Here is a 72089-nt window from a genome sequence, read left to right as displayed (position 1 = left end):
TAATGGTGAATTTAACTCGTCGTCGACTATGACGATTTACGTTCTTAGTCGAGTCGAATTGAACACGTCATATATAATAATATTATATTATAGGTCAGGTTAAGTGTTAAACGTTGAGTATCGACTGCAGAGCCAAAATTAATATCGAATAGAATATTATATGGGCAATAATATATACTTATATATATATAATATAGGTACACAAAAAAATGAAGGAAAAACATTTTATTTTAACGCGAGTTTGATATGCTTGTTTTAAATAATCGGAGAGTATAATATTATACTCACTGTATAGGTATAATCTCGCTGAAACTCAAAGTCGACTCGATTAAATAGTGTTATTAAGGGGCGGGTCACGTTTAATCGTATTTAAACGTATCGTGATAATGGTAAATAATACATAGCAATATTAACATAATAACATTACACGACAACGCCACAACGGATTTATTATAATATTCAATACTTCGACGCGAAAATGAGAAATACGTTTATTATAGGGTCTGTTAAGGTATTACCTATCAGCAATGATGTGATTATTATGCGCATGTATACAGCGGCTTTAGGTATTTTGAATATTTCATATAGCGATTTAATACTCCGTTTGATTTCGACCGACTACAATTAATAAAATACTATTTATTGTATACTTATAAATATTACTCGCAGAATAGTGCGATGAACGCTTCCTACTGCGCTGTGCAGAGCAACAGTGTTATTATTATATTTTCAGTCATTTAACCTATGTTTAAGGGCGGTGACAGTCATCGGGTCCGATCGATTCATATCATAATAATATCTGCATATATTCTTTATTTTATAAAACGCAATACGCGTACTACATATTTTTATATCTTCGCGATTATTTATATTTTATACATTACTATAGTAACGCACAATCAATATATAAACTTTCAACCGTCACGTCACGTATTGCAGTGTACCTAAATAACATAGGTAATATAATAGTACAATAAAACAAAAACGCTATTAACAATCCAATATTTCGCTCGATTAAATCTTATAGAGAATTAAAAATTTTTTGATTCTATTGCCAATCAATTTAAAATATGAATAATACATTTTAACGATTGTCTGTTAATATGACGTGTTATAAGACATAATATATTTATTATTCTGTGAATACTTCTAAACACTAAAGTACGTATGTATTATATAGGTATATTTTTTTAGAAGTCAATGTGTGTCACCCGAAAAGGTATATATAATATACAAATAACTGTAATCAATAATAATATAATACATAATATTATCTTCCTTATTATATTATCATAAACAAGATGTTGTAAAACGACTCGCAGTCGAAAGTCATATCAATTATTGTCGGTTTGACAAATAGTAAATATTATATAATATTATATTATACATTAGGTACATTAGGTAGTAGATACACACAACGGCGTGGCGCTCTCTTAATTATTACGAAATGTATTTGGGACACTACGGCCGTAATATAATACACGTAAACTATATATATATAGTGTTTTACGTGTACTTGTATTGTTCGTATTATAAAAAGTGTGTTCGATTTGCAAAATTTTAGAGCTTACACTAAAAAAATTTAAATTTTTTCTCGCTTATATTTAAATATATTATCATTTTTATATGTATTGTATAGATATGCATATTATAATATGTAACGCGTGCTACATAATATATTATTTATATTTATATTGTGTACACGATTTTATATTTTATTATAAACTATAAAAGTACATATTGTTATACAGCAGGTAGCGGTATAATGATATGTTTTATAAGACCACGTGACACGTGAAATTTCTGGAATATAAAAAAAAATCAATAAACTAGACACTAGTTTATTATGACATTTTCAATCCCGGTTTTTCAGTAGACTTTAAAACTATGCATGTTTGTTGATGGTGGGGGACAGTGTTAGGAAACCTCGGGTCACTGAGGAATTCATTTTTTGGAATGCTACCAATAAATTCATATAATAATTACAGAAAATATTACTGTTTTTTTTTTTTTAAAAAAAATTCAAACGATTTAAACCTATTTACTCGTACCAGAACTGAAAGAAAGTCTAAATAATGTTTAGATATAAATTATTTTAGAAACCTATATAACTTGGAACACAAATACCGGTCATCGATGAGCACTTGTTCAATTTCTTAACGGATAGTTGGTATAACTTTAAATCAATCGCATTCAAAAAGGATTTTGATTAAAGTGTTTCAATGCTCTCAGATACATTTTTTGTAGGTAGTTTTTATAAAATGCATTTCAAAAATCCAAAACAAAATCCACCCAAACTCAGTAGCAAGTGAAACTTTTCGGGTGTAGTATTTTTGCATTGCATTAAGGTTAAAAAAGTTTAGTCGTAAAATCAATAACATAATAGTATATAACATCTTATACATTATTTCTATAAGTTTGATCAAACCTAAAAATATAGCACGAACTCAAAATACGATCTTAAAATCGTATATAAATTATATAACCGTATAGCAATAAATTGCCTGAGCGGCATACATCGATGAATGTCTAAAGTTTTTTTAACTTTTCATTTCCGACTGTTCCGCGTCCAGGACTTAAGCTATATTTATTTTTTACCGTACATAATACATACATGATATTAATTACAAGTGAATTCACGACATTATTTTATATGCGGTATGACACATCGGACGTATTTTTATGCCACTCAATTGTCGGGAAAAAATCGATAAAAGTTCTTACAGTTTTAATAATATTATATTTATTTATGCAGTTCTTTAAATAGTTGATAGATATCCCAACTAAAACGTCTATACAGGCAATCAGACGTTATAATATATTGTTTTAATGAAATGCGGGAGTGTAACACTTTGAATACGACTTATTCTTCTTCGTTTGTCAACAATATATTATTTACTCGTACTATTACTATTATTATCATTATTATTATTCATGCCCACGCACAATAATAATTATCACTGCAATTTACCTAGCAACGATATAGAAGGTGATGTGATTTATAATGGGCAGGCGGAAGAGTACCGTAGCGATGCGATTTGACAAACGTTTACACGGCAAAGATTTACGAAGAAGAAAATACCAATTAAACACAATGTATAATATTTTTATTATATATATGAAAAATACGTTAATGTCATTTCGCAAGTGCCTGTAACGCAATAATTATTAAAATGATAATATATTGCCGCGCAGGCGGTTATTACGAGAACAATTATTTTTATTATTATTATTATTATTATTGTCAAAATGACTTGTGGCGCGAGCGCAACGTGTTATGGGTAGGTATAAGTCTCGTATTGTATATTATGAAGTTGTACATGTGTTTATATTATAACAAAAATTAATCGTTAGAATACACAATCTTATGAAATCCCATTATTTTAATAATTATAATCGTAATTTTATACGAATCCGTTGCAAATTTATACACGGTATTAGATTATTACGATATATATATATATATATATATAATACGTCGTATAATATGTGTCTAACCTATGTAGGCCTCAGCGCCTATAATATGTACAAACTAATTTTATATTAATCGATAATTCATTAATCGATGACTGTTATTATGATGTAAGTTTATTATTTAAATTGCACATAATATATTTGAGTATTTCAGACATCTAATTTATAAAAACGCATATCCTCGTGGAATATTGTGTGTACTTACGCGACTCTTTATCACACCTGTAACGTGTAAGTACTGCAGCGAGTCGTGATTTTTCCATTTTATCATCCCGCAAATACGAACGAATTGTGTCAAGTCGTCGCATTTTGATTTTATCGGTCTTAGTACAAATATATTATTATCATAATTTTGATTGTGATCATCGTCATGTAAAAAGAGATGCCGTGATCTGTTCACGAACGGCGTCGTATGGTATGGCAGTGGTATTCATTACCGTCCTATTTTACACTGGTCCCTGAACACATACAGACACATACTCAATTAATAACTCGGTACCTATTGCATTGAATTTTAATTTAAAAAATAATAAAACGATAAATCAAAACTTCAATGAGAATTACCTTTTTTTTGGATATTTAACATGATTATTTTTCATTTTAGGGTTTGCGTGTATTTGAAACGACTGATAATCAACATTCAATTTTGGTCGATTTTTGTTTTTATAATGACTAAAGCAGAGTATGCAATTTCACAGAATTAATTTCGGGCAAACGGTAGTAAAAACAATATTATTTGTTTTTATGATTCTGAATTCTCGAATTTAATGAAAGTTCAAAATTAATCAAATGTAGTGCTTTGAAAGTTTTTACATTGATTTTCATGCTACGAAAGTTCGGTTAGTTGATTGTTTATTTTTAAATTTAAATTTAATTAATTAATATTAAAAGCACGACTCTCTTCACAAAATCAATAAAACAAAATAGGAATTCATTACAATCTATTGTACGCATATTATTATGTATAAATAAAAATCGGGAGTTCCTTTTACCCCCTAAACTACTATTACTACATGTTTAATATCTGTTTAATGTTGTTTTTTTTTGTTTTTTAATTGTATCAAGTACCTAGTAAAATATATCCAAAAAACACATCATATAATAAAAAATAAGTGATTCGCCTTGCATATCATTATTTTCTTCAATAATGAATTTCTGGGATTTAAAATATAATTTAAGATCTTATTCTTAAATACTTACATTTTTACAAAGTGTATTCAAACTATAAACTGTAGTATTTATTTTTTGTAAAATAAATTTGATTTTTTAACGTTCATGAAAATTGAAATTCGAACGAAAGTTTCGAAATTATTAAGCTTTTAGATTAGCGAAATATTATATTAAAATGTTTGGAGGAGGAAAGTGTACCTTCAAACATTCGAGCTCCACTCCACTCCAGTCATCAAAATGTTAAATATTTCTAAATCGAAATATGATTTGATTTCATAAGTACATATATAAATAATAATTATAAAAATATAATAAAATTATTGTAATAATTATTATTTGTAATGATAATTTTTTTTTTTTTTTATGACGGCAAATCCCGTTGTACATTATAATTTACATCACAAATTTTTTGGGAAGGGGTAGTGCGAAAAATTTAAAATTTTAACAGTAACTTATTTATAGAATATATAAAATAAAAATATGAAGAAAAAATTTTTTTACCTAAAAAAAAATTCGGGACTGAAAGGGTTAAAAGTAAAAATAAATTACTTATTTAAATCATCATGATTTTAACAAAAAATATTATTGTCTATCAGTTGTATAGACATAATATAGTAGTAGACTTTGGTACTATATATAGAGTCTTAAAATTATTATAACATTATGTTGCAAAGTACATCGTTTATTTTGTGAATAATTTAAAATACCATAGATGTAGTGTATCACTGTCTTACTTTTTCAAAAAGTTAATTTAATTTAATTATTAATTTAAAAATAATTAACTCTAGTATTTTATTCAATTTTTTTAAAATATAAATATTTTAATACAATATATATATTATGTATCACGTATTTTAAATTTTGTATTTAACATTTTTAATTTTTGATTTGTTACATACTTCGATATTTTAGTTTTGTCCGTGACATTTAAATCCCTGTCCTACATACAACTAGTCAACAACTCTTATGATTATAAAATATTATACTTCGGAATTCTCTTCTAAGAAAATTGTCAGGTGTGGTTTAATATTGATGAGAGATTGGTAGTTATTCCGAGTGATCGGCAGACCTTCAGACTGTTGTAGTGCTATATCTAAAATATTTTTCATGCCCACGTCCCAAAAACATTGAATATAGTTATTAAAGTGTACGTCAATGTAATACGTATTAGACATTAGTATACGTATAATGAATGTATACGTTCATGCGCATAGGTTGACTGATGAATATGATCTTATTTCGAACCAAACATAGGCGCGATATATTATTATATATGATTTTGGGACCAAAATATCCATCAAAAAAGGTTTTACACGCAGTGGGTATATAACTGTTATCCTCATTGATGACTGAGGTGTATAAGATGTGATTGCTTAGAGATTACGTACGTGCGATGTCAGTGACAAGTTTTTTTTTTTTTTTTTAATGCCAAATAATAATATTCAAATCGTTATCACGTATTATTTTACATTAAAATATAATGTGCAATTCTATTTGACGTCCATAACTTTTTACCCTGGAAAAAGTATAAGAACGGAGAAAGATGAGTTAAACATTATAGCTCCGTTTGATGTTTGTGGGGTTCGAAGTCAACCTAAACTAACCTCGCCGCACTTGCCTGCAGGCTATAATAATTTGCATGGTCATTAAATAATAGTTTAATATATTTAATAGGGATTATGTTATATAATATTATAACTGTAACCTATCTGTTGTCTGTCCCTAATTATATATATTTCCATGAAAATACGTTTCGTTTTACGAATTGTTAACGAACGAATAACCGACGATGTAAAGGATATAACATTATTATATATATAATCGAGACGGCGCCAAAGACGGATTTATCTATACGTTTTCACCGTCCCTGAAATTCACATTTCCTGTCGCACTTAATTTTTCTTCACTTTATAAAGAGCAGAGTTACATAACATTTTATATTATTATTTTACACACACACACACACATATATATATTATATATAGTATATACCTATCACGTTATTTATAAAGTTTTCAAAGACAATCCTTTTAAAAATTAGTCTGACTTTCAAGGCTATTTGTCCATTATCAAATCCATAAGTCGTGTGCCGTGTACATTCATCGCACGCTCTTAGAGTAAGAATTTTAGTTGTATTATTAAAAAAAGCCACTAGCTATTAATTTTTATTTTTATTTAAAATTTACTTTAGTAGCATATAAATATTTATATCTTTTACTAAAATATAATACATGCAGGGCAGTCTAAATACTAAACGCATATATCGATAGGTTTTTTTTTATTTAATCATTTTACATACTAATATACATGTATGATTTTGTATGTTTGATTTTTTTCACACTAATAATTACTACCAGTTGTCATTCCATTAACAAACGTTACAAAGACGTTTAATTTTAACAATGTTTTTCGTAATTAAACGTACCAAGGTAGTTACGAGTTTACGACTTTTGAAGTTGTAAAAATACTTGAATGTACATTAAACGGTGTATGTAGGTACTTAATAATAGATACTTAATACCCACCTAATGAAGAATGATGATGTGCATGTAAATGCTTTACACTCAGATTTCGACTACTTGTGAGTTATGATGAGTTCAATGAATTTAATTATTCAATTATTCAGAATTTACATTTTCAAACACTTAATAGTTTATTTTATATACTTATACTTTATAGCATTCATATGCATGCCTGTATATTATTATTTATTTCCCACTGTTTCTTGTACAATTACAATAATAAAATAATAATATGGTGTAAATTAATGGCTCGTTCGTGTTCGTAGGATGATAGGTTTTTTTTCTTATTTGCCAATTATTAGATGAATTATTGTTGTCCAATAATTTATGAAAATTATCTGAAAAAGATATTAATTATTTACTAATAATTGTAAAATTTTTATGTTTATGCGAATTTTTATTTAAAAAAAAAATTAATAATCTTCTTAAATTATATAATAGGTATAACACAAACTAACATAATATTTAACAAAATAGTATGAGATTTAAAATATTGAAATAATATATAAATTATATTTATTCTATATAATTTCATGCCAATCACAATAATATAATCATTTTTTCTGATAATAGTTGTAGAATTGTACTTCACTTCAATCCAGATTAATTATCAAACATATATATAGGTACTAGGTAGTTCTGCTAAAATTCAGTAAATCAATAACTAAAAACTTATTAATTCAACAATGAAGTTGGAACAAAACTAGCTTTTACAATGGTAGTACTTTACACTGCAGAATGCAACAATTACATAATTTTTCATCAAATAGAAACTACTCAGTAATAATTGCAATAGTACTCCTATTCAATATTCAAGATGATTTTGTACCATTGGAAATTGCACAGAAATATATTGAAAACATAAAAATATAACAAATTCAAAATGTATGTTCATGTACGAGTATATAATATACAGTAATAAATTACTGCAATGATATGTTGTAAAATAGATGATTATTTAAAAGTTATATTTCGTCAGGTGATAATATTGTCAAATGATTTTTTTTTTTTTTTAATATTCAACGATACGATCATTAGCAATAAACGCGGTCGTAATAAAATTGAATTTTTCAAATATTTTGTTTTTATATAACACTGGTTGTAATGTCTGCTCAAATAATATTAATAAAAAATTGCAGCTATAGATGTAATTCCGTGCAATTTAAATGCGTCGAAACGATGTATGCGTAATACTAGAGTTGGTCTTGAGTCGTACTGAAAAGAGTTAAGCTGTCCGCGTTCACAAAACGCAAAACTGTGTAGGTACTTGCCGAAAAATATTCAGTAACGTACTGGTATACTGTATTATTAATTATATCTAGTATCTGGGGACTGAGGCCCAATGCTCCGATTTTAATAGGTTTGCACACGCTGTTGTACACAATATGACGTAAGGCTTTTTTTAAAATTATTATCGAATCAATATTCTCGTTAATAAATTATATTATAAAACTTAAAAAATTGTAATCTAGATAAATGTAATATGTGTATAATATAATATATTATTTTGAATTATTCAGTGTTATTGTACTTAAAATGATAAATATTAATCAGGAAGGAATCAGGAATAATCCATTAAATCTATGTACCTATATTAAAAAATTCTAAGTATACCTATACAATTAAATATTCGTTATAAATCGTTTTCCAGAATTATAATTATTTTACTTATACATTTTTTTTCTTCTGGAATTAAGTTGTTGTTATGGATATAGTTAGCAGTGTTAGATACTATATACTTGTAGACAGACGACTGTAATTTAATATTATTATAAACGTGCGATTATAATATTATCGTGTGTAAAATTTATTGCGAAAATAATATTATACCATTAATAGTATACAGAAAAAAAAATGGAAAACTGTATGAAATTAAGTTACGGTTGAAAAATCTCAAGTGAAAAACATGTTTCATACGTCTTATTATAATATATTAATAAATTATAATATTATGTATCTACATATTTTATAAATATTATATAAATTCGACAATGATGGCAATTGGGCACGTGTGCAGACTCCTGTCAATTATTATTAACTATACAAGTATTAAAAAATCAATAGTATCATAAAATAAGTACTGAACTGGAATCATATTCGGGTTAAGAAACGACTTATTATATAATTACAAATAAACGAGTTAAGTATATCGGGTGATCCGTTAACAAAAGACACTCATCATTATTTCGAAAATCATTAAAACTTTTGAATTATTTTTTTTACATAGGTTTAAGTTATCTAAAAACGACATTTTTCTTACAAATTTGAATTACGACATGCATTTTTAATTCAATATTCCATTGTAGAATATTTTTTTGAGTATACGTACTTCAATGTGGAAACATTTTTAACTAGTAATTTATCAGTTATATATTTTTAAAGTTAAAACTAGCGAAGCAGGGTGGAACAGCGTAACTTACAAAATATTATTTATTTATTATAACTATTTAAATGGCTTGTTCAAAATTTAATTTCCACGGATTTAAATACTCCGGTTAATATTCTGTATCAAATTAGAAAATAACAATTGTATTTTGTCATACAAAATAGTAAAAAACTTAAAACTACACTATCATATTATTCATTAGTGATAGAAAAGTAGAAAAAAAGTAAAAAATAATTTTTTTTTTACATGTTACTGTACTAAAATATTAATATATTATAATAAGAAATGTGTTACCGATCGTCGTACACCAAGTACTGTGTGTGTCGTGATATAGCAATTATTTGGAACACGAATATAAACAACAACAAAAATCACATCGGTTCAAAGCCCTTGCACGCCAACATTTCAATTCTTGTGTCAGGGTAAGCGAGTTTCGATAGCATCTCTGACATGTTGTCTTTGCTAAGTTTATCATTGCCTGCCCAAGCCGTATTATATAATATTATTTTTGCAGCTTCGGTTTATAGAAACCACCACTTTATTTATACATATACATATACATATATATATAGTATATAATATATACGTATGCACGTATAAAAAAAACCCAGCAATAAATTGTATATCTGCTGTTGACCGTAGTATAAAATACCTATAGTTGGCTAGTTGTATTTATATTAAATGAAAACGATTGACGTAATATATCACCCATAGTCCGCCGCAGAGTTATCAAAATACCACTAAATTATTATTTCCTGATTTTTCCCAATAACTTTGTCTATTCAATATTCAACAACGATAAATGGAAAATATTAGTATGCTTATTTATTCGATTTAGAGTAATGTTAGCTGGTTAAGTATTGAGTTTGGATGTACCTGTTACGAAATAATAAAATAGGTACTTGTTTATTCGTGAGTGCGAACTGTATGCTATAATGTGAGTAGTACATGTAAGACGTATACATTAAAATTTATGAAGATATCTAAGTGTAATATTAACGGTTACTAAAAAAAATAACTTCAAGTTCACTATTTTATTTATATTTAGTATAAAACCAATTTTTTTTCTTTTGTAATTCATTTTATATCTTTTTATAATAACCCATTCTTATTTCGAGTTAATATTATTGGCTTATATTCTTTTACTTTACTACAAAGTTGCCGAAGTCTAGGATATCAAGAAATTAACTTGACAGTACATAATTAATGGCTATAATATTACTGTATCTTACAGTATATGTATTAAGTTTCTAAATTAAATATATATGTATATATCTATATAAATACTAGAGAACACATTTAAATTTTTAATTACGAATTACAAACATTAAAATATATAAAATTATAATATTTATAACAATACTGAAATTAAATAAAAATAATAGATTTACGTACATAACCTAAAATGTAAAATGAGCACAGCTATATTACATATTTAACGGAATAAACAATTATATACTTCAGGAGAAGTGTATACCTACCTAATCTTCCTAATTATGCAACCACCAGTACTACCGGTACCGCCTACTGGTATAGGTAATATACACCATCATAATATATATATATATATATATATTTAAATAACTAGGTAAGTATTACTTAAGTATTATAATATTATATTACTATGAAAATCGAATGTGAAAACCACTAGCAAGTGTAGTATTTTTTTAACAACAATTGTAATTGCAACATTAGTTTGAGCAGATTATTTACCAATTATATCAGCGACGTTGATATATGTAAAAAACGTTACAATCTTATTTTTTATTTAAATAGAAAACAAAAAGTTTTGTCAGTCTTCAAAGTACAATATTATATACATGATAATGTTGGAAATAATAATATTACACTTAATATTCTTAAATTGTTTCTGTTAACGAAAACTTCTAAAGAAAAATAATAATGTGCTATAAATTGTATACATGGCCTGATAATAATACGAGTATATGCGTAGCAAATGACGATTTCGTGACTACACAAAATGTGTAGTAGGTACGCAGTAAGCCTATAGTTATGACGGTTGCGATGGATGTGCAGATCACTAACACAAATCGTCAAATAAAAAAATTTAACACACAATTTAATAGATTTATCGCGTTTGCCTAACTCTGAAAAGTGAAAATCCAAATTTAAAAGCACAATTTAAGAATCCAAATTACTACCTTTACCACCTATACGTACAAGCAATTACACAAACATTAATAACCCAAGTTATTTTAACCATGATTATACACTTTTTTTTTTTTTTTTTTTTTTTTTAATACACCCGCGGCAACTTAGGCCATTGGGGATGGATTAGGTTTTTAATCGGTTATTACTGTAAGGTTGGGAACGGTAGGGAGAAACACGTGTGTGTGTTGTGGCAGAATTTCTAATGGGGCACCCGTAGGTTTCTGCCATGCCCCGGGGTGGGATTATACACTTGTTGTACTCCGACAAATACGTTTTATCCAACACATTTAATATTTACTACGATAAAAATTAATATAAATTTAAAAATAAAATGTTTTTTTTTTTTTTTTTTTTTTTTTTTATATTTATGCACACTATACTTTATTATTACGACATTAAAAAAAAAAATACATACCGAAGACCATCATATTGAAAAAAACGGTTATACGTGTATATAATTAGTAATTACTATTTAATGACCAATGAGTATTATTATAGCAAGTAATATAACAGATACTTCATATTTGATCTTTATTTTCTTAGATGAATAAAAATAAAGTTAATTTTTATGCTCATTATAGACATGTGTATATCTGCCTATAAACATAAATTATACGAAATCAATGAGTTATATTATTATTCAATCAAACGCTGCTTTATAATAAACTATAGATGTGTTATTGTGTTATTTACCAACATGATAAACCCATACAATATAATATACTTAAAAAGTTTTAGTTTGACATTGCTTTGTGGTCCAAGGACTATATTTTATACAAGGCCACTTTTTAATGTTTTTAAAAAATACCGTTTTATGGTTGTTCAGAAAAAAAGTTCCTAAAAAGAAATTGAGCAGAGAAAAAATTGTTGATAGGACACAAAAGTGTAGAGGATTTCGAATATTATAAATAAGTTGAATATTGAATCTACATTAAAAAAAAAGACAATGCATCATTTTTTTTTACAGTTTAACATAACTTTTGATATTTATCTAATCATTCTAACCTAGACCATCAACCAAATCACTAAAAAAAATTGACCTTGATCTTAAAATAATTCCTTAATAGAATATTATACAATTATGTAATAATATTATAGATCATAGTAATAAACATTATTAAAATTATGTTATACACGTTTAACCAAAACTACTTTATATTAAACACATCATAAGTAAATAAATTGAAACTTTTATCCTCAAGCCATTGTGAAAATAAAATAAATATTGATCCGTATTAATACCTATAATTATGCGATTACGTGAATTATAACCTAACCCTTCACGTGCAACTCATTGTTCGTTCTCTCAGAGATATATGGATATTTAATAAACGTAATGTGACGATTCGACTAAATACAGGTCCTGATAAAGAAATTATATAATAATATATATTTCTCGTCGAATCTTTCTAAAGAAATTAAGAGATCCTCATGTGCAGCTTAAATTAAATTGAAAATGTATGTAACGTTACTTACAATAAAATTTATATAGGTATTTATAAGTCTTTTCCGAGATGGTTTTCTTATCCTTGAGTAATTCACTCTAAATAGTAATTTAGTAAAGTAAAATAATTAATATGAGTTGATGTGATACATTTATTTGATAATACATAAAAACTACATAATGCTTCAGAAATGTAATAATGCATATTATAAGGATTCCATATAGTTTCTTTTTATACATTGAATGGAGCTTTTTCCAATATGCAAATGTGCTCGAGTTAATTGTCTATATAAAAATCTACTCTCAAGACTATATAATAAGCTGACATTCTGAAACAACAGTACACATATTATAATGATAAAAATAACGATTCAAATATTACTTTTTTTGTCCATTTACGTTTTGTGTTTTGTATAATTATAAAACAATTTAATTTAAATGAAACTTGTAACAAATTATCCCCAGTTACAAGATGTACTGAACTTGCTGGCTCTGGAAAACGTATAAATACGGCACACTTTTCTTCTCTTACTGCCAGCCAGTTCTCGGGATTTTTTAATGATAGGGAATAAAAAATTAGATTACAAAGCTTATCACGCGGTCGTAGCCCTTATTCTCCCATCTTAACACTCCGCACTAAGAATAAAATATACATTAAATCTTAATAAATACTATACCTCGTATTTAAAATGGATTTAAATTTTATTTAAAAAAAGTTAATCACTTTTTATTGATTTTCGAAACATTTTATACATGGATATATTGTTTCAGGAATTATCGAAGACATGCTGCAGGGACAATAAAACCTTTTTATATCTAACGAAACCACGAAAGACGAATATCCCTTTACAACGGAAAAAATAACAGTTCCACATACAACCTTTATCCTGTAATTTTAGTTTTCATTTAAAAAATCAGTTGGTTATTAGAATTATCTGGTAAAAGAAAGTTTTATTATATATCTAATATGTATAGTCTATAATATTTAAAATATATAGGTATGCCTAATTGTTCAGAAATTAAATGATTACATAAACGTAATACATTATGGCTGTTTAAGGAAATTTACAATTTTATTTTGATTTTGTTTGCTGTATTTGTAGTTCGGTAATAATATAATAGATTTAATACCAACCAAGTCGAGGTGAAATATAATACGTTTCTTTAATGTCAGTATGTAATAAAAAGAAATATGAGAAAAATAACGAATTGAAAAATATTTATCAACTACTATCGAAAGTTGCACACTATTATTTTTCATTTAATGGAAAATACTTCAATATCAAAAGTATAAATTATTTAGGTTATGGAAAAAAGTTGATAGTGGGGAAATACATAATTAATATCCCCCCCTCCGTGAAAATGCTCGTGCTACTGTACACTATAGTGACATTAAAAATTTCCTGAACCAAAACATAACAATAATTAGCGTGGAATTAACATGAATTGGTATAACTGTAGTTATTGACATTTACGTAATTTCACAGTAATTTAAGGAAAAAAATACAACGAGGCGGACTAACGTGCAATGTTACATTAATAGAAATATTCACAAATTGTTTTTATATCATTAAACGAAATCGACACGATATTGTTTACACGGTAAAATGTAATTATAGCAATTACTAATTATAGTAAAATATTAGTAATAGCAAACCATCATCCGCCCACCAAAATCAAAGTATTATATGACTCGGCTATGTTCTACTATATACACCACACATTGAAACTTAATATTATGAAAAGCGAGATATTTTAACGTACTAGCGATCTTTTTTTTAAGTTTTCGAGTAATACCATATAAATATATAATATTATATAGCTATTGTATTATAATATATATTATATACTGCATTTATACTGACCGTCGTCGTCGGTAATTATTGGCTTTAATTCAAAATAAACCACAGAGAAAAAACACGCCAATTGCCTATACATATTACACGGTGTAACCCTGTCGTGCATGTTACTGTGAGCTTTTTTTTTCCATCAATAATCAAATTCTTCCAAAAATATTTAATAGTCGTGTTTTTCTTGATTTCGACTTTAAACTGGGCTTAGATAACTCGACAGGAAAAAATGTTTTCACATTTATTTAGTTTAGAATATTATTACAATATATAGTATAGGAATGTAAACGTTTTAAATATCTAAAAATTTCAGGTGCCATCAAAAGTCATTTTTCTGGTCAATATTCGTTTATGATGTTATAATAGTATTGACAACACTATTATGATTGAGGCTGATGGAGCGATTTTCTACAGCAGTGTTAAAAATATAATATAAACAGGTGGGCGGGTGATGACTGCAAACGCAGCGGGACACGTTGTAAATTAATATTTTATGTATATAAAGGATAAGTATACGACTATATATATATATATATATTATATATGTTTGTGTGTGTGTGTACTTAAATATATACGCGAGTGCGACGTACGTTTTCGTGTTACAATATATTACAATTATAATTGGGCGATACAATATTGTTTAACGACCGTATTATACAACCATTATAAGGTATTATGATGCCTACGAATATATTACAATAATATACGCTTTTACGCACACCTATGTAATATATATTTAGTAGCCACGGCGAACAAATAATACGTTATAAACATATTCTATTGCGGCCGTCAATTGCGACGATTTACCAGCAATAGTTTGCACGCTGCGATCGTACAGGTGTGTCCGTACACCATATTATACACTTTACCCATGTATGTATTTACGCAGTCCGCTTAAGTACGTCATTCGATCGTCTAGCCGTTCATTGCGTTTCAAATATTGAACGTAAAACTTCGACCGTACAAAATATCGTTTTTACATATTATTTTTTTATCGAAATCGTACAAAACCATTAAGATACACAGTAGGTACACGATATTAAACAATACACGACGATAATATTGTGTATTTAATGGTCACTAGTAGCGAACGAAGATTTTTTAAATATTGAGTATACGCGTTTATCGCGATCTAAGTGGCTTTGTCTGGTTGATTTTGGTTTTGAACTCGAAAGTGTGTTTACCTACATTTGGTTAATAGCTCGGAAACACATCTGTACTATTATGTAATAATGTAAATATATTGAACTATTAAATTTACGATGTAAGAGAACATAATTAGTCGCACACAATATGAATTTTAATATAGACGGCATAGCGTGGATACTATCTGTTTGAAATAAATTAGCTACTCGTCAATAATATACCGGTAATAGTTGGGGATTGTATATTATGTAGCATCACTTTTAGTTCCAAAATTCAAAGAAATACTAATAATATTATATAATAGAGACGTGTCCGGTGTCGGGACAGTCACTGGACTTTTTATGATGTACGTCATCAGTTTGATCCAAATATTATGATTATGTCAGCATTCATAATATTATTATGTATACTATTAAATTATATATTATTATATATTATATCTCATAAGATAATATATACGATAGAGTTATCTGTTTCGGTCACTTTAATAACAATAATAATAATATACCATAGCATTCGACTTAAATAATAACCAAAAAGGATTAAAAGTTTTTGAAGCTTTTTAACATGACCTAATAAAAAAAATCAAAATAAAATACATTTAATTAAAATTATATTTAAAGATATATTAAAATTAAAAAATAATTAAATACTTTTAACGATGTATATACAAATATATATATATATATATATATATATTATACATGTATATTATAATATGTCGGCTGTATATAATAGGATTTTAAATAAAAATAAATCAGTAAGACTAATAAGTATTTTTTGGTTTAATAATTTAATTGGTACAAGTATAATCATAAGTATAATAATCGCTTAACCAGTAAGTAGTAACCACTATTTAACAAGTGTGCTAGTGCGCATAAAATAAAATTAATGTTTTGAAAAATACCTATAGATAATTTTAATTATTAAAAAGAAAAAAAAATGTTAATATTTCACAATCACTATGTGTGAGTCACCTAGTAGCTAAAAATAATGTGTTGTTAACTATTTCTTCGTCCATTTTTAATGAAAACTGTTTTGGAGTTAAAAATTTAATTTCTAACTATTAATTAATAACTAAATGTTCTTAAAGTTGAGTATAAAATAACTTTAAACATTAATAACTAAAGTTAATTTATTAGTCATTAACTCATGAATGCAAGTATAATCAATACTGAGTAATGATTTAAAAGGGAATTCGATAATGTTAAATTTTGGAAACTGTTTGATAACGGAGAAATTTTGATTATGCGTTTGCTAAACGGTAATCGTTTGCAAGTATTATAGTAATCGCTATAATTCAGCACTTGATCTGTTTGGTTCCATTAATCAAAACTATGGTCGAGCTTGTTAATACTTTCGCCGCCTATAATCACGAAGGACCAATGGTCTTTATGTCATGTACCACGATTAGCTAATATACACCGTATACTTATAGCTTATAAATTTCAATTCAAAATTTAAGTCCCTCCAAGTGACACTGTTACTCATGGTATTACAAGATATTTTTATTTAGAAAGTAATATATAAGTACGCTAACACGTTGTATCTCTACGATTTTTTTTTTTTTTTTTTTGAAGTATTCATTATGTAGGTAGCTCAGTAGCTATATATAGTAGCCATACGTGAATTATGTTTTTAAATCATCCTGTTTTGTGGAGTTGTTTACTTCAAACCCTAAAGATCAGCACAAAACACATTGTGCGCTCGTCTTACGCAGCTAATAGCGTAGGTGTATGCATAATATTTTTAATTCAAAATGTTAAGAAATCTTTATTTTTAGAATAATATCATAGATATTTAACACTGTGACACATTATATGATAAAAATAATATGATCCGTATTCTCAACACTATTATTCGTTATAAAACCATTGGTTTCTGTGTGATAATAATCTTCGCATTATGTTCTACGTCTCGCTGCTGATTCTACCGGAGTCCGCGCGTAACAACAAATAATAACAACAACGATTAATGATTATAATATAATAGTAATAATAATATCGTCAACGATTTCCGATTTCATGGTTAATTTAGTATTATTATTAATGTATATTATATAATGGTAAATAATAATATAATAATAATATGTAACGCGCGGATTTGCGACACCGTATACTATATAATATATTATTATTATAAACGCTACACGCGCCTCGTCAGAAACAGCTCCGTCGCGGGACTTGCGTTTATTGTTTTAACGATTTGCCGCTTTCAAAAAACTTCAAAAACGGTTAACGAAAGGAAAAAGTTACGCAACCTAATATCACCGCCCATACATATAGGTACGTGTTATATAAAACATATAACGTTATTACGACGTTTTTACGACAATAAATGTGTACATAGTAGGTAATTGTATGAGTATTTTTCTGTTAAAATAGTACCTACCCGTGTGTTATAGAAGAGGTGGATATGCAACGCTATAGTGTTGTACATCCCTGCAACGTCAAACAACGCACTTGTCGATATCATATTGCTTTCATGCATTTAATAATATCAGTACGACATATTTCTGAGAAGAAACCGATATATTTTTAAAATTCTGGGTATACATACAAGAGTTAAAATGTTGTTACTTTTAATTTATTTACTTACTTTCTTTTCGTGTTTAAATGTTATTAACTGTTAAACTTTTAATTTCATTGAGGAATGATGATCAACAAATTATGTTTTTGAATAGATTAACTTGCCCAGTCTTATATTTTTCTACAATAATAATATTCAATACGGTTTTAATGTAATGCATAAGATGTTCAATAAACCTTTGGATGTATTTTAAAATTTAGCAAAACCATTGAAAAACAAATTACAATTTAAATGTTTAAGATTGCTTTTGGAATTATACTACGTAATTTTTGAAATCTAACAACATTACACATCATATTATTGAATACATGCGAGGCATTATAGTATGAGTAATCACTAAAATTATTATTTATTTTTAATTGAACAGGAAAACTGCTCATTGCTTCTATATAGTTTGTTATTTTTGCAAATTAAATGTATTGATTATATGACTTGCAATATTGTTTACGACCGTTTTAAATTGTTGATATTCTTAAATTGCATTTTCGTTCGTTTATCGCCCGATAACGCAATATTTAGTAGGAAAATCCACATCATATAACATAATGAGTGAACCGATGGGATGATGCAAAAACCGTTTAATTACCGTCATTTCGACGAAAGATTTGATGTTTTTTGCTGTAAGACAAACGAATAACATCAAGATTAGATGTATATGGCCATATATACCTGAATCGACGTTTTGTGATAACATTCGATCCTATGTAATAAACAACGATATATAAACAGGATGATTAAAAATGTATGTAACAGTAATTTTATCACACAAATATAAAATATTTAGAATAGATTAAAATATTTGGTTTGAAAGTTTTTTTTTATTTAAAAATATCCGAAGTAATAAGTAATTCTAATATTTTTTTTTTAAAAGGGTGGTTTTGGGGGTTAACTTAAGAAATTAAAACGGTAACCTACCTATATTTTTTTTTGTAATAATAATGCAAAGAATTTTTTATGGAGTATTTTTATACATAAAATATTGAAATTTGAACGAATAATTAGTATGAGTTATAAGTATTTAAAGTGTGGGTTAGTGGAATAGTAGACTAACATTTTGCGAGGTTCTTTGTACGTAACTACTCTCCACTAATATAGCCCGATTTTGATGAAAATGATTATTTTTTTATTTGAAAAAAAAAATTATATTGCCACAGGACACTCCTTAGATGGTTTAAAATCTAAGTAAATGAAAATCAAGTCTTTATGTATAGGTACTTACAAGTTTGAAAAATTAAAATATGAATAGATTTACTGTCGAAGAGTAAAACAGGTGATCACGATTAACGAATCTTCCTGTATAATTAAGTTAATATCACGGTAGTATAATTATGAATTACATTAGTGTGAAGTATCTATACGAAAATAATATTTTTGAAACGCACAAAAAAGTATTTTAAATATAAGTACACTCGTGTGTAACAAGATCCTATACACCCGTAGGTACATATTATAATAAATAGGTATTGTATTGAGTATAATATATTATGTATTATTCACGTACACAACATAATATATGTATTATATTTATTACGAAAATATTAATTTTTAATTGTTCCGCTATAATTATATACCTACACTATTATCTATATCAATTGTTTTTTGTTGTTGTTTTTTTATCTTTTTTTTTTAGTCGTATGACTATAGCGATCGCAAGCGTATAGCGTAGTTGTGTATATATAAAATAATACTATGCATATAAATTATCGTCGTGTGTTAATTATAATTAAGTCGATTATTACAAACGTAAAATAATTGCATAATCCATTAAATAGAAATATTACAGGTAGGTATAACGAATTGACGAACATTAAAGGTAGGTACTATGAAGTATGAATATGTGTTCTATTATGACGAATAGCTATTATTCGCACCGAGTAGTTTTCGCGCACACAAGTGTAAACGCGCGAGTCACGCATATGCATTTGCTTATTGGTTTCCGTGGAAAATAGACAAACGCAAACTAGATTTATATCTGTATAAAATTCGCAATTTATATACATATATATAATATAATACGATAACTATAAATATTACAATTACACGAACGTAGACCGCCGGGACCGCGATTATCGTATGGTTTTGACCCTGAAACTTCATTGTGTGTGTGTGTGTGTGTGTGTGTGTGTGTGTGTGTGTGTGTGTGTGTGTGTGTGTGTGTGTGTGTGTCTGTGTGTGTGTCTGTGTGTGTGTGTTAATGTGTGTTGTATCCCACCAGTCTTGTTATTATTATTCTTGAATAATAACAAAAAAAAAAAAAAACTAGTCAAGAAAATATTAATAATAATAAAAAGAATACATTCATTTTTTTTCGCATTAATTTATGTTTATATACGAATTTTATATTATATTAAACTATAAACATTAAAATTTCCGCTGGACTCACAAATAGCTGTATATTATCATATAATATATATATATATATATATATATATATATATATATGTATATGTATATAGCATCATAGCTGGTTATCCCATCATCGTGCCACGTGGCTGTAGACTTGTAATGAGCCGCGGTAGAAAATGGTTTGTCAGCTGAAAAATGACCTTATAATCTATATTATGCAAATATCATATATTATATAACAAATTAATATCCTCGTATGCCGGTCGTCTTGCGTCACGTCTATAAAACACCCGATATTGATCTGGGACAAAAAAGGTCCGACTAGAAAATATTTTTATAATAGTTAAGAGGACGCCACATATTTTGTCTCCGTCTTACATACGACTATACGAGTACATATTACAATATAGCAAATTTTCGTTCAGCAGAATCGATTTTATGTTGTTAACTTTAATATAAGAGTAAATTTACCTAATACAACAAACTTAAATGTATATTATCTAGGGCAGCGTTTCCCAAACTGTGGTCCGCGGATTCCTAGGGGTCCGAACGTGTACCGGAGGGGGTCTGCGAACGTAAATTGAAAATACTTTATATAGTATATATATAAAAATGAAAAATTTATTTTTATTAAGGGGGTCCGCAATAATTTTTACTATCTCTAAAGGGTCCGGCAGAGAAAAAGTTTGGGATATGCTAACCTACGTCATCTCGTAGGCTTTTATTGATGTTTCAATTTTTAAGTGAGTTATAGTTATGTGAAATATTAGAACTTCAAAATGCTTGTAACTTACTTAAAATTTAAAACATCAATAAAAACCTACGAAACGTCCTAGATAATATTATTATATTTCAATTTGATAATAGGTAAATTGGCTCTAATATTAAAGCTGACTGCATAAAATTGATTCTGCTGAACGGAAATTTGCTATATTGTATGTATATAAGACGGAGGCGACACATGCGGGTGTGGCGTCTTCCTAAGGTTGGCCAGATCTTTAATAAAATTACGTCTGCCATACGCCCAAATTACATAACACCTTCATTTTATTATAATATATCGTTAGTCAACGTCTACAAAGAGTAGAAGATTTATAGTAAATAACACGTCTGTATATATTAAGTTGAAATCATGGAAATTTCATGCCTATGCACTAAAATTTTAAAACATTGAGGTATGTGTAATACCTACTGCTGAGTTTTAGCATATAAGATATTGTATGATGCGAAATCGACCAACTTTAGGGTACTTTTAAATTCAACAGCCAAAAACAAATAATAATAAATAAATATTATGTAAATTTAGATTTTTTTCATTATCAATAGCTTTTTACCACTCAAGGCAGACTACCTTAAACCTACGTCAATATGCCTACTATTTATCAAGGCCTAAATCCCACTTTAACATGTATAAATGTATTATGAATAGAATCATAATTAAAATTTATAATTAAATTTAGTTTTTTTTTTTTTTTTTACCTAAAGAATTTTCAAATTAGAATATTTTATAACGTTATATAAACGAGGTAATAGGAAATGAAAAATGAATGCAGGTATCATTAATTTTTTGGTTGTATATTTTTTGTTCGTACAACTTATTATATTTTTAAACATGGATCTATTTTTTAATTGAATTTGTCAATTAAGTGGATTTACATGGGTGATTAATTAACTAGAACATTAATAAAGGTAGGTACTATCGCTGATATATGAAATATTACTCTATTACTCTCTTCAGAATTAGAATACCTATAATTAATAATAGATAAATAAATTATCGTAGGTTATTGCACTCAACTACTCAGCATTTGCAGAGGTGTTGGAATACCGGATTTAAAATGTAAAATTTTATATGAAAAAATTAAAAAATTGTAATTTATAAAAAAACAAATTATCCTAATGTCACTCATGGGTGGATACTTATATCATACTTTTCGTTTATATATTAATTACTCTTATATAAACTTATTGTGCTGATTTGTATAGATGGTCTATGTTGAATAAAAATATAAAAAATATATAAGAATAATATAATTATTAATTTAATGGTTAATTGATTTTTAAAAAATAGAACCAGGAATGATTATGAACAAGAAAAATGATTTGTCAAAATATAATATGTAATTCATTGTATGGTATCAGAAAAATAATTAATAAAGATGAATTTGTTTTGATATTTTTCATTTTATATAATTTTCATGCGTACTAAGAGTTTAGATTGTTTAGAATGCTTTATATATTATAACTATAGTCATGTTATTGTTCTATGTTTGTTATTATTTATGATTGATAATAAATAATAATGTTTTTTTTTTTTTGTAACAATAATAGTAATTTTCGTTATATTTAATACAATATTCGTAATAAATAAAGAAAAAAACTAATTTAAAAAAATATAGAATATTTTGCTAATTATTTTCTTTTTTTCTGAGAAAAATTGTAAATTTACTAAAATTGTCAAATGCTTTTGTGTTTTGAATTAAAACTGATGCAGATTATGGATGATGAACTTCGATAACAGAAATAGCATTAGAAATGAGAATAAAAGAATAAATAATTTTAATTGGCATTTAAATAAAGAATGTGAATGATGAAATCGATAGAAACACTACATTTTACCGATCAGTCACACCCGTGGCTTAAAATCCGAGACTAAACAATTAAAAAATATTAGCACATACGCACGTTTGTTTTTATATTTAAAAACTACAACCGTTGTAAATAGGTTCACGCATCCGTCGCGCGACTGTACATTATTGTTAGTATTGCCGCAGAACCATCTGGTTTATGTCTGCAGAAGCTTGTGTATTATTATTAATATTATTAATTATTGTACTATGTTTTAGACTCGCAGAAAACCTCTTGTCTGATCCTGATGTATTCGGGTAAAAATGAGCTGCAATTTAAAACCAGGTGTCGGACAGACGTGTATATAGTTGTTGTGATCTGTCTACGAGATTTGTCGCCAAATTGGCCACGGAAGATATTACGAAAATTATTTGGGGGAAAAAAACATTTGGGTCACCGAACGCTGCTGATCGCTATTTAGTTATAGTCCGTGGCACGATGATTTCGTCACGTATTTTTTCCTCGATCTCAGCAATAGGTATAATTACACCGGCGATTCTAGTTTTTTTTTTTTACGGGAAACTCGTTGTAAAAACGAGCGCACGCCTAAGTGTATTATAATTTTTATCTTCGATACAAGGTCGACGTATAATACAATTCCACGAAAGAAAAAAATTGTTATTTTAAAATCGATTGATAGGACCACTTTTGATTTCGTTCACACATTTGACGCTATTCATTGGTGCAAAAAGCGAAGGCATGTGGTGAGATCTAGCTCCCCTTCCTCATCCAATTATCCAAATCGACGTATTTTCCCATATAAAATTCTTATTAAATTGATACTATACACTATACATGTAGGTAATATTTAATATTTTAGAATATAAATTCAATAATAATTATATAAAAACAATTATTCAAAATCGTGATTCAATAATAAGTATTAAATTTTTTGTAAGTGATTTAAGATTATTAATACGATAAGAAATATAATTGTTTTTGTAGGTATTAAAAACAAAATTGAACAATTTTATCATAGTATTATCTATAATAGATAAAAATGTATAGTTTATATCACTATACATATTAGAGATCCTGTGTTGATACATTCTGTATGTATAATACTATAATACGACTTAAATGATTGATCATATACCTACATACAATAAAAAAAAATATCAATCCGAACCTACCTATATATTCTAGAATACAAGATTACTAGAGCAGATAATATATTAATTACGGATGAGAAGATTGACTTTTTATTTCGTTCGAGAAAACAATGCGCGTCCACCATGATGATGTATTATCTGCGTAAAGACGTTCGTAGGCGGTAGAATAGTAACCATATACCTATTATACTCAAACTAAGTTTGCATTTCAGTTTCGGACACGTTACTTATTAGTTTGAATTTTGCACACGCGATTTATTTGCTATTTTATACGCTCATTTTGCACACTACATTTATAGCAACAAAAAAGGTCAATTTACACTGTATAGTTGTATACTTTCCATTTATGTTTTTATTATAATACAGACGAAGAAATACCTCTAGCAAATATTCAATCTAGTTGCTTCTGTTTAGTTAATTACATGTATTTGTTAAGAAATTACTATTCTATTGCAAATTGTTGAGACAGAACAATAGTATTGTGTATGAGTATATTTATGAGAATTTATAAACATCTTAAATTATTATTATTTTGCGTAGGTTCAAGGCAGTGATGTATATAAGGAGGGTTTTAGGAGTTCAAACCCCCTTCCCCCTGAAATGTATGGTTGTTATGGGCATTGATTTTGATTGTTATAATATTATATACTATAATATTATCATACATTTTTTTAACCCTCTCCGAAATTTATTTCTATATACATCACTGGTTTAAAGTAAGTGCAGTTTATAGAATTTTATGATCGAAATAACTATAAGACGACTATTCAGGATTTGAAACAGACCCACAATTTGCAAACAACTATTAATGGGGTTGGAAAACTCAGGTGACAGCTAGTAAAAATATGAAAACCGTAATATTAAACCAATGGTAAGGATAACTAATAGGCTATCATGATCAAGTATGACGTTATAAATATAAATACAAATTTGTATAGCCGTACAGCTGTATAGGAACGAAAACCTAAAATAAAACATCAATATTAGCATGGTAAACTTACGGAAAATTATAGTTAAGCCAATTCTGTATAAGCAAAATATCAACCGCCTCCTCCTATGTAAAATTCTGGATACACTACTAGTGCAGGGGTAGTTTTCTCTGTATTTTAGTATTTCTGGTATGCCATGAGATTATAATACATTTATATTTTTATAATAAAGTTACCTATCGTCTATCCAAAGGTTAGGTAAGTCGATCATTTTTTAAGAATATTCTACCAGCCATGTTAAATATTATCATAAGAGTTATTTACATTAAACCTATACTATATTAACCCTGAATTTCATCGTGACCAAATAGATTTGTGGTAGCCAATCATTTTACTATATAATTATTATACTTTTTTAATAGGATCAATTCGTATAATTATGGTTCATAATATATACGTGTATATAAATAGGTATTTAGCGTATCCGAAGAAAATACAATATGTTACCGCAATAATTACATATACGGCTATTATAATCGTGTAACCTTAACAGTCAGACTCGGATACTATAGTTAAATTGAAAAGTAAAAAGTGAAAATTATCAGAAAAACGTTAATAAACAACGTAGAAAAAATACAAAAAGAAATTGACATTAAAATTAAATTACAAAGTTATAAAACATTAAGGATACGTTAAGAAAATTGTTTTCTTTTTAAATATATTAAAAAGTTCAATTTCAACAATTGATTAGAAATATTAATTTGTCGTAAACCATCAGTGTTTTCGAGCACAGTTTACTATGCGTATTATTATTATTATTTTTTTTAAAGGTATATTATTATATAATATGATAGCGATATTATGGCTTGTGGAAAAATCGTAGTAAAATTATCGACCTACCTGACCTCGAGGATAGGGCAGGATGTATCTTTATACTATACAATAATATAATATTATACGTTATTATTATAACGTAGTAGAACATAAAAATATATTGCACGGGCAGTACGCAACTATGCTGCAGCGATTCCGATGAAACATATACATTGTAGACAGTAAATGGACGACAGTCGATCGAAACGATAAAATTAATATACGTCGAAATCGGTACAATTACGCGTTGTATCGTGTACAGAACTATAGAACATAATAATGCACTGCAGCTTCGGTACGGATAATAATATGATATAGTCGCAGTCACGGTCAGACGGTGCTCCGCGAGAACGGTGGAGATCCACAGGTTGGTCAGTCGGCGTTTCGCCGTAGCCTAGATGAACAGAGGTTTTGTGTGCAGGCACCTATATAACAAACAGTGCAGACAAAATCGGATCGGTATCCCGCGAATAATCTCGCAGCGTGCGGTGGCGTTCGAGTGTGATGAATTTTATATGTTTTCGATTTATAGAGATGATCGTCATTTTATTGCTATTATTATATTGTTTATTGTTATTACGACGAACGATGATATTATTAATGTACACGAGCGTGTTTGGGGTGAACGACGAGGGGGTCTTCTTCTTCAATAATGTAGTTTGTCAAAATCTGATTTTTGAATTGTTGAAATATACTTTAATAATATTATCCTATTTTAAAGTTCTCGAGATGTTATCTTGTACTACTTAAAAGGTGTCCTGTGGTAATACAAACTTCTGTTTTTATTTTAACGAGAATTCCCTTTTGTGTAACCTTAAATGTAAATAATTTAGCAGATATTTTTTCTGAAAATTGTATCATATCTTAATCAAAATTTGAACAAGTACGTGGGTTTTTAAGTTATTTAATTTTGTGTATCAACCACTAAGGATAATAGATCCATGATAATGGGCTTGTAGAAACATTTTTTTAGAATCATTATCCTTAGTACAAACATTTAAACGACTGAGAAACTACTCGTATGAAATTTCATTTTGTATTAGATAGAGGTGATATAAGTATGCATCAAAATTTTTAATCAAAAAGGAGAGTTCTCATTTCAAAACCAAAAATTTACATCACCATTATAGGGCATTCGTCAAATAGTATAAGAAATTTCAATACTTTTAAAACACGGTCTACATATTATGTACTTAAAATATTCAAAAATTAAAATGTTAATAAATTTATTACTGAATTTAAACAAAAAATGAACATTCTCGGTGAATCACTCTGTATAGGTACCTATAAATATTAAAATACTTGTAAAGTGTCCCGAAAAGACACTACCATTCACTTACCCCACTTGAGACGCGTGTTCGCTACTACTGTATAAAACTTCTAATTTAGATGTTGGCATATTGCGGATGGGTACTCAATAGAACAAATGTTTTTTTTTCGGATGACGGTCGATCGTTAAATATATGAGTCCACGTCAACTTATGTAGGTAGTATAAACTATAAATAATATGCATTTTAATGGAACGGATACGTGCGCCTGTGTTTCAGAAGGTGCTATACAGGTTCAAGTAGCCGTAATTTCTCATTTAACTTATATGATAAACCGTAGAAAAACGTAATGGGCTATGACTATACTGTATAGTATTAATATATTGTCACATTTTTAATATTATGTAATAGTCCTCCACAAATGTGAATAACGAAAAAAATATTATTCTATACTTTATTCGAATACTTTTTGTGTATTTCTCTAATTTAGTTAATCATAATTTATTAATAATATTTTTTTTTGTTTCATAAAATGATTTGACGATTTATAAAATTTTACCGTTTGATTTTTTATATTTTATTATCTATTGTATTAATTTATCGTGTGTAATTTATTGTCTTATTTAATGCACTGGTGTATACATAAATACTTTTTAACTACTTATTTTTGTCTTTACGCATACCACATACGTAAATAATAAATACATTTTATATAGTACTCAAAAATTTTATTACATTATTTGTATCCTTATCATTTACTCTTTACTATACATAAATACACAGAAAATAATCGTTGATTCAGTATACAAAAATTAAGTGGCTATTTTTTTTTTTTGCAATTATCTAAATACATTTTTAACAGCCATACTATTAAATTTTATAATATACAAATAGACAGTGTGTCACGACTGTTAAAGTGGTGACTATAATAACAATATAAATTATATAAGATATAGGTACATAAAATGTGTATATAAAATTCTTACTATAGACTTAACAGTACATTTACTACATTTTAAACACAAAGTCACTGCTACTCTCAACAATATGATATAAAATCATAATATGCTACTTACCCAAATCTTGTACAATTAATTGGTTCAATAATAATTGCAGATACAACACGTTATGAACCTTCTTTTATATACTCGTACGCACACACCACCGTACCCGTTAAATACCTGCACAGTTGTAGCTACTGTCCGTGAATTCTATGTTCTAAATTTTTAAAGTACCTTATCCTAGTTCCATTAATTGAATTATCCATTAGGAATTTATATTATAATAGCATTGTATTTCTACTTAGGCCTCGATACAATTATAAATAATTTTCCGTCTACAGTAGGTACCTATATTATTCGAATTATCATTAGTGTAAGTGCCATTTAATTAATACTGCATATTTTATTATTGATAAATTATAATAATTTATATATATTGCATATTAATAGATTTTAAATAATGAATACCTACTTAATCTTATCATTATTATGTGTGTGTATTGTGCAAACATTTCAATAAAACAACAACAACAAAAAACCTAATTGTTTTTAAAATATCCTTTTCCACAGTTCATTTAAATTTGTATATAATACGAAGTAGGCATCACTGCGTCATCGCAGATGTTTGCAGTTTTTGTTGTTTTATGTTCCAATTGAGAAAAAGAACTTTCACCGGTGTAGGATATACTTATCCGACATAGGTTGATACATTAATCCACTTCGGTTTTCCTTAACGTAAAATGCCACAGCGGGTGTCGCATTGTTGAGCCCACCATATTTATGCCTAAATCCGGACCTGTCATACATAGATACAATATTATAAGACAATATATTATACACAACTAACAAATAGATTTCACGATGAGTGTTAACCCATCGTTGGTCGCACAGTAAGATTTTTCTCGCCTCAGAATTATTTAAGTTACCACTGTCTATTGTACAGGTTTATTACCTTAAGTATTCATATTGCTTATCAGATACTGAGTACTTACTTAGCATAATACTATAGTCTAAAAATAGTAGTAGATTAACTGATTTTTTAATCGACTATCGATTGACAGTATTCATCTAACGTGATCTGTATAATGAGAGAAATTGTTTATACGTGATAAATAATAATAACAATTATTAAACAATATATAAAATACAATATAATCAATAATTAATAATCGATTTATCTACGTTTATATACGTGATTTTTTTTAAATTTGTAAGTTCATATTAATAAAAACTTTAAATTATAATGATAAGAATACTATGCAATTTTAATGTACAAATTAAGTTTTTGTAAAGGCAGGAAAGTTTACGATCAAAAATTGTACAGATCATTAAAACTACGAGAGTTTATTGCAATCACCCATACATATATAAATATATTTTGTATACATAAATGAAATAAGTTTTTTTATATCATTAAATTTTAGATAAACAAAAATGATAAAAGTTTTACTTATATTAAAATATTATTATTTATTCTCAGATTTTTCTTAAAATTATTATTCAGACAATTCTTGAAATAAGTCGGGTTTTAAAACAAATTTTAAATCCTTGTATTTTATTATTAAAGGATCTAAACTAGAAAAAAAATGCTTATTTAAAAGATATAGCATATTTTTTATACAACAGATTTAAAAAGAATGTATATTCATATTTCATATCTTTACCATTTTTTTTTTTTTTTTGTATAACCGACCCGATTATTGTAGCAAATTCGAAAAACGCTGTAAAATATGAAGTGGTTTAAGTGTTTTGAGCAGCAGCACCACCACTTCAAATAATTTTGTATACCATATTTTAGTATAGACTGATATATACACAATTTTAATATTATCCGCGTTGGATATAATATTGTCCAAACTATACACAAACATTTATAAATAATTGTCCTTAAGCGAATTTTGAAATGTGATAAATGACATTTCCATCTGAAATTACAGTCCAACATCAAACCTATTAATTTTATTGTGTAATAATGCACAATAATTTAATTTTTAATGTTCTGCGTGTAAACTGTAAATAAGCAAATTAAATTTATATGCATTTTTAAAGTGATCGTAACTACGAACACTAATTGCATAATAAATGTGTTTTAGTGATTTAAAACGTATAATAACGATTGAGAGAAATTCTTACCATGTGATGATGTGACCAACGCGTCCGTCGGGCTAAGTATATTATCAAATTTAATATATAGTTGCGTTGTACACGGTGTACAGAATGTGTCTAGACAAATGTAACGTTACGTATTCACGGTTTAGGGTAGGCGTCCAAATTTCACGTTACGAAACGTGTAGGTATTATACACGGACTGTAAGAGATGTCAATGAAATTCTCACCGAGTTTTTAAAACGAATAATTCGGATGACCCTGTATGCCACATATATTATAATATGTACCCATATATTATTCATCTGCTATATATTTACGCATGCTCACGCTCGTTTTTTTTTTTACCGTATTAATTATTATTATTTTGTACGCGCCACGTTGCGATGTTCGTAGCTCGGCGCGTATGCGACTTGGCATCGGCCGCTGGACACTCCTATTTACCTACATGCGATATCATAACATTATTATCGTTATAATAATAATAATATTAAGGTACGTAAATCTCCTATTCACATATTACGATATATATATATATAATATACATAGAGGTACATCATATATAGGTATATGTATAAACGATCATTGCTCGTCGGGTTCCTCTCACCCACAATACACATACACACACATGTAGGCGTCAGGCCGTCAGCCACGTGTTAATTCACTGGAGTCCTCAATACACCAATGCAATGTAATAATATATATATACCTACACGCTATGCATAGGTCATGAAATTATAGCTGCTATACGCGTATTTCGATAACCATAAGTCTTCGGAGGATTGTACCTATCAATATATAATAGTCAGAGGTATATATTAAGTGTATACGTTATTATAAGTGTTCCAGTGATGCGTATACACTATGAGGACAGTTAAAAATGGTTACGGTGGAGAGGGATCGGAATTTTATTTAACGGCCGTATTATTGAAAATATTCAACGTTTATTTAGCATTATTCTTATTCGTCTTTCTTTTTTTTCCACATAAATCAGCCATCGTCCGCCGAAAATGTTTCTATAATTCATCACGGTCAGAAATCGATGCTCAGCAGAAGAGATATAAACTGTTAAGTTTATTTTAATACGTTCAATATTATCAATATTAAATTGTTATATCGGTACACACTGCAGTTTTATCAGTAGGTATAAACGTTTTGCGTTATAGCTAGAATACCGGACGCGTTTATCCAATGTAATCTATAATATTTATATATTATGTGCCACTGTGCCAGCAGGTCATTCTCTCCGTTCCTGTTCTCCAGTATATTTTAATACAATGAAAATTAAATATACGCATATTATAATATGTTACTTTGGAATGCCCTATATAAGAATATCATTATATCATATTATATACGTATAGTATTTTTTTAAACTCTCGTCGACTTTCACTCGACGAGGAGACGTGCTTACTTGTATATCATCATAATATAGGTAATCGTTATCATTGGTAACAAAAATGCATATTAAAATATAATATCATCACTATTATTATTATAGGTATATTATGATATAATATGGGTACGTATAATATGTAATCGTCGAGTTCGCCGATTTCCGCATATTTAACGTCCTAACTCTGTCTAAGCATCTGAACCCTCCTTCCTATATATGGACCTATATCGTCATACATTGATATTATTATTGTTATTACACAATAATAGCGGAAGACCGTGTGCGTACTGCGTACGTGCGATCCACGGTACATAATATTATTACATTTCATCGTGATATTAAACGCAAGTATACAGACCGTGAAAACAATTTTTATATACTACATATTTTATTATTCATGACCAGGGAAAATACTATCGGTTTACTTGCACGAGGTATGTCTTACATAGGAGTGCATAGATACTTCTCACAGGCGTGGCTCTAATCCGGCTCACCTATGCGTATTTTTTTTTAAGTCGAGTGTACACTATACAAAGTAGAAGGTTTTTGAAAATAAAATTTGGAAATGCGTAAATTAAAGTTAAAAGCTATTTGAAATATATTTTATCAAAATAATTTATCACGAAGGTGTACTGTAAGCAATAGTAAATAAAACTATACTTTGTAGTTAATTTTTAATAATATTTCTGGAGTTATTTATAGAATTTAATACATAAATAATACTTAATCTATCTATTAAAAAATGATATACACGTGTATGACACATTATTATTATTATTAGCATTTTACTAAGTAAATAACATTATTTTGTTCGATTTTATCATGAAAATATTTTCAAAATATATTACTTTTATCGCCAGTGGGCGGTGAAATGACGTTCCCGTAAATATAGGTATCTATAATCTATATATAAAAAATAACATGTTCTGACTCACTAATTCATCATGGCCTAGTTGAAACCGCTTAAGCTATGGGTATAAAATGTGGTCTGTAGTTTTATTTTATGACGTAGAAACTCACTGAGAAAGGATTTAAAAATCCAACCCCCAAGGGGATTAAAAAGTGTAAAAATGGAAAACATTATTACTTGATCGGATTTTTTTTTAAATTGTCATGTATGTTTTTTAGTACCTATAAATAATAAAATATCTTTTACCTTACACAGTTACCGGAGTTAACGGAGTTTAAACTGATGTAAATCCACAACATTAAATTTATCACAAATAAAGCCATGCAAGATCAGTTAAGTATGTTACAGAATATTATAACATATTATGTAAAGTATTGGTACGTCCTCTTCATAGCATAGTACCTACACCACTGTTATTTTTATTGTTTAATATTGTGGCTTACAGAAGTTTCCTTTATGAACGAGGCCTAAGATATGAGAATTTTTATTTATGATTTTACACTTAACTTGACTTCAATTACATTACAGTTGCTGTCCTCGACTGAAAAAATCGGCTGCTATAAGTCTGTCATACTTCCATCGTCGTGAGTATATCCGCTTCAAAACTTTCTCAACATTCAATCTTCCTAGTTCCACGTCGCTATCATCAAAAGTTAGTAAAATTGATTTTAAAATTCTTACGTAATCATTGATTGTTTATACACAGTACACATACACTATTACACAAATGCTTACTATAAGATAACATAATATCATACTGTTTCAGTATTATATACGGCATGATACGGAATTTGAGAAATTTTAGGCACCGAATTATTATTGTCAATATAGGTGTTTGATAATAATATAATAGTGCCTCTTTTAGTACCCACTCATCGCCGGGTCACAATAGTTATCTAACTTGCGTTATTATTAGTACAAATATTTGTCTTTCTACATTACACCACGTTATGGGTATTAATGATATTAATTTTCAAGCATCCACCCATATAATAATACAATATACTGTATATAATATTATATATTATGTATAATATATTGTCACGTAGATCAAACACTCAAACGGCGTGTAGAATTTAATCCAATAACAACATATGTATTATGGGTTATATTATCTTAATTACGTTAAATCGTATACATAATGTTAAGTATGCGTGTATGACACATACAGCGACAATAAACTATAGGTAATGCTATAATACCTATTATATAAATCAACACATCACGCGTGCACTATTCGCAACGTGCAATAAAAATATAAATAGCGAATTCGCAACGAAGACTCGAGCGATTGAAATCACTTACCATACCATGATAGTGTATAATAAAGTGTTTAAAGTTTAAACGCAATCCATGTATCGACGTTTGGCACAGTAGGTATACGTTATTAGTACGTAACGCCTTTTACTGCTCGAAGATAAAAGATCGTCTTGAGTTGTTTTGGATTCTGAATGCAACGATGAATGCGTATATTGAATTAACGGTGTTGTGTAGGCTTTTATTTGTTTTATATATGCGTCTGCAAACAAACATTTTTGTACCACAAAAAAAAAATGCTCAAATCTTCAATGATATTGAAGTTTTAATTTCTATCAATAACAGTTAAAGAATTTGTCAAAATTAAAGAGATTTGTAAATTATTTAGTAGTTCAATATTGATTATATTTTTAGTTTTGATACTTATACTTACATTTGAAATATGAAGCTAGAAAACGATTGAAAAAGTACTTGAAATCAAAGACGTAGCCAGAGGAGTCCATGGAGTCCGAACCTCTCCCAAAATACAACCCTGGCTAAGGCTTTGCATGGAATTGTTAAAGAAAATGTGTATATTCGTAAATACGATTAAAATAAGACATTTGACTGGACATATACTGAGGTTAGAGACACCCAAAAGTGCTACATAATATAATTATAGAAAGCTTATTTGGAGGAATGAGAACTGCAGGGTGTCCTTGTATAGGTTAGGTTGAAAGTGATGAAATAGTAAAAACTTTTAATGAATTAAAATAAAAGGCGAGCAATTGACTATAACGGAGTATTAGAGTCGTAGCAAACAACCTTCAGGTTGAAAAAATGAGTATTTTTATATTATTTAATATTACATTATGCGATTTTTTTTTGGCACACGTTGAACATAATCCTACTGTACTTATTAATATAAAAAAAAAAATACTTAAATTATTATAATAAATTATAAAATATCCTTAGGAATGGAGGCTATCAAGAATGTCAATGCTCATAATTGTTTTTCATATTATTATGTATTTATTTATTATTCGGTTTTAATTTAATTTGTACATTCAGTAATCTACTCATTGACGACATTGGGGCACTCAAAACCTAACATTCTGCGGAGCATAGGTGTAATTTGGGTGGGTGTGGTTTAGCTTATTAATAAACTTTTTTTTATCGAAATCACTAAAACCTAAATAATTGCAATAACAGGGTAAATTAAACACATTGAGAGTTATCTACTACTTATTTATACTTGACATTAAAATGTATGATTAATTAAGAGTATGTCAATACTAAATTTGTTTTCTCTCTCTGAACCACGCGCACCAAATATTGTTTTTGTTATAACTTAAAAGTGTTAAATTAAATTGATCTATTATTAAACTCATTAAAAATAAGTAAATTATCATAATATGTTAAGAAGCTATGTGACATTTTAATTATTTGTATACGAATTACAAAAAGTATACAGGTACCTAATATGTAAATTATTAGAATTTAAACATTTTCTTAGTACAGTGAAATTAAAATATCATAGAAAAGCTAATGTACCTAGATAAAAACACTATTAATTAATTATAATATTTTATTAAAATTAATAATATACACAATTTATTCAACTAAATTTAATTTTGGTATGTATAGCGTTTGTCTGCAGAGAGAGAGAGAGCGAAAAAAACATAATGCACTGATTACTTATTAGTTATTAGTTATTACTTATTGCCGTAATTCGTAGTATCATCCATTAGTGGTTATTTGGTTATTTTCTTTTTGATTTTATCTATAGTACCAAAAACTTTGGTTATGACTACTTATTTATCGTTTCTCATTAGTGTTGTAATTTATTTCGTGTTAAAATATGGGTGTCACTTCTACACACCCTCTCGGAACAACCCTGCAGCAGTATAATAATGTCAATGTATCAATAAAATGCGGTATACAGTTTTTATTTGAATTAATATCAAAAAGATTAATAGTCCTCACTGGGAAAAACTAAATGTGGAGATCCAGGATTGTCTTAGTAATTATCTCGTAGGATGTAAAATGTCGTTTTATAATGCAAACTATCGGAGGAGGGTGTAGATCTTTGCTACCCACGGTTCGGGTTGCTATAAATTTGTTCAACCGTTCAGCCACCCAAGAAAAAAATTCTATTGCACTTGTGTAGCATATATAGTGACTTTATCAGTTTGAGTTTTTTTTTTTCATTCGGCGTTATTGCGTTTGCCGAGCACCTTTACTACACGTGGACTATTATAGCGGTAGTTATCTGCGAAAGCCACCACAGCTGGCATAGTAATAATTGTATGACGTTCCGCACAGTGTTTTATAGCAACAGATTTTCTATATTATGCATAATAATGGTTCAAGTAGCTAACCACACAATACATAATTCGTTTTATCTGTGGGCGAATCGTCGCGTAACAACTTTCTCGGATACATAAACAAAGTCTTAGAGTGCTATATTTTCAGAATTTTTGACACTGACGGTGGAAGACGAGCTTCGACTTCGTATCTAAGCTGGGCTATCTTAGATGTTTAAGTGATCAAACTCAACAAACATATAAAAGTATTTGAATTTTGAATTTCGAATTTTGGCATAACAAATATCCCGTGAGCAAGTCTAATTATAATTATTATTCACGTCACACGTAGCCTCGGTCATAACTTTTCAAAAAGCATTAGTACGGCGAGACACGTTGTAGGTATCTGTATTTAATGCAATGGCGCCAAAGAACTCATTAGTTTTTATATGCACCTCAGCGGTAAAAAAAGATCTTTGGGTATATTTTAGGCCAACCCCTATATCGTAGTTACTGTGTCACGAAAAATAAGGACATTTACACACATGCGTCGACTAATACTTTATAACCCATGTATAATATTATACGTAGGTAGTAAAATTATGTATTATATAGTTTCCCACGAGAGATTTTCCCACCGTCATTACATCGGACCCACAAAAAGTAAAATATTTTATATACTATACTTACTACTGAATCTGAATGTGTATATTGCCATATTTTTCGGATGATTCAGATTCCGCGAATTTACAACGTCGTCCGACACGCGTACTTCGCAATACATTTCCACGATTAACTGCGCCAGACCGGATTAGAATAAATTAATAAAATCATAAAATGTGTACATTATTTGCATACACATATTGCAGTGATATTATCACGACCAGAGTTATATTATGTGCGAATTATACATAGTATATAATTATGCCCGTCAGATCTCGAGGAGATGTTGAATATCCCACGTCATATTTTAATATCTATTGATCACATGTATAATAATTATCGATGACTATCCCGATCGTATTTTATATAATAATTGGTATTTATCTACTATAATATCTATGACTAGCGTATATATTTTTTTTTTAATGCATAATTATTGCACTTGAATATTTTTTTTTTTATAACAAATGCATAAGCCAGTATTTTTAAGGACATATAAATTTTATCCCTGGACTGGCTGGACTAATATAATATTATTTTAGGTACTACGACACGAAATAGATGGACTTGTTATTCCGTCCAGGCGGCGCCGCGCGATTGCAAAACAATGTCCCGAAGGTATACGACGAACGAGCGCAAACCCACAAAGGTGTAGTTCATTACGATGTATTATTTCGTATATTATCAGCCCTACGACGCGTGTTTGGTCGGAAAAAAATATGGTAATAAATAATAATATTACCTACGATACGTTCGGAAATGAATATCATGTATAGAGTCCGAAATCCACGCCCCAGTCGCGGTCATCGAGTTATTCGATATCGATCCGTTGTTGTCGAATTGTTGCGGTTTCCGAGACGATATTTTTTACGATATTGTGCATAGTAATATTATTGTTATTTTGCACAGTATTACATTTTAGTCCATCATGGCGGAAACAACGGCAGTCAGATGATGATATTAGGAATAATAGTGTAACAATTCGTCAATATAAACCAAGAAAAGACGTCAAAAAGGATAAGAAAATATTACGACCAACTTGTTCTTTTTTAAATAACAATTTAATTCAACTATCAAAAAAAAAAAAAAAAATATTTAAAAAAAAAAATAATAATAATAAAATAAAATACAAATGCAATTAATAATGATGAGTTTTACAAAATAATAATCGTTTATAAATATTACATGGTTACTTTATAGGTACACACACACACACACACGTATTGTAGGTAATACGTAATAATCTAACATACAAATTGCATTTTGGTAGAATATAATTTGATAAAATAAAAACATTAAATTATGATTTTTCAAGTTCATTAACGAACGAGATAATATTTCAAACAAGTCTAAATAATCAGATAATTTTCTTAATTAACATTGCGCAGCAATATAATAATATACTTACGTAACATATATATGTATTTATGTGATATCTATATTACCTAATAGTTTAACATTTCTATTTTCGTATTTATTCTATCTAGACGCATCAGTACATCACATATCATATTGATTTGGGTTCAAAGAATTAATAATTATTTTATTATCTGAGATACACCCGTAATATAATAAACGGCTTTATTTTAATTTCAGTTTAATAAATATAATATTGTTTAATCCCGATAATCAGTTTGGTACAGCTAGGTAGAATTCACACAACGTAATAAAACTTACCTATAAAAAATATTATATCTACGCTAATAGTATACTCGTACAAACGGTTTTAAGCAATTTTTGTTCGACTCTGATTTCCATTAAAATAAAAATCTACCATTAAAAAAAGGTCATAGGAACGTCGGTTGACATTTTATAATAATGAAGTTTTACAAAAATTAAAAAAAATATATGAAAAGCGTCGGTTGCTAAACTAAGTGTATTTAAAATATTACAATTTTTAAATTTTTAAAGAGTCGCGTATTTTGTTCGAACAGGTAAAATAAAAAGTACACGATGATAATAAAATGTGAAAGTAAATATGATATATATTTTAATAGGTATAGGGTGGGCCCACACCTCTATCTAAACAGAAACTAGTGCTCAATATAATATAACCAAAAGTCTAATTCGATAAATTATATCTAGCACCTCATTTGGTATTAATCGTATGCTTTACTTCCTCATCCAAGACAATAAAATGTCTGCAAAGGCTCAACGAAACACTCCTACTCTTACGTCCTTCTGTTGGTCTATCCTTTCATTCCTCCTAGTAACACATACAAATATACACACACATACACACACACACACATATACATATATAATTATACATAATATTAAACTATGAAACATATGATTCGCAACCTATAAACACTAATTCCTAATAATACGATTGCTTGACTAGGTCGATTTGTGATATTTACACATAATAAAATATAAACGTACGTATAACGTACACAAAACGTAATAATTATCTACGATATTATTATTGTTGTTATTATTATTATTATTATTATTACAATATTATATACGACGTACGGGTGCGAGTGGCAAACGACGACAAAAGCCATGGTGTATTAAATTTCGAATGAAAAAGATGAAATAAATACGTTATAACTGGTTGGATTTTTTTTACAATGTTAAAAGTAATAGTAATAATAATAATAATGAAAAAAACAAGTTTTTGTCCGCAGGCAATGCTTTTCACGATGAGCTATCTGCAGTATTGTAACGATTATTTTTTCCACGCGAAAACAACTTCTATGACGACGACGGAGGAGCTTGTTCTAGTAGTTGTGATGTTTAAAATTTTTTTTACTACTAACGATTTGCAGTCGTTCTTTCTTGGCGTCCTTGTTTCTTGTTCAGCTAACGCACGCCCACGCCGGGGTCACACACGTTTGGAATAACAACAACAATAATAATATTAACAATAATAGTTGGTATATACTATAATAATAACACATATCATGTCATTATAATAATATATCGTATCGTCTTGGTGCACACCAGACACAAAATGATGGCGATACACTACCAACACATTCAAAATGATAAAATCAATAATAATTTTAAAAAAAAGTCTTTTTCACGTGGTATTAGGAGGGCGGTTTTTACGCGCCGACCCGTCGAGCAGAAGCGTTCCTGGCGGCCATAGTATGATTGTTGCGTTTGTGCAGTTCTTTTTCCTTGTCTACATGGTCGGCCACGTCGGCAGGACAACGTGACGGCGGCGCTTCCACATAACCACTCTCATCGCTGTCCTCCTCTGACAGCGAGTCTAGGTCAACGGCAATCTTTTTGCACGCATCTGACCCACCACTGGATATGCTCTGTAAGCTAGGCGTAGACTCGTCATCCGGATATCCACAGTCTTTTTCCTCATCCAAGTCCTCCTCATCCACGTCTAAATCATCGTCACCGTCGTGGTCTGGACAACATCCTTCGAATAACAGCTTTCGGTTTTTCACTAGGTTGTTGTAAGCGCCCAGCAGCTCTGAGTCTGAGCTCATACGTTTGAACTGATCGCGACGTTTACCCACGCCTCCACCTATGCTCTCGAATAGCCTCTTTCGGTCTCGGACCAGACTGTTGTATTTGTAGCACACGTCTTCTGGACCCTGTGGACAATCGACAATCACTTCGTTGTACTTGGGAAGCAGTTCGTGCTGCTGTTGCTCGACGCAAATCGTCGATGACGAAGAAGAGGAAGTGGACTGTTGATCTTCAGCTACGACGTCTCGATAAGATGGTAGTGATTCAACCGAATCGCAATCTACGTCTTGAGATGGTTTTGTGCCGTCATCGGTTGATCCATCTTCCTCGAGCTGCAGGTTTTTGGCCAGTCGTTTTTCGATGTCGCCCACCACTTTAGCGTCATCGGTAGTACTATCAACTGTGGCGTTAGTAGCGGCGGCGGCGGTAGCCGCAGTAATGGCTGCTGCAGTAGCCGCAGCTGTTTCCCTATAACCGTGGAGTCCACCTAATCGGTTGCGCAGCGTGCCGGTTCGTAAACGATTCTCAGCCCGGCACCTCCTAAATGCTGCGCAGGAGTCGGCTGGTTCGTCATCCTCTTCCAAGCTCTCTTCGATGGATACGAGCCGCGGCGCCGACTTGGATCGCTCCAATGGCGGCCTGTAATTATGTGACCCCGTGGATAACAGGATCTTTCGCCGAGGCAACGACGGATTTTCGTACACGCTGTTGGCCAACGATAGCCGGGCGTTCTGTCGGCTGATCTTGTCCCGCTTGAATTCATTGAGCGCCTGCGCCAGACGTCCACGCAGTTGACCTGCGATCTGTCTAGCCACCGATTCTTTGGTGCACACAACTGCATGGCATCGAAGTTCTTGCTTGAGCTTGCGGCCTTCGTGCCGGTACACCCAGCAGAATATGCGAGGGTATTGCGGCGACGCCAGGCAATAGGTGACCCGGTGGCTCCAGTATTCGGTCAACCCATGCTCCTTGGTAAACGCCTTCAAGCCTGACTGTGTGATAGTCAGCTTCATGTGCACGTCCGGTTTTTGATTGCACGTGTAGTTTTTCCACAGGCTGCACAGCGGCTTCTCCACACACATTTCACCTGGAACCAAAAAATGGTAAAACGTTAGATAAGGTTAAGGTCAGAGATTTGGCATAACGATAACAACAACACGAATATGTAGTTAATTTAGTTTGTGTAGATGGTAATGGGTATAATAAGCTGCCGTGGACTAGTTACCAAGTTTACAATTTGGAATAGTAGGTATATCGCTTGAAATATTCGCGTGAATATATAGAATAGAGATAGATGTAATATTGTTTTATTTTATTATTATTATGAACTATACTGATAGACAACAGTATATGTTACCGATGGACAGATAATATATACATACGAAGACAGTAAAACTCAATATAATTATTATTTCTAGAGCTCTCAACATAATTATCATCATTCATCACCCCTCGTTGTACACGTATGTTTATAATACTATACATAATATCATTAGTTAATTATAATATTCTCATCACGCGAGTGTAGAATAGTTCGTTTGCGTGAATCATTCTCAATTTGGCAACAGTCAACTTACTATATATTATGATAGTATTATTATGCGCTGGCTTTTCCAAGCTATCGCGTCCGCTGTCGTGCAAACAGACAATAATAAGTCATATCGCACACTGATCACGATTCTCAGTTTCTGCACACCCTTCCCGTACTTTTGCAGGTCCTTACTAAATAACTTGTTATTGCGCGCGCGTGCCAATACTGGTTCCGCGATCGGAACGTCACATAAACACTGTGTAGGTGTGGTGTAGGCGGTGACAATGGTGGTAGTGATGGTATATGTAGGTGGTGACGGTGGTAGTGTATGCCAACACTACAACAATATTTCGATTAAACATCCGTACTGGATTTTCAAATAGAAATAATCAGAGACGGCTTTCTAATTATTCGGAATATTGCATCGCGACTGAGAAGATTTTCCACCATATAATATATTATTAGATATTACTATTATTGTTAGAATAAAAACGATACATATTAACTAAATATAATTTTTTATATAAACCGGTGTATGTTTAAAATAACGCGTAGTGTCGTAACAATGTTTAAAGGGACAAAATCCCTTTTGAGCTTATATATTATTATTAAGTTCATCTATGTTCTCGTATTACAACCTATACCTATACCTATTTAAATCCTTCTTCTGCAGTTGATTAAGTTTATGGGATCAATCGTTTCTTACAAAGTCGTTGGAACATTTTCGTTCAACAAAAATAAAAATAAAGTTGGGTAGGTACTATAAGCTCTGCGTAGTAATTAAAAACAGTAGGCATTTCTATATCGGAACCTTATGACCTAATAATACCGTATATTATATTTTTCGATAGAAAGAAGGTTAAAGCGTCACAGGACACCGCCTTGAGACGACTAGTACAATGCGGCCGGTAACATATTCACCTATAAAACAAAGTGTTCGGACACACAAATCAATGTAGTCACGGTTCACGGACAATATATTTCAAAGAAAATAGACGAATTTCAAGGTTTCGCGTCAAATGTACGTAGGTACTTTATATAGACTGTCGTTACGATCTCGCGTACACACGTTCCGGTGTGTTCTTTCTATGACATTAAACACAGTGCAGCGTATCGACGACGACAACGACGATCGGGTCGGAACAAAGTTATCCATTGCTTTAGTATACACCGTAAATATTATACAATGTTTCGACATGAACCAGCGGCGTGTACAGATGACAATCCTTTTTTCTTCATTATTTTCATTTAACAATGATTTATTCCAAGACGCGACATCAGCGCGAGAGTCGCGTGACCCAGCCCACGTATCGGACACCGTTGTTATTATTTTAATGGACGATATTATATCGCTTGTTTTGACGTGATACGAGTGCCCGCAAACGTTAGATTATTGTCCATATAGGTATGCCACACCCCCCAGAGACTCATAGTAAAGAAAATTACGTACTTACCTACCAAATTCTTAGAATGTCTTTAATGTAAAGGTACAATATTATTATTATTATATACGTATACGATATACACTTCTAAAAGTATCTGAATACGACATGACATAATAAATTACTATAAGTATTGAACTCGGTACTCTTGTTATGATTACTCGTAAAAGTTTTCGCACGGATAGTTTCCATCACGGTCCAAAAATCGATTACATTATATTGTGTATCCAAGAACTAGAGGTGAAGGTCAAGTATGTAATCAGAACAAACCGAAGGTGGTGGTGTGTATAAATTAACAAGCGATAATGTGATTATGATGTACTAGACAAATATACAAACGTAAGTAAGTATATTATGTAAGATATAGATATACAGATTTTGAAATATCATTAAATGTGCCTACTTCCATCACTATACCTATCACATAATATATTTTGTTCATCGATAATATAGCATTCATAAATACATATCCAACCGTTACATTAATTGCAGCTCGGTTATTAAAATATATTACACACGTTGCATAGTTGGCATATATTATTATAGTGTTACACACTTCATATTAATTATTATTAATTATATTACACATCGATCTTTGGATGACACATTATTCCGAACAAACAAACATGAAAACAAATGAATATTTTTATTTTATTTTTTATATTATTATAATCGGCACCGTGAATTTCTTAGCGAGTATACATATATGTATAGTAATACATATAATGTGTGCGTGCATTGGTATTTGAGTCGTGCGAAAATCAATCGGAATGCGATGTGAAAGTAACCGTATGTGCATGCCGACACTGCGTGCGAAGTCGCTCAAGGAAAACCGAGTTGATGTTAAAATAAAAAAATAAGCGATCCCGTCAAATAGGATGTCGGGTCCGAGGAGAGACAGGACACACACGAAGGAAAACACTGCAGCTCGATAAAACATGCGAATTATTACGACACTACTCTTGACCGTTGATCATCCATCGCGAGAAAAACGATAAATGAAATAGATAGGTAGATACACGGTATGTGATTGGTTCCGGAACCTAGGCGTTCGGATAATCTCCGTGAATATCGAAACGTAAATTTTGTTAATCCCACTATCAAAACACTTATGTTATTCATCCCACGGATATAGTCACTTGTTTGATAGTATATTGTACATAAAATTAGAACATACACACTAATTAATTATAGGATTAAATAAAAAAATACTATACTACCTTTGGTTTTAAAAATTACAACAGTAAGTATATGAAAATAAAACCAAAAGGAACAATATTGTATAGTCTATGCCTCTACATATGTATGCATGAACTCGATTATGTTGTGTTATTAATTATTAGTTAATATATAACAAATGACAACAACAACGAACGAAAGAAATATAACTATAAGAAACAATAAATTAGGTCCCTCGGGGTTCACTGTACCTAGTTAATGAGACAAAGTCACGTGTATGATATGAGTAGAACGGTTTCTTCTTAGGTGATAGCAACACATACACTACAGTATCATATACTTATATATTAGAAGCAGCTTAATATAATATATATATAAGTGGGTCAACCGCATTGGAACATCTAAACGAACGATCTCTGTTGCTATTTCAGGTCAGCACATAAATATAATACTAAAACTGATATTATAAATGATTTAAAAAAAAAAAAAAACATTGTCCGACGTGCGCAGGTCCAAAATTTAATTATAAAATATCAAATAAACGAAAATAAATTGCAAAACTCGAATTAGCACAATATATTTTGATAATGCATGATATGTATGAATGATTAGATTATCTTTAGTTAATACTTATAAAATATTATTATAAACAGCAACTAGAGCTTGGTCGAAACCAAATATTAGGACGCATAGGTACCTACATAATATAGTAAATAATAATATGATAAAATAATGAAGGTATTGTGTTAAGTCAAATTAGCCAACCTATTACTTCTTGTGCACCAATAATGAATAATTAATACAATATTGATTTACAAATCCGTCTAATATGTCCAATGTGCATATTAAATAAATTAAAATCATAATAATAACCCCATAGTCTCGCGATAGGTACAACACACATCAAGGTATTTAACTTTTATATATTATAGATATATTAAGAATGTCAGAAAGTGGATATTATTTAGTGAAATTATTATTTTTGTTATTTGGAATTCACAATGAGAATAACGCTATTGATTCGGTCTTAAGATGAAAACTTTTGAAATGTATTTTTTTTTTAGTTCTATAATACTATTCATCTATTATAATAATATATAATACCGATATTATAAGAGATCTTTACGTAACAAAATGAACTCCATATTTATGGTCCATCCTAATCGGGATCCGCTTACGGCAGACCGCATACTTCGGCGTCGTTCACACCGAATACGTATATTATGTTATTGTATGTTTCCATGTTACTCTTCTCCAGGCGAGGGAGACCCGGAACTTTGTAAGGCAGCATCATTTCCGAAACCGGTTCGTGACTGCAGCAACATAATATTATAATGACGTGCGGTGAAGAAGGAATAATATACGAAACAAAAATGAATGCGTAGAATACGAAAAAAAATCGACCAGGCCATCACAGCTGGGCATCGGGTGCCGACGAAGAAAAATGGACTGGGATACAATGCGGGCAATTAAGATTTTTTTTTTTTATTTTACGAAAAAAAAAATGAACTATACCTAGTCTTGTGTACCTATTATAATATATTAAACCAAACCGTATACTACTGCGGTTTCGATTGATTCAACATTACCATTGCCAGTGTACTTCGTCATTATGTACTACGATTTAGATCAGAATTACGATGATAAACGTTTTCCAAACGCATCAAAGAACTGTATTCCTAAGTTGGATAATTTTGATATTTAAGTCGATGTGCAAGATTAGAAAATACACAAAACTGTATACTTCATCCGATCAACATTATTATTATTTGTATTTTGTGTGCTTACCACCGACGATAACTTATAAATATAGAACATCCTTAAAAAATAAACTAATTTTAAATACAAATTTAGCATAATATGTTAAAGGGTACTCTTACAAATGTTCTATGTATCTCTATAGGTGAATATAATAATAATTGATTTTATACAACTATACTTATAAAACTAAAATCTTCCTATACAAAAAGTATGAATTGATAATATAAAATAAATAATAATTATTATGATTTTAAAGAAACTTTGAATAATTTTATTATATTAATCACCCTCAGTTGGAGCTATTCTTCCATACGAACAACATCAAAAAAACTATTCAAAACTTGGAAAATTATTTCTAGTATATTATTTAATGAGACAGTACTACAGTAGATATTATTGTTGTTGTTGAAAGTAACTGTTGTAGAATGAAAACAAAATGATGACTGATAATTCGATTTTAACTTATCAGTTGTTTCTAGAACCATTTGTTAAGATTTATATAAACATCCGAGACATAAATAAAACCTGAAAAAACTTCCATGATCTTTCGATTGAAAATGTAAGTGACCATTCTTTGTAGAACGCCTTGTATAGAAACATGTAAACAGTCGATTATTGCAGTGACACGCGACAATATTAACAAAGAGCAGACGATTTCAGAATCCGATCGTCTAAGACTATAAGGTTATGAACAGAAAAAAAATATTTATTAGCTGAGGGATGGAGAAGAATAAAATTATACTCAGTGAAGTTGGCCTGAAACCATTAAGCAATGGTAAATAACGAATGTACACGTATACTCGTATGTATATAAAACGCAATAGTAAAACTGTTCCAGTTGAGTGTATCGGAACACTGCTGGCCTAATGATAGATGAACGTGTATGTTAAACGAGGATACACGGTACAGTGGTTTTCCGGTGTAACGTATTCTGTGTTAGGCCTTATGACGAAATTTTGAATAATAAATAATAATAATAAGTAGGAAAAACACAATTTTTACCTACATTATTCTTTTATATAGTTAGATGTATAGTTATTATTTATTTGTTATTATATTATACCCATCGACTGGGCTTTAAAACCACTTATCATTAAAGAACTTGTGCGCATATCGTCGCAGTGTGACCTAAATCCCGTTCAACGATACGAGCCAGCCGTAAGTATATTTTTAATAATTCTGACTGAATTATGTCTTATGTAAATATAAATATCAAAAATATAAATAATATAATCCAATAATAGGTAGTTAGGTAAAATGTAATACTATGAACACAGACGTTATACTTTCAAATTACCTCTAAACACTTACAAGTCAAAATAAATTCTATGAACTCTTTCGATTTCTTTTCTTTTACAATGAGTAGGTATATTTTTTTGAATACTCATTGATATAGGGTTCGAATATCTATTAAATAATTAAAATATTTTTGTTTGCGTAATACTTGATTTTATTTTTAGACGTGACAACTGCATGCTATCAACCCCCTTGCGGATACAAATTTACTTTAATCACGTTAAAAGTATATCACAATATTGTGCGTATCGGCTTGAATATCTATGTACAACGAACCATGTACAATATACATAATATGAATTATCTACTATTTTTCCACCCCTAAACAACATTGTTTACATACAGAGGTTTTTTTTTTATCTTTGCTGCAGCGTCTCGTCCAAGTGAACCGGTTTCGCACGACATTCAAGTTACCTTACACGGTTAAACGGCCCCCGTACAGTCTAAACCATTAAAGTGGACGACCTTGATCTCGTCGTTTGACTATAATAATGTACACTTTCGCACACCGATGTCATTGTGGAAAATAGTAATGATCGAACAGAACTTTAACGAGCTGTTTTATACTTAAATCGAATACATTTCTATAAATCGAATCCAGCTATATAGGTATCACAGATTATACCTATACATATCATATTATCATAATATATTTTATAATTATATTGTCCCTGTATACCTATTGCAGAAAAATAAATATAGTTTCGTTTTTCAATAATAATATATGCGAATAACTATAATAGGATGACGTTTTATAGGATAGCCCAACCGTTCCGTGCCAATGAGTATATGGAGCGCGTTGTGCGTACGATGTGTATTTTAATAGCGGTGCCTAATTAATATTTCGACCGTTAAAACGTCAGCTATGATGACCATATAATATACACTATACAGTATAGGTACATGCTATTACAATATACGGAGATATGCGCCGTATTAAAGTATATAATCTATTCAATGGTGTAGAGAATTAGTTTAAAAACACATGACTTTGCGAAGATTAACCAGCTATAACCGTAAACGCTAACATTTAAAAATGTTTTAAAATTTGCGTATAATGTTAAGATATTATTATGAATCGTATGTACATACACCGCAGTACCGCACTAACACACGACATCGCGCACTAGTTCTATTTACGACATTCGAATTAATTTTTTTACTTTTTCTATACTCTATTTTCAGTGTAGGCTAAAGCATTGGTTATTCCTGTTTTAAACACTGGAGTACGAGAATAGCTGCCTAAACATTGTGTTTTAAAATAATAATTTTACACTGTATCAGATTTTCCACACATAGAAATACCGCATACCTATCACCAAACATATTTCAAAACACTCCTTAATTTTGAAAAAAAATCCTTTTTTATAATTTTTGTTTTTCTGTCGATCGACTACGAATACAACGCTTGTATAATAATACATTTTCAGTTAACCAGTCATCTACAGCAATTAATGTTCTAGAACGATACGTTTTATTATTGTTTTTATTGATTGTATAATAATTATTTTACCACGAGTATTTTTACTGAACTTAATAGTAATGTACTAGGTTTTATTTCGTAATAAACTACTGTTAAAACCATTTATATGTATACCAATGGTATAATTATAATAGCCTGAATTTAAGGTAATATTATAAGTTTATATTAACGGACTATTTATAAGTATTTTTTATAGTTAATTGTATAGGTAACTATTGTATAACTTTTATTAATTTTATTTAAAATTATAGATATTTATCTATTCGCTTCGTACATTACACAACATACGTGTGATAATAATTACAGGTTTGGCTGTAACTTAGAATCTGCGAATCGCCAATTATAGATGTTCATTACTTTCGAAAATTATTACGATAGTAAAATTTTGTTTAAATGCAAGTCATTTCTGAACAGTTAGTATAGGTACGTACCATAGAGTATGATGAAGAATATAAATAATTATTTACATATGATTGAAAACATCATATTATAATAATACCTACGTTGAATACATTTAATGAAGTGTAAATTTAAGTTGCACTGCACACTAAATAGTGATATACAAGTGTTGGTAAATATATAATTGTGTTGTTGCATACGTACATGCATTTAGTTAAACACCTCAGAAAACACGTATCTACTTATCTATTACAGATTTTCGTAACGATATTATTGTCGCAGTTGGGATTTATAAGTAATATAGTGTAAACATGGAGGATAAACTGCAACATAATATTATGACAAGGTGAATGTGTACAAGCTACAAGTCCTACAAGCTACAATGAATCCTGCAGAAATAATATTTATCGACCCATAATATATCATGCTAAGTATATGCATAGTATATGTAATAATTATTTTGTTGTATAAGAAAAAGACGATCGGTAGTCGCATAATATTACATTGTTAAAATAATATTAATAAAAGAGATGGAAGTTTCGTTGGAAGTCTGGAATCGCGGTGCACTAGTTGACTATGTTGACCTAAATCACCTAACGACCAATTAAATGTTTACTGCAAAGTTCAGTTATTGGAGGTGGTCTCTGTAACAGATAAAGTGTAACAGACTCGTGGCCCATATTTGGCAAATGCTAATCCCGCCTGTATAGAATTATATTATATACCTATATAAAGTTGACACCGACCGTGTGTACGATGAATATCGTTTTAGGTGAACGGGTATGCAAATATTTTCGGAACACAACATATTTTACATTATATACTTCACAACAATTCCAATAATTAATGCGCCTATATATTTTAATACTAGTTGCGTATTATTATTAAACATTTTTCCATACAAATATTGAAATACGAGAAAGAGAGAAGATGATAAAATTAATTCACAAGTGCCACACGATTATGAGCCATACGTATAAATAACGAACGGTTAATCTTCGATACACAACTTTAATACTTTATGTAACAAAACAATGACGTTAGTTTGTACGTCAACACTGATTTAAAGAATCAAAAATAATCCTTCTACTGTGTCAAGTGTCGTGACGTAAAATGATTAATGAGTCGATCATCATTTTCAGAAAAAAACAAATGTGCACTTTGGTGCGTAGTTATCGTCAATCGATATTACATTGGATCAAGAGAAAGGAATTACAGAGAAATGTGTGAATCCGGTGTTGGAATAATCGAAGGTCGAGAGGGTTACATAGACGTAGATACCTGCTTCAAAGTGGTAAATCATTAAACCTATGATCTAACGCCTAAGTCTTTCGAAAATCAGTTTACTTGATACCATACCTACATATTGATCACCACTCGTACGTCACAAATATGAAGATAAAACTAAGTATATTATTTGCAACTACATTCGACATCAAATCACTGGTTAAATACTAAACGTAATTGTAAATGATAAAGATATATTCATTAAGTATTTTCACCGCACATGCGATATTATCATTCTCTGCACTGCTACAATGTTACACAGTATAGCCTGATAACAATTTATAACTATACTCATAAATAACGACATCCGGTACGTTCAAAAAATGATTGTCACCCCATATTATACGATGTTAACAATTTCATTAAAGAGGTACAAAATTAATTAATGACGAATAAAATGCAGCGTTAGAACTGGAAAACTCAAATTCAATTCCGCAAGAGGTCATGCCCCTATTTATGACAAATAATTTAAGCGACTAATTTAGATCTCTTGCTCTATAGATATATATCACATCATAAAATATTCACCCACGTTATTATTTATGCAATTACTTAAATCATCTATTAGGATCGACTACCGTATACAAGGTATATAAAATAAAATATATACAATAAGGGGCAATATTAATAATTGCGTCGACCAATAATCATAAATTACCGATCCATAAGACAATTTAATATTTCGGACTATGTAGGTATTGTTTGATAAAATGTTTATTTAATGATTATAATTAACGTTTAAACAGGAGCAACGATAAATTAATTAGTAGGTGGGTAGTACGAATATACCTATCACGTGATCAAAACTAATCAAGTATATTAGAATATTTCACTTAAGTATACATAATATTGATATCACATTATATAAGACTACTTAATATAATATAATAACGATTATTCAAAGTATTTTAAAAACGTACATAGAATGATACAATGACGTATACTACGATGTTTTTGTTTTCATAGATTGAAGCGATAAAAATAATAATGCGTCAAGTTACTTAATGCAATTATAATATTTGAGATTCTGCAAATCTAAACGCAACTAAAAACACATATTTGTCTCAGTATAGGTACTCGTATTATTTCGTTAAACAAATTGTACACTGTTAATCACTTATAACTATAAGTAGTATCAATGTATTTTGGTTTTTAAGGAGATAATGTAACACAATAAGAGTTGGAGTAGGTCTTCAATTAACAGTGTTATCTTAATTGTTTTATAGCTTTATTCGATTAACTCGATTGTAATTTAAAATAAATTCTTATCTTTCGAGTGTTTTAATCACAAATCCAAGCAAATAGAAATGTTTTAATTTTTTTTCTAATATGTCGACTGCAATATAAGAAAATAATATTTTGCGGTTATGCACCTATGATGTACTAAGTTTTTATGAATGCATACTTAAATGTTATTGAACGAATAGAACTTTTTGAACTTGAAAATATGTAAGGCAGTAATAACATATTATCCAATTTAATGACGGTTTAATAACAGTTAAATAAATTATTTTTTATAAGTAGAAGGCCAAATCAATGGAAATAGCTAAATATCAATTTAGGAAAAACCACATAAAATGTAATCTAATAAATACTAAATTTAGATGAATTTAATATCTAATTGATAATTTTTTTTTCTACGCAGAAATTCAGGGATACGGTAGTAAAATATATTATATTAAAATATACAAACATAATAAAAAATATGTGGTTAGCCGCGTTCTTAATATGACAGCATATACCTATATCAGAATAAAAAACAAAACAATCAATAATAGTTCAAACCAATATGAGTTTACAAAATATACTAAATAGTTTAATATTTATTGTATGGTAAGTAGCAATATTAAAATATTAAAAATTACTTTTTAATTAAATATAAAAAAAATTAAATTTCAAAATAAAAGCATATTCGCACAGCAATGAAAAATAATATTAGAAGAAATAATTATAGACATTATTTTAATCCAACTAGTAAGTATTTTAACAATTCTTTTCAACTGTTGACATTGGCTTTGAGTAAAAAAATTTGATCTCAAGGTTTTTAAGTTTTGTAATTATTTTAATGAGTACAATAAATTGTTTTTTTTTTATATATAATTATTAAAACAATTATTTATTATTCAGAAATATTAATCATTTGTATATTTTTAAAGTCATCGTTAATTTTTTTTAGAAAAATATATATGATACGAATTGATGAAAAACTAAAACGCACAAATACAAAAGTTCAATTACATATTATGTCAAAAAAAAAAAAAAAAAAACAATAAATCATTGCATACGTAGTACACTGCTATTTCAATATTATTGTTCTGAGAAACGAAACACAACCAGTTGTATATAACTTAAAATATTTTTATTGGAAATTAACATTTTTATTGTGACATTGTATATTTTTTGAAACATTTTAGAACTGTAACTATCACTATAGGTTAAGTAAACTTTAAATAAAAGATTATTGTTCTGAAGTCACGAAAAGCTTTAAACGAAAATTAAAACATAATATTTTTTTCTGGGTTAAATTTATCTCCGATGCTGATATTAACGTTCTAGGGAGGCAATAATAATGATGCATTCTTACCATCAGAATAGATATTATTTTACAGACGATCTCAATAAAAAAAAACAAGCATGTTTATTACGAAACCCGCGTACAGGAAGCATTTTTTTGGAAATATAAACATTTATTGGTCATGCGAAATCCAACGGTTTATTCTTTTTTCTCTATAATATGAAAAACGTAACGATTTATTTTATTTTATTTATATTTTTTTTTACTTCTTTTATGCACTACCGCTATTTCATAATAATACATGCAAATACTATAAATAATAGTCAATGCCTTATGTTCGCCATCGTTATTGCACTCAAAAACCACTGTAACTTCTTGTATGTATATTGTATACTATATATATATATTACATGTAGGTACAGTTTATTTTCTTATTTTTCTAGGCTTAAAAAAATGTTTTGGGAACCAATTGCTCTACTCGTCACACATTCCTGAAGAGCTACGGTCGGTGTTCGCTCGCGCACGCTCGTTTTTATTTTACGATGCAACACAAAACGAATAACCTAGCGTAGTAAAGTCATGCTAGTACTACAACTACAAAATATATATTTTTTAGCAGTAGGAGTACCAGCAGCAGTGTAAGTAGTATTAGTAGTGGTAGTGGAAGTTGTCCTTTATTAGAAATCGAAAACTGGGAAGAGAGTACCGTGCAGTGTCCGGAACAATGAGGGCCTCGGGAGTGATAACAAAAGCAATATTGGCGGCATCATCAACGACTACAGCCCGACATTCTTTCATAATATTATTATATTATTATTTTTATTATGTTTTTTTTTTGTTATTATTATTTATATTAATCAACGAATGCATTGTTGTCGTCGTCGACTGTCCGTCAGGGCGCGCGCACGTGTTACCGGGTATGAAGCGTCGCGCGATACACTGCCTAGGCAACTATGCAATTATTGTAGTATGTCCCCGACTTTTTATCACTCGAATAACTACTAGTAGCAATAACTACCCATATCATACATACAACTAAAGGTACAAGAAAGTACGAATTACTTTTATGGCGATGGAGGTGTACACTGACTGTAGTATATAACACAGTCCATCAACAACGGATACACGTACGTATTATAGTGTTGTTATTATTATTATTTGTATCGTAAACATTCCTACGGGAGAAACAAGCCGACCAACTGACCTTCGACAACTAGAATAATACATACAATAAAAAAACTACGCTACCACCAATCTTCACCGTTCCTCGATTATCAATACAAATACTACCACTCTGAAAACAATTGATTATCATTAAGGAGAAGAGATCAATACAGTAATTATTATTTTATCCCTGGTAATCGTGCAATGAGGGCAAACAGGGAAATTTTATACACAGTAAATAATAATGTAACATTAATAGACCGAAATATAGGTGCACAACAGTAGACACCATTTATGGCTCGGATGGGTGAGTAGTGCTGGTATAGGTATATGTACTTCTATTCTAAAGTACCTACTATACCTAAATGTACTGTTGAGAACGACTTAAACTAAGAGAATGTCGATTACGGTCGAAATCAAAATCAAGGATATATAAGTCGTATTATTATGCATAAAGTACCTAACCTAACCTAACCTATATATAGTATCTGTAATGTGTTTATATAACATAAAACAATTATTTTTTTTTTAGCATTTGTTATAACGACATTTAATATATTATGTATTATTAATAAAACCAATTATACTTAGCCATTTATAAAAAATATAATTGAGTAGGAATTACCTTAAATTAATTTTCATCCTCTATATACTTACACTCTATAATCTATATTATACTCTAAAACTCCATTTATATTATAATAGGTGTGTGTAAAACATACAAAAATTGTGCTCAAATGTAATTGTTATAGTATTTTACTTATGCTAGAAGATAAATCAGTTTACAAAAATGAATAAAAAATGAATAAAATTATGAGGACGTTATACCCGCATGTGTTACGTAATAATTATTTTTGATTTACAAATGCATATATTAATATAATGAAAAATTATTCCATGAATTTAACTTACTAAGGTAATTGCTTACAACAATATTAATCCAATGAAAAAAACTAACTGAAAAAGTAAGCACAACAGAATATCTGTAGTTTGATTTAAATTTCAAAATATTGAAATTAACAGTGACTAGTATTTTTCATCAGTGAAAAAATATCATAAACTACAATATAAAACATACTACTCTATTTTATTTAAAAATGTTTATTCGTTTAAATTATATTAGGTAATAATATAAATGTTTATTGAAAATAATAGATGTATTAAAATTGTCTAATACAGTATTTATTTAAAATTATATAAAAATAGTAAAAACAATTTATCGTGATAGATATAAAAATGAACACAAAGAAACGAAGAACTCAAAATTAATTGTCATTATTAAAATTGTCCAGACAATGTCTTTTTACAAACAAATGTTGTCGAGCCGTCGAGGTCATTTTTTTTTGTTTTACCGCCAGAGAAACACTTTTAAAACGCAACAGGCGTTGACCACGGCGAGTGTTGCACTTATTAATAATTACTTTAGAACCCTTTAGAATTAAACATATCAAGTGTGCAAACAGTGCCAATCTTAAGTCGTTAACGTGTCTGCGTATATTTCTCTTTGGAATAAAATAATACACGTAATTATATTATAAAAATTGAAATGTTAACAACTACGAAAATAGAGAGCTTAATCGTATAAAATAAATAAGAAAACATAAATAATAATAATAATATCTAATTTTAACTAAAATAAATTTTTATAATATATTTATTACTCATGGTATAATATTATAATATTTAAAAAGAAAACTATAATGTGCACGACAATTTTTATTTTTAATGACCAGACTTCTGTGTATCGCTGTATTAATAAAAATATCTTTAAATTAAGTTTTATACAACTTTATAGTGTATTTAGAATATTTAGATAAATATAATTTAGTTCCCTTTTATACTTTAAAAATGATTAAAGTTATACCATCAAAATGAGATGACTGCAGCTAGCTTTTTTTTTATCAGTATACAATAATATACATTATACATACTTATTTTATATATCTATATACCTATATTAAATATTAAATCCTTTTACAGAGAAAAATATTCTATAATTGTTGTATAAAAGGATTATATTTTTTACGTCTTTAAATATTTTTATAATTACCCAACCAATAAAAACAACAAAACCTCTAACGTACGTTAATATAATCTTGATAACTGTTTGGAAGATGTAATCAACTTTTAAAACGATTTTATCACAATTTATAATTGTCATAAAATTTATAATTATAATTTTATTTCTACAGTAAATTTTTATTCCACTTTATTCACTCATAATTTTTAAAAATAAATATTTTCTTTCTATAATTATTATTTAAATCAAGTGTCAAGATATGTCACCTATTGTTAAATTTTTTTTTTTAAGTAACAACTTCAATTATATACTATAGTTTTAATAATTTAATAATCGCAAGTCACAACTCCATACAAATTATATTATTGTAAATAATATACATTTTTATACAGTGATTTATTTCATAATGAACCAATACAGACATTATAATGTTTACTGCTTACAGTAGAGTATCTCATTATAACCCAATGGATTTAGACGAATTTCTGACATGATTGATACAGACTACAGCATAACGGAAATGGTTAAATCTAAATAAGTACAACCTTTATACACGCCAGTTTACGGCATTATAAATGAAACACTATTTGGTGATATTGTAATTCAATAAAATACCTACGATCGAGCACCAAAAAGACTCATAAAATCAATGAAGATATGTAGTTTACGAACTGTTACTAATATATTTTATTTGATTTGGTTTTATGACACGCATAATATATAATGCTAGTATACAAAATACAACAAAAATATGCACTAAAAATTGTAATTAAATATTTATATTTATCATTTAAAAAAGAGTACGATTTTCAAACACCAGTAAAACAAAAATGATAACAAGACTCAAAAATATTATTTATCATAGGTTATTTTGTAACAAAAATAAAGGGAAAATATATTTTTATCGATAGTTAATGTGATATAATTTAAGACCAAAAGTTGTCAGAGGAGTGAGTATCAAAACATAACATATATAATTATTTTATTTATGTAATATAATAACTAGGTTATTAGATATTGTTTTTGTCTTTATAGAAACTAAAACATTAACAAACTTTTACCGCATCTTCACTTACTAGAAGTAAAATGAAAATACTACAGTGAAATAATAAATTTATAATATTATGTAAGTGAAAAAAATATGTATACTCGGTGTCCGACAGAAGGCAAGGTAATCCGTAATTACACGGTTATTTGTAAACTCGTGCTTCAGTACACGTTACCGGAGTATCGGCGACATTGCCGCGGAGATGTCAGATGATCGGAACAAATTAGTCGATTGCAAGAAATGCCGAGGCGGCAGGACGGAAAAGAAGCAACTAGACTACAAGATTAGACACGGTAAACGATTATTATAGTTATTAATACTATTATTATTATTTTGCACGGTCACACGGGGGTGGGTGGAGCTTCAATCTAACAACATCACGGCGACGTTCACGCGGAAATATTTAATACATTATATTATATTACATATACATTATACATAATATAAAATAATCGCATACATATAATACTATAATGTCGTTTTGAACAATATAGCAAATTTCCACAATAGAATGCATTAGAAGATATATTTTCGAACGGTTGATGAGCGTATTTTCGGCTAAGAACTAAGTGAGAGAGAGATGGTTAGTGGGTCTGTAACTGTAACAAATCTACGTGTATGCATCCGTCTGTATATATATATATATATATATATATATATGTACATATATTTTCTCCACGATAAGGTGACGAGAATGAATAACACTTTTAAAATGGTGTAGATGTGCAATATACGTTGAAAAGAATCATATAAACTAAAATGAAAATAAAAACTGACGATTTGAACTTACATCTTTATCTTTATAGCAACAAAATTAATTACTAATTAATACTTCTAAATATTGTTTATACGTTTACACAAATAAATAAAAAATTATATGAATTATAATTTATAAGTGAAAAATACGTAAGTATATGTAATTAAATACAAAATTATTGTGCATTCAATAATTTAAAATTTAAATCCTATGTTTAATACAAAAAAATGTTTTTTCTTTTTTTTATCGACATTGACAACACCGATCGTTTTAATATGATTAATTGTTATCTGTTAGTAATGACACGACTTTTTTTTATATAAACCAGCAAAGACGAGGTTGGTTTGTACAATTAAGTATTAAATAAATACTATAGGATAAATAATAAAAAAAAATTGATATTAATTAAAATAAGTATACGTGTAACTGTGTAAGCCTATACAATTTAGGTTTTTATATTTGGCTCAGAATTGAAACATGACGTATTAACGAATACGCCTCGGGCTTTCGATACGAGTTTACAATTCATCTAACCTATAGTCAAACAAGTTCTAATAGCTATACAAACACAGAACGTGGGAGTCATAATTTATACAGCATAGTCAAATGACGTAGATATCCAGTATCCAGTTAAGGCAAAATTGTATACCCGAAATTGTTTAAAAATACTAATAATTATTATAATATATTAAAGTACTCGTACATACCTTTGGCTATGCCAGTGAGGACGTTACCCAGATAGACGACCTTGTAACATGGATCGTACTCGGTTATGGTCACAGATCGCCTTCGCCACAGCTTTCCCAGACCCAGGGCACTTAAACTGATGCTTTTTTTGAAAGGCTTTCCTTTTCCGTTTGAAATGAGCTCTGGGTGCTGACTTTCGTGCTTCATTATGACACAAGCATTAGATCTATAAAGCTGTAAAACAAAAATCAAACACACGTCGAAATTAGTTGTTTTTCTTATAGTAAAAATGTTATTAAGGTCATTAGAGAATCAAACTACAATCCAGTCGTTAACTACTACTACCAATATAGCAATTAAGTGTAAAATATGTATAAAAACAATTTTAAGAGATATAATGTAATTATCTCAAATGTTTTAGTTATTTATGAACAAATTATTCAAAAGGTGGTGACCTGTATACAATAAAAAAATATAACATCATATCTTACATCAATATTTACTCGAACAAAAATCATTGAATATTTATAAACTTCAACGATTACGACATGTTTCTTGTACATTTGGTACTCTAAACCTATTTTTTTCACTATTATACAATGCTCATAAGTCATAACTATGATTTTTATCTAATTTGAGTTTAATATCGGAAGGTAAATTACAGTTTTTGGATGAAACAATTCTTTATTTACATTATTAAAGGATAAAATTTACGAAAAGTGACAATTGCACTGATTACCATAAATGTATTACACGTAAAACATGGGAACGTACAATGTTATATTATCATATAAATAATAGATTAAATTTAAATGTTGTCAATATTTAATATCAAATAGATATAATTATGCTTCAGAAAATTAACATAATTATTATTAAGATACCTAGCTAGGTAATTTAAAAGTTCAAATATTACCTTTTTCATATAATATGTAAAATAAAGTTTTTTTACAAATGTTTCTTTAAGTAAGATTATTGTTTAATATTATGAATTATACATAAAAAGAAAGACATTTTTAATAACGATCGTATTTCTATCGTTTATTAAAATGACTTGCAAATCAAAAATAAATTACAATATATACATAAGGCTGTTTGAAGGTTGTTTAATTATCAATAAAATGTACTACAAATTGAAAACCTGCGGGTAATTATTTAAAATTACACAGAGAGAAGAGGAATCTAACGTTAAACAATAATTGTATGAATAGCACATTCATATCTGTATTTTGATTACATTGGGTTACTTTTAACTTTTTTTACAAACCAAGTAAATACTCACAGAATTTATATTATAAATTATGTATTAATTATATGTTAGCCAGCATACATGAAAAATTGAAGTATCAGAAAAATAATGAATTAAAAAACAATAGATACAACAATGATAATTGATAAAGAAGGAGTAAAACTGACAGTAAGACGATATACATAGTAAAAAAAATATAGCACGTTACACTCATAACAGCGTTTTCAATTTTATTTACTTTACAGACCGTGCAACTCCATTATAGAACATCGTTACTTAAAATTAATTTTTTTTAACTATGCAAAACCAACCATGTATAAATACGGCTAAATTATATTGTGTGTATTGAAAACCATCAAGTGTGTCTGTTTGTAAGAGCATCAAAACATGAAACAAAATGGAATAATTTAAAAATAAAAAACAATAATTCAAAATGTATATTTTGTTATTAAATAGGTAAGTAAGTTGAAAATTAAAACCCCAAAAAATCTCGAAATTTGATTTTTTTTTAATTATTTTCAACCTAACCCAAACACTTTTTATTTTATTGTACTCTTCTGAATACAGAGCAGTGGTGTATCAGGGATTGGAACTTAGGAAGTTTATACTTTACAGACCGTTATATTATATGGTTTAGTCAAAGAAACAAAACCTGCGAATGGTGTCAAGGTTAGTGTTTACAACGACAAAAATAAATTACAAAAAAAAGACGTGTTCATAGGTACATGTAGCTTGTAGGCTATAGCAGTACACAAGTCATAGTGAACAGCACACCATAATAGAAACATTTCGGTCACCTTGCGTACTTATCATTATTTTATTCGCAGTCCTCATCGACCCGTCACCCAAAATATTACATAGCATGGGTTTCCCATTGAAAACATTTAAAAATCGTTTTATATTTACCTGTAAATAATATTTTGATCGTTGTTTAAGAGTCTATATGATTAAAATGAATGAAAAAACGAACAGTAGTTTTAAAATGTGTATCAACAATCACGAACTCTGACCTAAAGTGTGTGGGGGCAACCCAATGATACCTCGACCATAGATAGACCACATCGGTCATCCAACAAAATAAAACACGTCGTGTCTACAATAATAATATAATATCGTAATGCACCAGTGCAATATCGATACCGCGGGTTATTTTAAGCCAATTAGCACATATATTAAATCACGTTAATTCAAAACGTATGCATAGATAATAGAAGCAACGTAAGTCGACAAATTACTTACCTGTAGTCGAGAAATACTACAAAAATAATTTTCCTAATATTGTGTAAATAATTAAGTAATGACATGTAAATATTAAATTAACACACTTTAACAACCCTTAAGGCATCTATTAATCAATTATTTTATGTACTTTAATGATAGATTCATAAGCAATGCCTATAATTTCAACACAAATATTTAAGGTAATAAGTTCAACAAAATATTTAAAATGTCAAGTTCCAATGTATAACATACGACTGGGTATACGATTAATTAAAAGGCGTTTAAACTATGCAATTTTTAATTTGTTTGTTTTACTTAGTCAACAAGATTTGTGTGAAAATTTGAAGAAGAATGAAAACCATTACATGACATAACCTTTACAGTTTGTAAACGTTTTGCCATGTTTGTACGAATACCATATGTACCGCATATACGCAACAGTAATCGTGGATTCACGGTTATTACACACACACCGGTATAATATATAATATAGGTACCTTAAGCTGAATACCACGGCTCTACCGGCCATTCGGAAATGTTTTGAAAGCGTTAATTTTTAATTGACGTACAAACCGTGACACGCGGAACACGTCTTACTTCAACCCGCGCGTATAATAAACCCTTTTACTTTATAATTTTCGGCCGCGGTTCATACAATGATAATAATCGTAAAACATACAAATAAATATGTCAGACTCACTGACGACGACCCGATTAACTATACCAAAAAATACACGTGCAATATCGTTAAAAATAAGCGCAAACATTTACACACACACAAACAGATAGAAGAAGTTTCGTCCGCTAACAGATTAAATGTTAAAATGATTAAACTTAAGCCGCGGGCTTACACCGGCACCTAATAATGATTTGACGTGTTATGGAGGATTCTATGCTCGATGTCTGCCGTCCCGAATTTCATTTTTTTATTATTATATGTATTTTATATTACTGTATTCCTTCTTCTCACGGCAAGAACCGTAGCCATGACCTCCATTTTTATATATAAAGAAGAAAAAAAACATAGCACCTCAAACATAATACTACAAATACGACATACGTATACATTGTACATATAAGTATGTATAATATATACACATTGCCGTCACAATAAATTTCACACCGAAACCCGTCCATAGACAATATTATCCTAATTACAATAAGGGGCGCCAGGAGGTACAACTATGTATGATAATAATAGTGTTCTCGTTTCGACCACCACTGTCATTTTTTTATAGTTAGCACACCAACTACTGATATTCGAATAGGGTAGTGGGTGTTATGCATCATGAATCGTTTCATTTCTATCATGTCTGAAATATCATTCTGGTTATAGAAAATATAATAAGTGTCACCGAGAACCCCAATCGCTGAGAATACTCAGTCTATATGCTGATATGCGTCTACATATAAAAGAAGGACTTTTAACATTTAAGTGTTTAACAGCAGTTATCCGTTACCGAATTACCGTTGAAAAATCTCACACATCCACTGATTTGAAAATAATTTTAGAGTTATTCCATATGCGATGCCGAGGTATTATGCTAACCTAACCCACTACAATAACGGTATCAGAAACAGAATAAATGATTATAGACGAAACGTATAATATTTCGAGTATTAAGCTAGAATATGTACAGTCATTGCCATCGCAGCACCCAATCTTTATTTAAGCGCTCGTCGTTATACCGATAGTGTTTTATGGAGAAAAATATCAGTCTATTGTCAGAATATAATTTCATTTTCTGTAGGTTTTACGCCAAGAAATATCGATACTCATATAGTCATATTTATCATGTTCGAAAACCCTGTTCGACAGAGAGTACGTACAGCAACGAGTGGGAAGAACGCGTTCAGAAACCTAAACGATTTACTCATTAAGGAAAGACGTGAATAATAATATTATGCAAGGAACCGGTTGTCACTGGAACGACACGGCCCCAACTATTATCGAAACTCTAACCCAAATGCCCGAGTCGGTACAGGTTAGGTTAGGAGTTTATTTACGCCGGTCAGTGACCGTGGTTCGTCTGCAAATATTATGTGTTGTGCGTGGTATATATTGTATATATTATATTATTATGAATAAAATAAATATAATATTTATATAACATCGATTATCTTCTTAACGTTTTTGATAATAATGGTAAATGGTAGTATGGTACTCATTATTGTTGTTTTATTTTATTTAAATTTTCCTCAACGCTGAGGGGTTTTATTTAACGAGTTACTAAAAATTAGAAAAAAAAACATTCTCTTAATAATTTATTTATTATCCTATTAAAGTTCAAATGAATACGATACAAACATAATCATGGGTGTGTTAATAAGGTAATAGAGCAATAATTTTGCAAAAAAAAAAAACAAGAAAAACAAACTAATTACTATGATTAATTGCATAGATTACTGTTTATTGCTTAATATTATAGCATAAGAAAATCATTATAAACCTATTCGTTACGATATCACTTAAATCGATAATACATATTATAATAAAATAAATATACCCATATGAAAATATATTTTTGATATACATCAAAAAAATCACAAAGATTATAATATTATATATGCCTCCGTAAATGGATTCACACACTACTATATTCCTAATAAAACATAGGCATACAACTTATTAATAATAAATTTATAATTTAAAACTAATAAATAAAAACAAGCAATACCATAACCTGATACTCATAATAAATAAACATAATATTTTTTACAGAAATAGAAAAATAATAACCTATTTAGGTACCTACAACAATTAAATATTACATTATTTAAAATAATTAATTATCTACATTATACTTTGATTAATTATATTTGTATTAAAATTATATTTTCAATTATTGCAGAAACCTATGAATGCTTATCTAATGGAAAAAAATGTAGTTTACTCATATTATGTATCAACAATTTAACATTCAACAAAATACATTAAAAATATTATTTGAAAATTGTACATTTTTTTTTATAATACGAATAATATATAATAGTATAATAATACATATCAGAAACAATATAATTGTTAGTATTTATAATATTAAAAATAATTTAAAAACATTGAACTTGCTCCAAGCAATCTCTATCAAACTAAATTAGCAATCATAACTCGTAAACTATAGAATCTTCGGTAGAATTGTGATTACGGTCCTTGAGCTCTTTTAGAATGTGAAAGGCATCCGAATAATATTTCTAGTATTGTACACACTGCATATTATATAGTGTATTAATGTATAACAAATGCAAGTTGTATTATTAGATATTATTGTGAAAGAAGATTTCCCAGTTCTGTTACATTCATAACTTATTATTTTGCATATTGAACAAGGATACATTTTGTTTATTAAAATATAAATTTTTGTAATGAAAATAAAAAAAAACCTTTTAAAATATTTAATAATAGGTACCAATAATTAATAAAAATATGTATAATATAATACCTAATATAATGTAAGAATTAAACTAAAAAATATAATTTGCTGTTAATATGTTTTTAATCCCCCACCCCCTAGATCATAAAAATCTGTAAGATATAATATGATATTTTTAATTTAAAATTAATATTTATAAATACACGAAGATAATATTATTTAACAGATTATACTAAGAAATCGTTAAAATTGCATTTGAAATTTATTTATAATAAGTAAATTAATAACTAATAAGCATAGTATGTGAAGGTAATAATAATAAGTAATAGATGAATGATAAGTTAAAATAAATCACTCTACAGTGAAAACAATTTTCTCTTGAATTTTTTTTAGTAAATACATTTTGTATTTAAATATATCTAAAGCATAATGTATACATTTGATCCTCTGGTCAATGCACCCCGAGGCGAATCGTAGAAGATGGATATCGTGACCATACGAAAAACGATATAGTTGTCAAATTGGAGCATAGCCAAAGATAAGTGTAGACACGTTCCATTAAAATATTTTTGTCATCGGTTATTGTAACTATTTTATTATATTTTGGCCTTATTGTTGTGATTTCGATATTTTTCTCTTTTGCAATATATTTTGTTATTTTGAATACTGTACAATGTTGACGGAAGTTTTCCAAATTATGGTAAAAGACTAAAACATTTGTTTTTTTTTTTATTAATTTTCAACACTAGTCCTTGAATGCATTATTTTGTATTCGATTAAGTCAACATGATAAAATCTAAAAGAAAAACTTTCTCCACATAGTAATTCTTACATATTTATTATACGTCCAATGAAACCGCATTATTAACTTAACTTAAGAGTTGGTTATGAAAGTAATGAAGACACACGTCGCAGTAATACGTAACACTGTTTTTTTTCTATTACCTACTATTTGGCCATTATACAAAAAAATATAAAGATCAAAGTTAATACGTGTAATGAAAGATTTAATTTTTTTTTTAAAATATGGAAAAATTATTAAAATATTTTAGCCATTAGTTTTTATAATTTAAATGTAGGTATATTTACAAAATTAAGTATAATTGAAATAACAGCTGATATGCTGTTCAACACGACAAGAAAAACTTATTAATGTATAATAATAATAATAATTTGTTGAAAAAAAAGCGTGCAACTTAAAATGTTCAAATACACATTTAATACTGTATAGTAGGCATCCCTTGACTAAATTTTGTAACTAAATATCTACAATGTATATATTATACATGTAAAGTAAAATAAGAAATAACTAAGTAATAAACGTGATTGATGGAATAATATAACCATTAATTAATGCAAACAGTAATTTAATTTTTTATCATTATTTATATTGCCGACTAGTATAAAATGATTAAAATCAGCGATATTAACATTTGTATTTTATATACGTCACCTCTTTGTAGTCATTTTCTTCGATCAAATGTGACGTTATACTCGAGTATCTATTATAAGATATACTCATACATCGGAGTTTTTACCGACATAAAAAAATGCTATCAAAATTAGAGATATAGGTACGAAAGAAATTCTGTAATCGTAAATTTTGAATCTGGATACATGAGTACACAACGTATAAAGTATAATATGTTAACTATTGTTGAAAAAAGATTATAAATTTATAAACAAACATAATCATATTTCAAAACCTTTAAATGCAAGTGCTTTATTTTTGTTAAGCTTAATTACAAATCGACTTCATTTTTATTTTCTAACTAACCATGCAGTAAAATTAGATGGAAAACAAAAATCAATTCTAAGAATAAATTTTACAAGTGACTTGAGTTTTGAACCACTAAAAAATTAAATTGATATCAGATTTTTAGTTACTTGATCAGTTTCTGATTGTATTTCTCTTGATATTATAGTATACTCACGACACAATTATATCATCAGAACAAGGTCACATATATCGTTTTTGTGTTAATTATTATTGTACCTATTTAATTAAGGTACCGAACCCCCCAGGTACATGATTGGTACAACAGGGATATAGTATGCCAAGTATATTTTTTGGACACTCATGATATACGTGCACACGTGTATCTATCTGTTCACGTGTTTTAATTTAAGTGTAGCAAGTATTGGGATACATATTGTAATCTAAATATATCATCTGCAATTACTAATATAAATATTACTAATAAGTGACATTTGATCAAAAATTGCAATCACATTTACTTACAGCATTACTTTAATATTATAAGTGGATTAGTGGAGTAATAACAATATCCTGTTTAATAAATTGATAGTTACTAGTTACTAATATAATATAGTTAGGTATTACTTTATTAGTTATATTTCAGAGCTTAGAAAATTATTTCCATAGCCAATGATAATAATTAAACACATAAAATTAACTTTTTTTTTTGCATTTTTTTAAGCTGTTTAAATATTGTATTTTTAATTTTTAAAACATTTTTAAATATTATATTCATCCGTTTTATAATATTTTACAATAAAGCATAGAAATGCATATTTTTCGACCATCATACCATTACATCGTCGTAAACGATGAAAAAATTAATAACAAAAATTAGTACACTATGTATAAGAAGACATAACAGTTGTGCCCTAAATATTTATCAAATTTTGTTCAGGTAATTATTTTTGTCCCAAAATTTTGGACGTATTTTAACCACTAATTAAATTATCTTATATCATTTTCATGAACAGATATAATAAAATAAACCAGTATAATATCTGATTGAGCTTTTAATAACGATAAAAACATTCATAATGTACCCATATATTATGTATTATAATAAACTAACTTTTTTGATAATAATAATTAATAATAATATTTTAATTTGTAATAAGCAGGTAAGTACTGCGGTATCTATAGATATGTACCTATCTATTATTGAATTTTAAAGAAATTTCAACTATACCTACACTATACCAACTTTGATTTAAATTATTTAATAAAAATTAACCATAACGATAGTTTTCAAATATTCCGAAACAAATTTCTTACAAAAGATATATATGTATATATGAATATAAATGACGCTTTTTATCATAGTACCTAATCTCTCATATAAGATATCAATAATAAATAAAATAAGATAGACTGTAAGATGACTGTAAGATTAACTGTTTAATATCAATTTCTCTTGTCATTTTTTATTAAAAGTTTTTTGATTTATTGAAAATATTTTAAAGATTTATGACAATAAATCAATGTTTTAAGACGTTTTCTTTGTAATGTAGTTATTATTTTCACAAAACCACGGATCAAAAATTTACTTAGGTACTTGCCTATCTAAAACATTATTATTGTTTTGTTTGCATCTTTGCCTTCTTTAACAAATGTAATCATTGAATGCCATTACATAATAATAATTAACTACTGAATTATTACAGTCGTGCTCACTGGATTGTCTGCGCAAATTCAAACATATAATCTTGCGAGAAAAATACTCGACCCACTGATCATTGGTGCCGTACAAGTTCTATCGAATCCAGCCTTACAGGTCGAGTGTTTTATGTGCACGAAAACACGTTTTAAAGTTTATAAAATCATACAATGTGTCGTAATTATAATCCAGGTATAATATTGTTTAATGTTTTGATTAGATTTAAATTGTATTTTTGGGTAAATAAAAATTAATTAACTTGTAAACAGGATGTTCTTATTCTTACAAATGATATGGTCTTTGAATCTTCCGGGAACGTTGCGGTGTGGAAAGTGAAATTATTATCATTTGGCATCCACAATGTCAGAAACATTTAGAGAAAGAATAACAAATAAAAAATCATACTAAATTATGATTCTTTATATTTTATAAATCCTAGAGATAAGAATTAAAAATTATATGGATTGCTATTAATAGTAATATAATAATAATAATACTATAGATATTAGATAGTAGGGACGTCGTATTTTTTTATTATTTATTTATGTACTTATTACCTACCTACATAATAGTAAACATTTACTGTAATACGAGAGCCATTTTGTGATAATTCTATATATTATACCGACTACAGAATACATAACATACATCGATATATCCTGCATATATTCATGAAAATTGTCATCTTATATTAAAAAGCCATCACTGCTGTGTAGAGTTAACATTTTTATGCGAAGACCCGTTATGATTTCTACCGTTTTAAGGGACCGCCGGGAGACGGACATTTTCTTTATAAGGTATTATTTACTACATATGTATACAAATGTATACTTAATGCATAGACTTTATCGCGATGGACAAGATCAGTAAGATTTCTCAACGAAAAATAGCCACAACCACCACAATTTATTAAATACATATATAATTCAGCCTTGCGGGTGACTTTTAATTTCACTGTATAATTTATTTATTTACTTAAAGAATGTGAAAAAGCAAATAAATAAAACGTAAAAAAAAACATAGTTGTCTAACCAGATTGCGAATATGGATAATGTCACCTTTATTTTGCACTAAAAATATTATATTTTATACGATAGAGAAAAAACTCGTTTCAAATGATATTTTTATTAAATAATTATGTGACCCCTTTCCAAAAAAAAAATCGTCGGTTGTATTTTAATCTATTTTAGTAGGTATATTATACTCGTTTTATTATCAAATATAAGTACACAAGAAAAGTTCTATGTGTCAAGAACCGCTAAAGGTATAATCAAGGGTATCGTTATTAATAAACGCTTCACACGTAGACACAGGATTACATAAATCCATATTAAAACTACTTCAACTTATAGAAATTATAGAATTAATTACAATAATAATAATAATTTTTATTGTTTAATTAAACGTTATTTGTATTAAGAAATCAAAAATTAAGATGATACCTAATTAATATACAATTAATCTCGAAATAAATTAAATCCAAAAAAGAAAAAAAAACAATAGGAATAGGTAATATCAATATTAACGATGTAAACATGTATCCAGAATTTCCGAAAGTGTTGCAGCCCTTCCCTAAATTTCAAAATACTTAAGTGATCTGTGAACATACACCTATTACAAAAGATTTGTAATAATATAATTTTAATTTGTATGGAGGTTACCGCATAAGTCTTAACTGTTATATACCCAAGATATTTGAATACCAAACTTTTAAGGAATCCTATAGTTAAGTCTACATATTAAAACAAATTATCAATAAAATCCTACCTAGGTAATATTTATATTATTATACTTTATAACAGTTTAATTTTAAACGGCCGGTTAATATTTATTCGAATTTTATGTTATACTTACACTTATACAAACACATGCACACGTAATTACATATAATAGTTAAATAACATAGACATGTTTCTATTACAAGTCAAGGTAGGGATTAGTAAAAAGGAGTGAGGAGTCAGTAGTATGTCTTTACACAAGAAAGACAACCCCAAAACCTGAACGGAATGTTACCTATTGTATTCACCTGACCGGGTGTAGGGTGGACTAGCGGTGGTTATGCTCCCCCCCCCCAACACAAACAAACACACCAGACGAACCTGTTTCATAATGAAATATTTTTTTATATAGGTACACACAATTACTTGAGGTGTGGTAGTATCATATTAATATTTTAGTCGTCCCATTCCACATCCGAAACGACATATTATAATAATATTATATACCTAATTAAAACAAACGATCATAACGATATCAGTTGTGTTATACGTGAAAATAATTTACAAACGGATGATTCGGTTCATCCGAATCGCGGTTTTAAATAATCAAGTAAACAGAGATAGACAAAAAAACAAAATAAATTCGAAAACTATAATCGTGTAAGTAAATTGGTCTTTGGGTACTCACCAAAATATCACGTTAGTGAATTATTTCTTTATCGGTCGTCGTATCTTCGATACCTATAAAGGTACAGTACGGTGGTCCGAACGGCACTAGACTCGCAAGATACCAGTATTATCGTGAAATCCGTAGGTATACGATTACATGACGTTTTGTCTTAAGAAAATTGACAAGACCGATAAAAATGATGACAGTATATGGTTTGAAATTCGCACGATGCGCACTGAATGTTAAAAAAAAAATAGTCACAATAACGGCGTACCGGCGATTTTTTTTCGTAAAGAACTTGTTATTCGAATTATTTTTAAGAGCGAACGACAACAAACAACGACGCTTATCCGTTAGCTATTGGTGCACTGACTCTGTGGCGGTTTTGATGAAGTCGCACGGCTGGCACGGCGGCTTTTCACCGGACAACCAATTACCAACTGTGCAACGATAGTGCGACCGCGCAGTGCGTACCAACTGCTTTACGTCTACGACGTGAAGCGGCTGTTACCTAGCACATAAAGGTAAGTTACCCACGTCCTACAGGTACACTACCACCATACAGGTTCTTTATGACTTTATCCATCTGTACACACCATGATGCACATCCCTTTGTTACATTTTTTACGATGTTAACAATATTTAATAATTACAATAGAATATTCTTAATTTAAAATGTCGTATTTTTTATAATATTTTATACCATAAGCATTAAGCATAATTTTAATTTATAATATACTTTGGGTAGGCGACAGGTGTTTTACAACACTGATTGAAAAATGTTACAGCGGATATTGGACATTTCGTGTGTTAATTATTACGAGGATAGGAATAATTTTATTACATTATTTGTAAAAATATCAATACATAAATATGATAATAATTTAATTTAATAATATAATTTTAGAAAAA

The 72089-nt window shown here is 28.8% G+C and overlaps 1 protein-coding gene across 1 annotated transcript; it reads right to left on the bottom strand.

Moving 5' to 3' along the window:
- Positions 1-38805: 38805 nt before the first annotated feature.
- Positions 38806-71537, bottom strand: LOC114119888 (uncharacterized). The gene is made up of 3 exons (XM_027981619.2): positions 71196-71537; positions 59553-59766; positions 38806-42050 (listed from the first exon to the last, which is right to left on the bottom strand). Exons 2-3 carry the CDS (start codon positions 59737-59739, stop codon positions 40582-40584), a joined length of 1656 nt encoding a protein of 551 aa, XP_027837420.2. The 5' UTR covers positions 59740-59766; positions 71196-71537; the 3' UTR covers positions 38806-40581.
- Positions 71538-72089: the final 552 nt, after the last annotated feature.

The sequence above is a fragment of the Aphis gossypii genome, chromosome 2 (genome assembly GCF_020184175.1).
Source record: "Aphis gossypii isolate Hap1 chromosome 2, ASM2018417v2, whole genome shotgun sequence".
NCBI classification, from domain to species: Eukaryota; Metazoa; Arthropoda; class Insecta; order Hemiptera; family Aphididae; genus Aphis; species Aphis gossypii.
Note: the sequence above shows the minus strand (reverse complement) of the source record. Positions and strands in the feature narration are given on the sequence as shown.

Excerpts from the sequence above, each read along its gene's own strand:
- LOC114119888 (XM_027981619.2), bottom strand. The coding sequence starts at position 59,739 with ATGAAGCACGAAAGTCAGCACCCAGAGCTCATTTCAAACGGAAAAGGA. Across the intron at positions 42,051-59,552 it reads CCTCACTGGCATAGCCAAAG|GTGAAATGTGTGTGGAGAAG; the intron begins GTATGTACGAGT and ends TTTTGGTTCCAG.